The sequence below is a fragment of the Amphiura filiformis genome, chromosome 16 (genome assembly GCF_039555335.1).
Source record: "Amphiura filiformis chromosome 16, Afil_fr2py, whole genome shotgun sequence".
NCBI lineage: Eukaryota > Metazoa > Echinodermata > Ophiuroidea > Amphilepidida > Amphiuridae > Amphiura > Amphiura filiformis.
This window is the reverse complement of record NC_092643.1, coordinates 10,598,705-10,670,793: the sequence shown is the minus strand read 5'-3', so window position 1 is coordinate 10,670,793 and position 72,089 is coordinate 10,598,705. Positions and strand designations below refer to the sequence as shown.

The 72,089-nt window shown below is 36.9% G+C and overlaps 4 protein-coding genes across 5 annotated transcripts; all 4 read right to left on the bottom strand.

The window, feature by feature from the left end:
- Positions 1-2,853: 2,853 nt before the first annotated feature.
- Positions 2,854-19,666, bottom strand: LOC140135547 (uncharacterized). Of its 2 annotated transcripts, none has more exons than XM_072157084.1 (4): positions 19,463-19,666; positions 10,834-10,889; positions 4,869-4,959; positions 2,854-4,698 (listed from the first exon to the last, which is right to left on the bottom strand). In XM_072157084.1, the coding sequence occupies exon 4, from the start codon at positions 4,616-4,618 to the stop codon at positions 2,933-2,935; it is 1,686 nt and encodes a 561-aa protein (XP_072013185.1). In that variant the 5' UTR covers positions 4,619-4,698; positions 4,869-4,959; positions 10,834-10,889; positions 19,463-19,666; the 3' UTR covers positions 2,854-2,932. The 2 variants fall into 2 exon arrangements, with proteins under 2 accessions (XP_072013185.1, XP_072013186.1); XM_072157085.1 differs by lacking the exon at positions 19,463-19,666 and adding an exon at positions 13,777-13,882.
- Positions 19,667-41,925: 22,259 nt separating this feature from the next.
- Positions 41,926-48,144, bottom strand: LOC140135546 (cytochrome P450 2J4-like). Its single transcript, XM_072157083.1, has 3 exons — positions 47,704-48,144; positions 45,329-46,297; positions 41,926-42,657 (listed from the first exon to the last, which is right to left on the bottom strand). The coding sequence occupies exons 1-3, from the start codon at positions 48,104-48,106 to the stop codon at positions 42,479-42,481; spliced, it is 1,551 nt and encodes a 516-aa protein (XP_072013184.1). The 5' UTR covers positions 48,107-48,144; the 3' UTR covers positions 41,926-42,478.
- A 4,433-nt stretch (positions 48,145-52,577) lies between these two features.
- LOC140135545 (uncharacterized) lies at positions 52,578-55,724 on the bottom strand. The gene is made up of 2 exons (XM_072157082.1): positions 55,521-55,724; positions 52,578-54,936 (listed from the first exon to the last, which is right to left on the bottom strand). Exons 1-2 carry the CDS (start codon positions 55,536-55,538, stop codon positions 54,313-54,315), a joined length of 642 nt encoding a protein of 213 aa, XP_072013183.1. The 5' UTR covers positions 55,539-55,724; the 3' UTR covers positions 52,578-54,312.
- Positions 55,725-58,325: 2,601 nt separating this feature from the next.
- LOC140136500 (scavenger receptor cysteine-rich domain-containing protein DMBT1-like) lies at positions 58,326-66,120 on the bottom strand. The gene is made up of 7 exons (XM_072158213.1): positions 66,003-66,120; positions 65,287-65,643; positions 63,624-63,977; positions 63,005-63,352; positions 61,981-62,298; positions 61,230-61,574; positions 58,326-58,656 (listed from the first exon to the last, which is right to left on the bottom strand). Exons 1-7 carry the CDS (start codon positions 66,079-66,081, stop codon positions 58,553-58,555), a joined length of 1,905 nt encoding a protein of 634 aa, XP_072014314.1. The 5' UTR covers positions 66,082-66,120; the 3' UTR covers positions 58,326-58,552.
- Between the last annotated feature and the right edge of the window lie 5,969 nt (positions 66,121-72,089).

Sequence of the window (72,089 nt, the reverse complement as noted above, 5' to 3'; positions counted from 1 at the left end):
TAATGCTGCAATTTTATTTATAATATCTACATTCTCAGTACCATTTGGATTACTGTTAACATTCTGGCTGTTTAGATTCAGCATGTGACGATTAAGAGCTTCCCCATTTGCAGCAATGGCAAGTTCCGTGACAAGACCTTGCGGGTTATTTGTTCCAAGGTTGGAAACTTGATTAACCCTATTGGATTCATGTGATAACTTCTCTAATCGCTGGATATCAGAAATTACTGCTTCACGTCCTTTTGGAGTCTGCAATGTTTGAAGATACATCCGACTAAGTTCAAGTACTTGCGAAACTGCGCCTTCCTTTTGGATACATCTGTAGCAGGAAATGGCGGTGGAAAGTTAATTAACTGCTGACCTGGATGAAAATCTGTGGCAGGAGCTTTGGCTTGACTGCTTATTGCAGGTTGTTGTGTCGGGACTGCAGGGCTACCACCAGGTAAACTCGCTGGCATTACATGTGGTCCGGTAAGTGGTGGAAGGCTTCGAGGAGCACCTGGTAGGTTAATATTACCAACAGTTGATTGTAAGTCAATCAAACCAGATGGTAGATAAGGAATTGGGCAACCTTTCTCATCAAATCCAACTATGATAGTGTTGCCATCTGGGAGCTTGATAACATTTTTTGACACTGGTTGTGCACTTGGTGGTATGGCATTGCTCTGTACAGCCTGATTAGGTGGTGCAACGTTGGTAGGAGGAGGAGAGTATAGTGGTGGTGGAGGCCGGTTTAAAAGTTGCCGAATTTCATCTGTTCCAAACTCCACAGATTCATTTCTATTCCAGGGTTTTCTAAGTTGAATGAATGCGTTTTGTTGTGGATTAATCTGGGGTTGCTGCTGACTTTGAGCTTGATTGACAACATTAATTTCTGGATTGTGAGTGATATTGTTGATAGCTTGTCTTGCTTGATTTGTCAATATATTCGGATCAATATGGCTCGGACTTTGAGCATTTTGTTGATTTCCTGTAGCGCATTGGATAGTCGGCTCTGGAACAGGTTGCACATTATTTACGTCTTTGCTTGTCGTTGATGTAACACTATCTGCTTGAGAGGTACTGACAACAGCTGTGTTACTGGACATGGCTTGGCTTTCGTTATGCTCTGGGATTGGTAGCAGGTGTTCGGTATCCTCTTTACAGCTTCCAATTACTTCGCGTTTCTTGGATGTGTCCCCTCCTGCCACACCCTGTTTGTTTGCTTCACCAGAAACGATGTCACTGTTTGTGATTGTTTCATCTTCATTCAACGGGTTCGTGGTAGATATGCTTTCTTGATTTTTTGAATCGTTGGTGTTAGCTTCTGATATCTTCTTTCCCAATGTACTGATTATGTCATTGAGCCTTGCCTTAGCAGTAGCGGTGTGGTTTGTTTGCACTTTGCCTTGAAGTTCACTCGAATCTTTACGGACGTTATTTTCACTATTATCTGATATTTCTTTTGTAGTTGTAATGGTCTCTTCATAAGGATTAACCGCCCAAAACAGAACCTTGTCACTGGATCGAGCAGGATCTTTAGTTGCGCTTTGTCTGGAAACTTCGCCTGAATCTTCGCAGTTTGAATTCTGGTTTTCTTGATCATCGTCACGTTGCTCAAGTAGCTCTGGTTTCTGATTAGGAATATCTGTCATTGAACCTGAATCTGCGGCATCCCCATCTTCTCTTCTCTCGTGAAGTACAGGCGATGCAACTGGTATCTCTGTTGCTTGTGTCTGTAATGAATCGTTGTGATCTTTTCTGGAAGTAGTTGATTCAGCTGTCTCTCCAGGTGAGGATGTTTCTACCATTTCTAGTGTTGTCGTATGGTTTAAAGATGAAGGCGACACCTGATGCTCTTCTGTGTTCTTTTCACTAGACGTTTGTACCATTTCCTCAGATGTAACCTGCATTAAATTTACATGACCTTCTTTATCAACTTCTTCTCCAGATTCCGCTGCATTTCCTGATTGTTCCATCTCTTCTGATATTAATCGACTCGTCAAATCTCCAGCTGGCGGTTGACAATCGACTATTTGTTCTGCAATTGTTTCTTCAGGTTCACTGCACGATACAAATGGTCTTTCTTGTATTGTCAGAGTGTCGTTTTCACTTGCGACATCACCAGAATTACAACTTACAGAATCGGTCTCAGATACAATACTAATGCTCTCGATTTGTGCTCTCTGCAGGGCTTGTTCATTTTTCTCTACTGGGGCATCTATATTCTCTGATATTGGTAAATCGCTTGCCAACGTTGACACAATTTCTACAGCCACACAGTCAGGCACACCTTGATGCATGTCGTGTGTAAGGAGCGGCATATTGATATTTGTTTCTAGGGATGCAGAAGGATTGGTAGAATCCTCGTTTTGGAATTCATTTTGAGCAATATCTGACCTAATGGATGTGTATGACGAATTTCTATTGTCATTTTGTTTCACACCGTTTTCTCTAGAAAATTCACCGCTTGATTCGCTATGAGATGATGTCCTCTCTTTGGCTTCATTTGAATATGGCTGCAGAAGGTTATCAGAAGTAACACTGGAATCATTGGCTACCTCTCTTTGGATATCATTTAGGACAATGTCTGATCTAACACCTGTCAGTGACGAGATTCTACTGGCCTTTTGTTTGACACTGATTTCGTTACATTCTTCGACGGTGGTATTATCAATAACAAATCCTGCGTTTGATTCGCTTTCGGATGTTACTCTCTCTTGATCTTCATTTGAACAGGGATTGAGAAGGATATCAGATGGAATGCTAGAATCACTGACTATCTCTTTTTGAAATTCATTTGGGGAAATGTCAGATGTAACACAGGTTTGTGACAAGTTTCTATTGTCATTTTGTTTCACACTGCCTTCATTACATTCTTCGCCCGTGGTATTATTACTACAAAATCCTCCGTTTACTTCGATTTCGGATGTTGCCATCTCCGTGGCTTCATTTAAAAATGGGCGCGGAAGGATATCTGAAGGATTACTAGAATCAATGACTTCCTCTTTTGGAATTCATTTGGGGCAATGTCTGATCTTACGCAGGTCTGTGACGAGTTTCTATTGTCTATTTGTTTCACACTGACTTCATTAGATTCTTCGTCGGTGGTATTACTAATAACAATTTCTCCGCTTTCGGATGTTGCCCTCTCTTGATCTTCATTTGAGCATCGCTCCTGCTCCATAGCACATTCTACTGCCTGCGTCAACGCATCAAGTGAGTATTGCTGTGGGTCAACAGCTTGGTCTGGTATCTCTGAGCTTTCATGAGTAGTTTGCCAGTCGTCATCCTGTACCGTCAACATCGATAAATTTTCTATATTGGTATTATTGTTGATGACGTTATTCGACATACCCATAAGTGCTGCCACAGCGGTTTCTGTCTCACTGGTAACCTCTTCTTGATTTTGACAAGCCGTGGTTGCATGAATACTTGTTGCAACTGTGGATGCAGAAGTTTGTTCTATCACGTGACTTTCCGGATCATACATGGAGTTTGGGTGAATAACATGGGAGCTCTGTGATGTATCTGGCACAGTCTCTTCAACAACACTGTCATTAGCTTTCTGCGCTCCTTTTCTATCACCACTGACTTTGGATGTACTATTATCAATGGGAGATTTGGTTTGGAAGACTTCTTCATTACAGCCTCCTTGGGACGTATTGACATACGGAATAGGAAGAAAGTGAGATCCCACAATACTTATTTCATCATCATCTCCTGATGCTTTTGTCCTCGAACTTTCTATGGCCTTTTTGTGTTTCGGACACAAGTTATCATTAACACTTTTTTGATTGGAAGTAAGGTGTCTCATATCTTTCGTTACGACGAGACCTGTTTCTATATTCTTTGCGGAATCTGAAGATAAGAACGGTCTAGTGTCAGTTTTTCTTCGTTTTGATGACAGAAAATTTGATAATATTTCTCTGTTGATTTCATATTCATTTCGTTTTCTCTTCCCTAACTCCTGTTGCACCTGGTTCCTTTGCTTTGAGGTCAAACCGCAAGTGTGTTGGATTGGAATGGCTATTTCCGTGACATCACTTGCTTGTATCAGATCCCTGTCAGATTGGGCGGAATCATGATTAGGTTGGGCGGAATCATGATTACGACTTTGCGATAAATGCGACCCTCCCTTATTGGGGGCTACTAAGTCAGTCACATCGTCCTTGGATTGATTCTTTTCAGAATCGTAAACGGAAGACTCCTGATGTGAAAAATCTGAAAATATATTACGTGTTTCTCCAGGTTTCCCTGCTACCTTTTTAACATGCTTTCCTTTCTTTGATCGACCGCGACCTTTTCTTTTCTTCCCATATTTCGTCGATGTATTTTGGATGCTCACATTTGCATTGTGATCATATTTGGTGGTTTGAATACTCCCTTGTAAATCAGGATCCGGTAGTTCTTCATCACTGCTATTTTCCCCTGATTTGAAGCCGCCGAAAATCACTTGTTTTTGTAGCGATACAAAACACTCCCGGATCTTGCCATCTTTGATAAGTTTCTGGGTTGAACCAGTAGGTGATAAAATGACAGGACTCGAAGGGTAGTAATTATTACCTTCAGCGTCGTTGAATCCTATATCTATAGTTAAAGATAAATCAAGTTGACTTTCTGATGTATTTGCTGCCATTTTGCCAGAACACGACCATAGCAGGTATCTCCCAAGACCTTGTGCAATTTACACAGTTTATTGGTTGGTTGATGTTGAATCTGCGTAAGGAAAATAAATTTGATAACTTTAGTTAATTCAAAGTCATCAAAATAATATGTCAGGTAACAAAATATTAGTAATAAGCTGTTGACAGGTGTATATATATTAGAATTGAATTTCCGTCATATTTACACACAAAATCAAATTAAACGACTGACAATTGATTTACCTGGAGTTGACTAGATGATCAATCCATCTGAATATTCTCATACAAAACTCCCGTTGTGGTGTCTTTGGTGCAAATCAAAATCTCAAATAACCTTCAAAAACACACAAATTCAAAAGACATATGGGTGAAAAACGATCAAAAGAGAATTTTCTTAGTTAGAAAGAAATGTAAATATTAATATTATAATTCCATTCCATCAAGGCATTGACATCAAATTTCTATTTGGGTACCACTGACGGATTTCCTCCAAGATATTAACCTTGCACTCACTCCAAACGGTTAGTAACTACATAAACATTGCCAATAGGGTATTGGATTGGTTTTGAGCGACAAAACAGGCAAAAAATTATAGACGTTTACAAGTTCAGACGTACTTGCCTGTCAAAAACACGAGTTAACTCTATCCTTTTTCTTATTGGCTTATAGATCAATTCATACATAATAAATTATGTCAGGTTATGAAGAGAATTCATTATTAACCTTTGACCCTCAAGTCTTAGAACATATTGTGGCTAATGTGTTGTTATCAAGATGGTTTGTTGTAACAATATCGATAACGCTTGTGTCAAAGACTCGTTATCTTAATTAAAAACCTCCCGTTCAATGTTCAATATCATATCTCATACAGATTCCTGTTAGATGATTGGTTAAAAGTAGGGCACTGTTTACGCTTTAGTGAATTTCGTGAAAATGAGTTATCCCCGGGGCATTAAAAGCGGACTATTGCCCCACAATTTTAACGCACTTTCAAAGTCCATGTCGCAAGTATGATCATACTATTTCTCCATTAAAACAGCTTTCATACACTTTTTGAATCTGAAATTTGGAATCGTTTAGAACTTTAAAGCCTTAATGTACGATTTCCGTCAAATTTTCTTATTCTTTATTCAAAATATTAAAATAATATTAGTAATAACTGCCGGGATGGCTTGCTGGCCATTTTAAGGTAACGTGAAAGAAACCCCACTGGTTATTTTGTATTTTGGCCATTTAACATTCTATGGGAAGACATACAGTCATAATATTTTGAAATTATGACTTTATGTCGAACTTTGCTCTGTTGACCTACAAAGACAACTAAATTCCATTTAGCATTTAGGTGCAAGTTGGGACATGTGTAAACATTATTAAATTACAAATATGCAAAAAAATCAGGTTTGATAAAAATTAACTAATCGATTTCATATCATAAGATACATTATGGCTTTAAATATAAGAATTTGTCGAAAATATCTAATTTTCAATAATATCAATCAATGATCTGTATCAACAATACAAATTACTGACCATGAGGTGCATATCAATAATAAACATCTAAAAAAAGTAACTAACCCCCTTAAATAATGGCCATTATTAAAAAACGGGGATTGTATTACAAATCTGTAAAATGCGTTGGAAGCAGAATTAATTTCTGCACATTTTGACACCTTATTTGTAGCAATATACTAAATATTCCCCGGAAATATTTACGTCACAGCGTACATTTAAATCGATGTAACCCAAGATTTGAAAGTTGCAGTGAATTCTATTGATTTGTATTCAGTATAATGGAAGGAAACCTGTGTAATGATATCTGAGTGTTTTTGTATTGTTAAAGTCAACTTTCAAATCTGGACCACACTACATTAAATTTACCGGTGTTTTATAGGCTATCGTATCAAATGAGGTGTTAAAATGCGCAGAAATAAATTCTGCTTCCAACGCATTTTACAGATTTGTAATACTATACAATACAATACAATTTGAATAATGACCATTATTTAAGGGGGGGGGGTTAGTTACTTTTTTTTCTGGACATCTGAACAAAAACACATGGTCGATATTATCGAGGGACAAAGACATAATTATGGCAGATATCATTGAGGAACAAAGACATATGGTACATACCATTAAAGGACAGAGACACATGGGAGATACTGAGGGCAAAAACATAATTATGGCAGATATCATAGAGGGACAAATTATGTACATACTTTTGAGGGACAGAGACATCCTGCCCTGACAGACTAAACAATGGAGAATGTCGCTAATTAGGCAGAAACATAAGGGTAAATACCACTGACAGACAGATATATATATCTACGCATCGCATACAGACAGAAATATTATGTTACTGACAGACAGAAATATATGGTAAATATACCACTGTCAGACAGAAACATATTCTATATACCAATGCTGCGTACCAGATAGCACTGAAGCTGACACGCAGAAACATATATGTACCAGATACCACTGATCAGCAGGGACATTTGCTTTATCATTACTATTGGAGAGAAAAAATTTATGTTTGATACCACTGATTATGCTCAATACCATTTAAAAACAAACAATACAGAAACTACTGCCAAAAAACCTATACCAGACATCAGGAAGGGACAGTGACATAATGGCAGATACCGTTGAAGAACAGAGGCATAATTATGTCAGATACCATTGAGTGGCAGAGACATACCGTTGAGACACCGAGGCATATGGCAGATACAATTGAGTGGCAGATTGGTATACCGTTGAGAAACAAAGACATAATTATGGCAATTACCATTGAGGAACAAAGACACATGGTAGATACTATCGAGGGACAGAGGCATACTTATGGCAGATATCATTGAGGAACAAAGACATAGTTATGGTAGATACCAGGGACAGAGACGTATATGGTAGATACCGTTGAGAGAGAGACGCTTAATTATGGCAATTACCATTGAGGAGCAAAAACACATGGCAGATACTATTGAGGGACAGAGTCGTAACTATGGCAGATATCATTAAAGAACAAAGACATAATTATGGTAGATACCAGGGATAGAGACGTATATGGTAGATACCGTTGAGGGAGAGCGGCATAATTATGGCAATTACCACTGAGGAACAAAAACACATGGCAGATACTATTGAGGGACAGAGTCGTAACTATGGCAGATATCATTAAGGAACAAAGACATAATTATGGTAGATACCAGGGATAGAGACGTATAATGGTAGATACCGTTGAAGGACAAAGGCATAAATTATGGCAATTACCATTAAGGAACAAAAACACATGGCAGATACTATTGAGGGACAGAGTCGTAACTATGGCAGATATCATTAAGGAACAAAGACATAATTATGGTAGATACCAGGAATAGAGACGTATAATGGTAGATACCGTTGAAGGACAAAGGCAGGCATAATTATGGCAATTACCATTAAGGAACAGAGACACATGTTAGATATTATTATTATTATTGAAGGACAAAGACATAATTATGGCAAATATACTATTAATTTGGCAGATAATTACAATGCTTAACCCCACAATCCTACAACGAACGAGCAAAGAATATAACTATTTTTAGAACACAACCTCATTAATGATGGAGTGATAGAAAAGATGTAAGCTTAATATATTTCTAACGTGAGTGGCCTTAATTTGTTTTTTATTAATCGGTATTTTGAAATCTGCGAAACAAACATGATATTACATTTAAATTAGTTTATATTTTTGAGATTAAAACAGCTTTACCCTTTGCCAAATTGCTATCATGGCATGAAGACAGTCAGACAGACAGACAGACAGACAAATACAGACTGATACTTAAAGCCTTAATGTACGATCTTATAATATGAAATTGGTTAATTGTTTTCAAACCTGATTTTTTGGGCATATTTGTAATGTTTACACATGTCCCAACTTGCACCTGAATGGAATGAGTCAAATTAGTTGTGTTTGCAGGTCAACAGAGCAAAGTACATCATAATTCAAAGAATTATGATATTATGCCTCCTATAGAACTGGGTGTTAAACGGCCAAAATAACCAGCAGGTTTTTTTTATCACTTTACCTTGTTTTTTCAGCTCAAAATGGACAGAAACGATTCCCGATTATTATTACTAGAATTATTTCAGTATTTTTTGAAGAAAATCGTACATTAATGCTTTAACACGGATACATACACACATTCGGAAGTAAAAACCAAATTACGTATATTTTACCTGTAGCATACTATTGTTGTGTAATTGCACGTACGCTAGCAATACTACGTGTACAAAACGATATTCGCACTTAAGCATATTTGTTTCTATGGAAATCCTATTCAAAGATGAGGGACCAAAGCAATTGACTTTGGTAAAAATAGATGCTTTCTGGTCAGCTTTCGTGACATTCATAATTAAGTCTATTGTATCAGCAGTGAATACTAACGCCTTGAAAATATTTCTTCGGTTGAATGTGTTGTTATTGGTCATGCATGGTCATTAGTCATGTATGAAATGACTAGGAAATTCCATTTCAGCTGATTATACCCATCATGTTGTAAAATATTATCGTCTTGTTGGCGGTATTGACTATTGGCAGTCTCATACCCACGTCATCATCATAATTATCCATGAACATGAAGATTTTGCATAGGTTAATAGCTTAAATGAGATATACTTGGATTATTTATTGATTGATTGATTTCCTTGTAGATAGTCAACGTGAATTTACATACCACAAGTCAATTTTCAATTATCGTTCGCGTACAGTAGGAACGGTAGACAGTCAGCCTTAAAATGAAGGTTTAAAGATAATATGATAACACAAAATGTTAACATTCTTGTCCATTATTTGCAAGTTTGCACTCTAAAAATACTGGATTAATGTTAAGAAATTTGAACAAAATTTAAATCTGAACAGTTGAAGTGTTGGGAAAGTTGCTTGTGTTACTTTCCATTGAACTGAACATTAAGAATGATGTTACTATCAATCCTCCATGACTGAGGCTGCGATATGTGGACGATACGCACATCGTCATTAATCAATCTCGTGTATACATTAGCATAATGTATTATAAATTATAGATTGAAAGCACAGGATTCATGAACACTGTTTTCAAAAAGCTCCGACAAAGCGTTTAATGTAGAATTTTGAAACCAAAAGGTGGGATTGTTTGGTATGAGTGTGCACGTTGTTGAAGGACACATTTTACATAAGTACACGTATGGGCAGTACAAAATAATTCTTTGGAGGAATGGGCGTTAAAATTATAATGGTATATTTTGGGTTGTCATAGCAAGGATATTGACACCCTAATGCGTTTCTATTTTTTTTATAGCCCAATTGGTATTTTTGCCCGGTCCCAATTACCATCAACATCTGCCTATTATTTTGTTCGTATCTGTTTGCTATAACTATAAAATATTCATTGGCTCACATGAAAGTCAATCTTTGTATCACCTGGCTGAAATGTTGATTAAGTCAATGTGTTATTTCTGTACCTTACGCGTTAAAGTATAGCAGGCGTTGCACATGAGCATAGTTATACATCTGCATGTCGTTATTAAAAGGTTCGCTAGTCTAAAAAACAGTACCTTAACGCTAAAATTACGCGTGCCCTAACCCTAAACCTTGCCCTAACCTAAACCGTTACCCTAATTCCTACCCTAACTATTCTAACTTTTATGTTGTGCACTATCGAACTTTTGTCGGACTAGAGAACCTTATTTTCGGATTAACGAACGTTGTTATCAATAGGAAATCTTTGGACAAGCGTATGCGCATACACACCGTTTATAAATGTGTTTACCATTCATATCTACTACTATACTCCTCGATTTAACCATAAAAGACAAGAATTGTATTGCAGATGCAAAAGCCAGCCCTGCAAACAATTCAACATAACGGATAACACTTGTATACTAGCTTATACGATAAAAACTATAGTATAACACGATCATTTCTTATACTAATTGCAGACACTCGAACACGGTAGTATTAACATGTTTAGTGTTAATAATTGATATTACGTCACAAAGACCTCTATGAACGTGTTATAATGATAATCACATGCAATGCATTTTTAAGTGCACGTGTATTTACAGAAATATCGCGTTAAAGTGTACAAAAAGCTTGGTAAATTTGTCACTATAATATTACTTAAAATAGAGTATTTCTTACTCACAGATATGACAATTGCATGGGATTTGCATAAAATTAACCTACCTGTCGATTGATATTCTACAGGATTCTGTCGTAGTATATTCCCGCCAATGGTGTATCTGCAAAATAATAATTGAAAGGAAATTTGGCAAATATTCAGGCTTTTATTGGTTGCACACTAAAATAAGACCATATCAATGACGCCATTATGAGATCCAAATTGGTTTCAATACGGAAGCACTGCTTGTATTTCATGTTTTGTTTACAAGTTAGCCAGCCTTTCAGCAAAATTAAAGCAGACGATAGTACCGAATTGCTTTGACCACGTGCTCAGATATTATTGGATAAGTCGGCTTCACTGCGTTATAGCGAGCCTTTGAAAGCAATTCCTGGGAGCAATTCATCAGTGAAGATTATCATTAAGCTATATGTTTTATTACATGGTAATTTGCACCCTCCTTACATTGATGGTTATTGTGTATGGACGGCGGAGTTATGGTGAGACTGACTGAATCATCTTAATTTCATTATTGTACAGTGTACTATATTATTGAATTGAACAAATTTAAATCCACAATATAACATGTATTTCACATTATAAAAGCGAGTGGTATGACACGTCCAGTTTTAACCATTTAACTAAAAAGCTGCAGTGCACTTCTTAATAATATTGATATTATAGGAAATGAGTAAAGGAAGCCAATGATTTAATTTATTTCCTATGTCTGCGGTGCAATTGTGTTAAAGACAATAATATATCAAATAATATATCAAAACGAAAGACAGACTCATATCAATTATGGGGCTCTCCCTTATTATGCTTATAGAGAACCCGTACATCCTCTTGTGTGTCAGCTTCATTTTTCTCAATATACGAGTGCAAACACCCCTTAAATTACGGTAATTCTATTTGAATATCGAGAAAAGTGATTTTTAAAGTTTACACGACTTAATTATTCTAATTTAACTTGTTTAACTTGTTTTGTTACCCGTTTTGTGTTTGGTACTCAAATTATATAACTTGACTGACTATTATTATAAATGTCTTTTAATTGTCAATTTCATCTTATCTAAATGATTATAATGACCATAATTTCATCTTTTTTTCTCGTGAAATTTATATTTGGACTATTACATTTCTTTTATATTATTGTATGTTGTACGTTAATATCCAAAGCTCCTATGTGCCTAGCACTAATTAGACTACCCTAGTGAATGAAGGCTTTGTAAAGCAACGAATACATAATTAAACAATAGTGTTCATGTCACATCTTTGATATGACTTGGCGAAATGTGTACGCTACAATATTGATTTTGAGATGAAGACAAAAATGTTCAAATTCGTTTAAAATCTTGATAATAATAGACTCCGAGGTGTTTTTTTTTATCATGCACGTGATAATACTGTCTTAGTGTCTTTTATAATTCTGTGGTATGGTAGATAATAATTTGATGTAAAGACAGCTAGTATTTTCTTATATTTACTGTCGGTTTGTGGATATTTTTATTCTGGTGGTGTAATTTTGATTTGATTTAAAAATTATCAGATGGCACTCTCTGTAATGCGATTTTATGGTTGAGAACACCTTCAGATACTTATAATGCTATTTAAATAATAATAAATATAATAAAAGTAATAATAATACACTAACACTAATAATAATAATAATAATAATAATAATAATAATAATAATAATAATAATAAAAATTTGTATAGCATTATTCATTGTATATACTGATCATATTGATCTAATCATTTCATACATATTGTTTGCGTATATTGATTTACTTTAATGCTTGTAGCCAATATTATTATTTTGTATTTATGTATGCCATTGATTGTATATCGAGGGCTTAGAGCTTAGGGCTTAAACAATGTCCATTTGTTTTCGCAATTACATGTTACTCATTTCGGCGACAAATGTACGGTTAATTATGCCCTCCATAATAAATGCAAGTGACTTTGGGGTATATGCATGGTCACTTGAACAGGTAACCAATTAAGTCTTTTGTATCGGCAGTGAATAATAACGTCTTGGAAATATTTTCTCGGTTGAATGTTGAACCAAACTAACCAATACATATTATAAGTTAATAATGATAATAACTAATAATGATAATAACAAAATAATACAATATAAATGAACGGGTTATGAAACCATATAAATTAGAAGAATACCGTATAAAAAAACGATGTGAAGCATCAATCTAATTGGCACGTGTATCCAATGTGGCTGTCAGTGTAATTTTTATTTCGCATTATTCGCACTAGAGCAACAACATTTGACTAAAGATACATGATACGGTCAATCAATCGCACCTAGTATTAATTACTATCACGTTACCAAACACCTATAAATCAAGTCGTTTATGTGCAAAAATAATAGATTAAAGAATATAAAGAGTTTACAGAAAGATATCAGTTTACAGAATGAAGCATTAAAATATTGGTTGGTTCTCCTCTCTCATATCATGTCACATGATAGTACGTTTAATACGATCCGTGTCGTAAATGCAATCATTTTTATGTAGCGACTCAAAGTCATTATTATGTGCGTCATCGACAGCATGACTCATTACTGCATTATTTCCAATTTGTTCACAAGACTTAACATAGTCTTTGTTGAATATCAATGGATAAATGGATATGTCCTTGAAAGCATATAATTCTTACTAATATGACTCGTATCATCCAGTCTTTCACCAACAAATGAAAAAAAAAAAAAAATTTATATCTGCTACACTATTTCACCAACAACTGATGTAAACAAACAAACAAACAAACAAACAAACAAACAAACAAGCAAACAAACAATTCAAATTTAGATATATATATATATATATATATATATATATATATATATATATATACACCCCCATGAAAAATAAACAACAGCGCACCACACACACTGTTCTGTGATTAATTCACCATCCATGCCCATTTGCCTTTGATTGTTTTAGCACGGTTATCATAACAGGTATCGAGAAAATACAATTTTTGCTTACATCACAAGTCAACCAACCAACTGCTTCATCCAGCAGTACTCGAAGGACTCTTGTCAAAGACGTGCGACTTTATTTGGAGAACAACTTCCCTTTTGCAGGTGGTCTATTGAACAATGGCCTCGTATGCAATGAGCAAGTATTAGTTCAACCTGCTATATGTATGCTCTGTGCGCGGGCAACGCCGTTATTTCCCACCAAAGTTGTTCGTTGAAGGTCATGTTTTCTTAGTGCTCAATGAAGGGTGACATTTTGCATATAATTTACCATTGTAGTCTTTGCAATTTCAAAAAGTTTTGTTACAAAAGAAGGTCAGCTATAGCTTTTGTGTGTTTAAATAAACTTACTCAAAGCAACACAACTGAATCGAATCTTAAATTTTGTAACTATAATTTATATTTTCTCACTCTTTGCAAGATTTTGATAAATTTACATGAATTCACTGCATGTTACACTGCATTCCTCAGTTTTCTTATATTCCGGCGAACATGCAAAGCAAAAAGTACGCAATCAGAAATAATTCTGATGCTTGTTGATATTACTAACAAAAAAAAATCCGTTTTCCATATATTATGGCTAGAAACCTTTAAAATATAATAATGGGTGCATTACATATAAATGCAAATGTGTATTCCTCCGTATGTTAGACATTCCACTTGTGCGACACGATAATCAATTCTTGAGCGAACAACAGAGTCCGGATTATTCTAATGAAAGTCAATCCACAGTTTCCCGTTACATTAATTTTTTCAAGATTGAGTTGGTGACTTTTTCATTATTCATTATTTTCTTGGTGAAATACGGTATGTATGTTGTAAGTTAATATTACCAAAACACTGTCCTTACTGTCCTCCTATGTAAGTACACGTACTGCAGTTTTAACTCTTTTATATTAATTTGCTTGTTTGCTGTATTTAACAAAGCATGTTTTTCAAAACACAAGAAATTGTCTTGACTATATTAAAAGACTAGTATGTCGCATACATGTAATTATGTCCAAACCAGTATGTTCATGGTAAAACAAAACTGCAACGCTAGCCACGAACGATGTCATGAGTGCATTATATCGGCCCATTTATCCAAAAGAAAAGGATGTTTAAAATACGTTTTTCTTGATGAGAAATATTTTCATATAGTTTTTGTTTCTTTAAAACAAATTCAAATTGATCAAATAATGAAATATTGGAAATAGTTAATTATTTTACTGGCAATTTTCCGAGATATTAACGGGAAATTGGGAATCAACTTTCAAATAACCTGCCCTTGTGAATTATAATAGGGTTCAATACAGTTAGCTCAATCGTTAAGGCGTTCGACTATGGTGCGAGACGTTGCGGGTTCGAACTCTGGCGGTGCATAGTATGCTCTCGTGGAAAATTTGAACTAGCTTGAAGTTTCCCTGGACAAGGAACTTACTGCTAATTGTTTCGTTGTAACCCGTACGAAACTCGGGGCGCTGATCCTGATTCCGATGGTTATTTGTGGAATGTCTAGGGAGTGCGCTCTTGTAGCAGCAAAGTCCCTGATTTGTTGTTAAAATGGTTTATGGAATAATGTGGGGCCGTAGTGGTCAGCGACAACCTGTAAAGTGTGCTGAGGCTTGTGGATCAATGTCTAGGCGTTGTGCCTATGCGTAGCGCACTATAAATCACTGTTGTTGTTTTTTAATACAGAAGGGTTAGGTTAGGATATTGACTGGGTTTAATAGTTCAGTGTTAAATTTACCATGTCGAACAAATTAAGAGTCGAGAAACCGAAGGGCTTCTTGGAAATGCCATAATGACTAGGTCTATATATTGCCGTTGATGCCTTAAGTAGGGTTACCAGCAAATGTGGAGCTATTTGTACATTTCAGTGTTCATATTCATTGAAGAGACTCATCACTCGACAATACACTTAATGTTTTGAAAAGCCCCATTACTCATCACAAAAATAACATGTGTAACGAAAACAATTCAAGCTGGTTACCACGAAGATAAATCATTTTACGCAGCAAATCCGTTTCTATGACAACAATGTATTTCAGTATTTTAGTATAAACTTATCACATAATTGTTCAAACGGATTATATACAATTTACTAAAGTGCACAATTTCAAATTACTGTTTATTATTATTATTAATATTATTATTATTATTTTATTATTATTATTATTATTATTATTATTATTATTATTATTATTATTTACACTGTGTATTTTTTTACAAGGTGATTTCGCATTTAAAGGGGTATTTCGTGATTTTAGCATCTTCTTTTTTGGGTAAGTTCAAAATATATCCATAAAAATAGCTTTATATTTTCAAAATTTTAATTAATTCGGACATTGAAACTGTGAGTCCATGTATTATTTGCCACAAATTGGAAGATATATCTTTGGCAAACGACCGACTCTGCTAGAAATTGTATGCCCACAAACATTTTCTTAGTTCTATGTTAAATTCAGTTTCACTGACGAGTATATTTCATTTTTATTTTCATTTTGGATTGGATTAATTTATTTCTTCAACAATTTTGGTTTCGGTATCAAACTCAGAAATATTGCGAACCATTTAGCACATCCTATGTTCTCAAATAGCGTCCTTTCCTTAAACCGCAATGTGACTTTGGTTTCTGTCATTTTTAGATTTTTTCCTTTCGTTACTAAATGATCTTGTTTCGATATTAAAACATAACATGTGGCCAATATGATAATAACTCATAAAACAACATAAAATACTGCTATTCACCATACTGTCCTGAGCATCATTCGCAAGATGAATGAACTATATATTCTTTCTTCCATACATCCCTATGAAGACATGTCCTTAATCTCCTACACAATTTTAAGTCGCCGAGTTGTTTTACGCCAAAAATAATGATGTCGCCCGTGTTATATGAAACGATAGATGCACGACAGCGGCTAAATCGATACCTTTATTTTCATTCTTAAACACTTCAATTCAAATAAAAATATCGTAAGTATACCAAATCTCATCAAGGTCGAGCTTAGTTGGAGTCATCTGGGTCTCGACGCTCAAGAAGTCTTAAAATGCCGTGCCAAGTATGCCAAGTAAGAAGTGGGGCTAAAACAAAATCAAATGTATAAAGGTTATCCACTTTAATCATGCATGACTTCTAACAAAAGGCGCTGATTCCCGTAGTATTCCTCATTCAAACCAATTCAATGTACGACCTCGGAGTTACCTGCATGGCTTTGGTGGGGGCTATTTTGAAGCAGTCATGGTTGCACATGCAGGTGCTTCTTTTGAAAGTCCTAAACAAGGTATAGCAGTCGCTGATAGGATTCGCAACTTATAGAACACGGATAACCTCTACTGTAACTGTTACTGAAGACCTCATGTTCCTTTTTCTTTTCTGTAAAGGATGATCCCGCATTCAACCATCATTTAGTGTTTGATTTGGATTTTCAGCACCGTTCAGAAAGTCACGCAGTGCTGGGTACATGTACATGGAGATCTCACCGACTGGTAAAAACAACTGTTGGAGTAAGGCAAGGATGTATAATATCCCCTCAATTATTCATCATTTTGGTAGAGCTTCTGGTGTTGTATGTGCCACTTATGACACAATAAGATATAAATCTTAGAGATTTTTTTCCCATAAGAGGACAACTAAATGCCTGCGCAAAATCCTAGGATTACGTCTTTAAAAAAATAAGGAACACTGAAATCAGAAAAGCCCTCAGCTTACGTATCACACAAAAAAGAATGTGATTCTTATGTCATATCATAAAATCCTGAAATATGCATGTCATATGAAATAAAGTCACCCTAAATGTGGAACAGACAAAAGATAACTGTAAGACAGCAAACATCACTTCCATCACAGAAGCTGTGAAGAGTACCTCATGGCCATGTGATATTAAAACCATTACATGCATTGTAAAGCAGATGGTAAGGTTCCCGCACTCGTATATGTCAACGTATTAGGATAAGGTCAATAATAACCCTGAAGTTTGTCAGTTGAAGTTTTGATATAGACGAACAACATACATGTCACTGATTTTATCGTTTTTATTACAGGACAATACTGGAGGTTTATAATCTTGAAATGCCGAATGTTCGAGCTAGGTTAACACAAAAATGGCAACAACTAAGTTGCCTTTGTGTGTTTTGCACCGTTTTGGTGACCACAAAATGTTAAGCACTAAGACATAAACTTATTTAACCTTGTTAACCTACTATTAAACAAAGAGTTTATTCAATATTTTGCTTCTATTATCTTGGTCGGGAGCTGTCGGGCTGACGTCACAAAGGGGAAATAGCTTTGTAAAACCAGTGTGCGCATGTGCAGTTCCCCTTTCTCGAGCTGGTTGCTATGCGCGCGCTTGTGCAAAGGGGACAAAGGGGACAATGTTCCCGGATGTCCGAACGAGTGAATACAGCAATCAAATTCAAACCCGGAAGAGAAAGACATCAGAAAAATATAATTTGCCTCACTTCCTTGTATAACTTACATGAAACTTAAGTTTGTCAGCAAGGTTGGATATCATGGATATGGATAAAAAATATATTTGATACATGTCACTGGTCATTAGGAAACGAATTTGGAGAAAACCTGTTAATAAAATACTATGCTGAGCCACCAGCCTGGGTGGCTCACGCTCCAGTAATTTCAGATGATTGAGCTCAGTAATACATCAAAGAATGTCTTCCAATTCATGAAAACAAATAGATAATCAGCTTATCGGATTAAAAGCTTAGAGGGAAGGTCTTGCTGCTCAGCGAGTGTTTGTAATTATCAGAAGGTTTTCTCCAAATTCATTCTCTAATGTGATATACCCATTTATTAAAGGATAATACTGGAATTGTCTAATCATGGAATGACGACTGTCCACATACAAATTTAGCAATACCGTAAACTCGATAGTTAGCATATGTGCTTACTATCAAGCGCTTTTGAAAAAGCTTTGAAAACATGAAATTGTACCAAAGTCCGACGCTTTACCAACTGAGCTAATGGGGTTCGTATATAACTATTAACTATGTGTATTATAGTTGATTTGCTGAAAACCATTTACACTCCTCTTGATGTTTGCATGTTTTAAAAGCATTCGATAGTAAGCACATATATGCCACCTATCGAATGTTTACGGTACGTTATTTTACCTTTTGCCTAGACCGTTTTGGAAGACATAAACTTATTTCACTTAAAATAAATAGTTTATTCAACATTCAATTCAAACCCGGAAAGAACAAAAATCAGAAACAATATATTTATTTTGTCTCACTTCCTTGTATCAGTTACAATGTACATGGATTCTGGCTTCAGTTTTCATTCAGTGTAAGCAAACCACAATTTTTCTTTACATGTAGCTTTAGCGATATATAAACCGTATTTTCCCTTCGAATGCCTAGCTTACCTAATTATTTAGTTTACAAAGCACGCGCTTTTGTTCGGTACAGATTTGGTACTAAATCTGAATTTACGCAACTTGAATCTCTGAACTGTTTTTGTAGCTTTTAGCTCTTGTATGAATTTTAGTTTGAAAGACGGGTATATTCCGCGAAATAATATTAAGGCAGAGAAAGAAGGTGAGCGAATGATTAAAGCAATATAAAAATTACAATTACCCCATAATTCTTATATTATAATTTCTTAGATTATATGTTATGATACCTATATTCTTATCTTTATAGTAATATTGTTTTTGCGATTTAATATATCTTTAAAATAATACATAACTTACATTAGTTCAACTGGTAATCCATTGGCGTCTACACTGAAACTTAAAACCACGCAATGCTAGAATAAATACACCTGCGACAAAATTTCTGAACTTGTGTATTTGTACAACTATTGAACCTATGTAAAAATGAGCTGCGATGCTTGGCAGCATAAATTAAATAGAGACATTCTTAAAAAGTGGTGAACCAGAAAAAACGTCGACCTGAACTATTATTCTAATCTGCACAGTAATATAAATGGAATCCAAAGTAAACCGTTAACAAGTTTCGGTCAAAATTGAGAATAAACCAGTTATTTATGTTGACTACGATATACGTAATTGGTATTTTAAACTAAGTAAAAATCGGCTTTACTTATGACATTAATTACTAGCATATAAAAGTGTGCACATAGAATTTTCGTTATTATTATACTTCAATTGTCATTATAGCACTAATCAGTGGGACAAAAAAATGCCATCAATCATTTTAATATCATTATCCGTATTTTTGCGATTGTATGTATAATGGACAGGTGCATAGAGCATCCTGTTCGGATAATAATAATAATAATGAAAAAAAAAGCGCAGTGATTTATAGTGCGCTATGCACAGGCACAACGCATAGACGTTGATCCATAAGCCTCAGCACACTTTAGGTTGTCGCTGACCACTACGGCCCTTCATTCCATAAGGCCATAGGTGAAAATATCACTTTTGAGATAAATTTATGGTTGTAACTTGTATGTACCAATTACCATGATTAATTTACAGGTATGTAAATGTATACATTGCTGGAATGGGTAAAGAACGGAGCTTACAATGACCAAAACTTGAAATCAATATTCAGGGTGTGCGACAAAATATACAGCGTGTACCAATTAACTTTTAATGAACATGTTGTATAGTTTTAATTTGCTTAAAATACTTTCAGTAAATGGTTTAAGACACAAATAACACATAGCAACCCAGAGAGAGTAGCTACAAATTATCTGTTCATTACAAGCAACTCTGAAAATCGACTGTTTTGAATTGAATGGAAAAAGACATGGAGTGACCCATAAACCAGCTCGTTAGTCTAATTAATGAATTGAAATTACACAAAATACTTAAAACTTTAATTGCTATATGATTGTTGTCAAATCATGAGTTTTTAAATCATAAAAGGGAATACAAGTATGTCACGTCATCAAACTCGTGCTGGGCCCTTTCCATACAGTTTGTATGGCTCCGTGTCCACTCCTCCTCCAACCAAGGAGGTTATAAGCTGAATTAATCATAAAAGATATTAGCAGCAATCGTTCGTTTCAAATAATAAGTTTTGGTATTGGTTTGGTTTTGATCACGTAGTTTCCTATTATCCTGCCTAAGCTCTTGACTGACGTCAGTAACGATATCTCTGCCTGTACCCTTTGTTAGAAACTGTAAATTTGTAAAAAGCAGTTTCGGTTTTCATTTCAGTTTGTTACATGTTCGTAAAACCGCAGAATATCAGGTTTGAAGATACCTTGATCAAAGTAGATAACAAAAGAAGTTTTTAAATTTCGCAGAGCAATATTCACAAGCAGAGAAGTCGAACAAGTCAATCTACATTTGAAAGCGTGGGTTTGATTTCCGAATAAGTCTTAGCTTATTTCCCTGTGAAAAAATATAGATCATCGAAATATTTCAACCGAAATTACAAAAGAATAGACACTTGAAGCCCACCTGAGTGTCTATTCATATGAATATCGCATATGCGGGGATGTATAGACCTTAATTTGTATCAAATTAGAAAAGAAGAAGCATGCTTTCCATTAGCCCTAACGCCCCAGTTGCTTTTTGGCGAGGGGGAAGAAAAGAAGGAGGAAAGTGCCTATTCTTTTGCACCATTGAGGTCCCGGGTTCATGCCCCGGCGTGGCCCAGGGTCTCATGTGCACTTGTTTGATCCCGATTCCATGCTCGCTCTCGCAGGTTTTCCCCGGGATCTCCGGTTTCCTCCTGCTTTACAAAAATCGGTGAATAGTTGTTTGGTTATCAAAAAGCACAGATAATTGGTGGATGTTACAATCTAAGTCCGGATAGGTTATAAGCGCCGGGTTCAGCTGCACAATGCCTAGTTGATGCGATCTGATTCTGATGATTCACCATGGCAGCGAAATTACAGTGGTTTGAACCCTCTGTGATCTGGGAAAAGGCGCTATATAAATCCGAAATTTATTAGAAAGAAAGAAAGAAAGAAAGAAAGAAAGAAAGAAAGAAAGAAAGAAAGAAAGAAAGAAAGAAAGAAAGAAAGAAAGAAAGAAAGAAAGAAAGAAAGAAAGAAAGAAAGAAAGAAAGAAAGAAAGAAAGAAAGAAAGAAAGAAAGAAAGAAAGAAAGAAAGAAAGAAAGAAAGAAAGAAAGAAAGAAAGAAAGAAAGAAAGAAAGAAAGAAAGAAAGAAAGAAAGAAAGAAAGAAAGAAAGAAAGAAAGAAAGAAAGAAAGAAAGAAAGAAAGAAAGAAAGAAAGAAAGAAGGGAAAACTTTTTTCTCGGGTGTGGTTTGGGCACAACTCTAACCTATTGGGATACTCAACTTCAGACGCATGGCCATAAACCATTTCAGATTTAAGAGCACACACAAAACACTCCACAATTGTCCTTCGCAACCAGGATCAACTTCCCGAGTTTCGTACGGGTTACAACAAGACAATTAGCAGTAAGTTCCTTGTCCAGGGGAATTTCAAGTTAACTAAATTTTTCCACGAGTGCGTACTACCAGGTTTCTAACCCGCAAGCTCTCGCACCATAGTCTTTTGTTGACTTGCCACACATATCATCTGACTATTTTTAGTGTAATAAAATATTTTGTGTGTGTATGTGTTTTGCTTGACATAATGTGCTGTAAGGTACTAATTAATACACAAACCAATCATAATGATTGCGGGGAATCCGGAGTCCCGATCCCGGTAACAGGCGTAGTCAGGTTTTTGGAACCCGGTTGGTGCACAAACTTTAATTTACCGACTGAAATATTTTTACCGACGGAATTTGTAAATTGTTGATCCCAATATGTGTTGCCCCGTGCGCTCTAGAATCTAAAAAGTTGATGGGGGGGTGGAGGTTGGTTGTAGACCAAGAATTTCCAAAAATGTCAACGCACGTTTATATGCTATTAACTTATGGATCAACGTAAACAGACAGTAATTTGGGGGCATCGTGTACTTTGTTTCTTCACATGCCTAATATCTAACAAAATCTACTGACGGCATTGATGAGCGATGCGTGGTTCTTGATCTCGTGCGCTAGTGTGGGATGTTGGAATGTTTCGCATTACAGTTCTCAATCTCTCTGTGTCAGGTGGCGCTGTGTAGCGCTGCTGTGGTCCTCGCAAGAGTACGCCATCTCAATCGATCTGATGCCAAGTGGTTAGAAACCAGCTTCACGTCATTAGTCCAAGATGTTGGTGGATGTCCTCTTCCTCGTTTACCTTCCATAGCCCCCTGCAAAATCTGTTTTTCTACACCTCCATGTTTCCTGACAATATGGCCAAAGTACTTCAGCTTTCTCTCCATTATGCCACTTCTGATGGTTAGACTTGTACCAATCTTGTCGAGGATCCAGGAATTTGTTCTCCTGTCTTTCCATGTCACTCGTAGAAGCCTCCTGTAACACCACATCTCAAAAGTATCTACTCTTTTCCTATCATTCTTGGTCATAGCCCACGACTCGCATCCATAAGTGGCAATGGAAAACACAGTTCACAGCCTAGCTAATCGTTACTAGTATTAGTTCTAATAGTTATTTGCTATAGAAAAGCCATTCAAGAAAGATTTGATATCATTTTCGACTGAAATTAATTCATTTCGTCGGTAGAGTGCTACACTATCGTAAGTGACATTTTTGGACAATTTGACATGTTGACAAATTATGGAAGGCCATATAAAAACACACATGTTAATCCAGGTTTTTAGTTTCAAAATTGCTTAATTATTTTTTAATTAATAAACTAAAATATCGTAAGTGCAATGCAATTTTATTAATGCCTGCAATACCATCGTATGTGCCACTTACGATAGTCTTGTACGCTAATTTTGTTTTTCCATCTGCTGCAAGGTCATCGTATGTGCCACATACGTTACTTTCTTGAACCTATAAAACCTCAATTTTCGAATTTTCGCGTCAGATATTCAAGTTGACTCATAGTTCCTTAATTCAAAACATTTCATAATTATAGAGTTGAGGCCGAAAGTAAAATACCCATTGTTAGCAGTTATTCTTTGAAATGAGAATTATTGGTTGGACATCGTGGAATTTAATAAACCTGAATTGTGTAGAGGCAATAAAAATGTATTGGCCTAAATTACAATTGGTCTTTTCAAGTTTTAGTCACGTGGTTTCACATTGTCGTATCTCTACTCTTGACAGACGATGTTATCGATATCTTTGTCTCTACCCTTTGTTACAAACCGAGTGTTCTTGGTTTCCCTTTTAGTTTCGTAGGTAATCGTCCAGAGGATGATTTAAGGAAGCCCCATCATGCATTGCAAAAGTGTTATCACTAGAGTTTCAACTGCCACTTTACTTTTCAAATCCCATTGAATTCTGTGCAAAAGATGTTGTTTTAGAATTGTGTGTGTGTCATTATTACTTGGTCGATTTCAGAACAAAAGTGATGTGTTTTTAAAGGATAATTCACACCTTCTGTAGATAACATAAAATGTGAAATCGACAGGCATGTTCATAGCGTTTTTAATTTAATGTAAATATAACTGTACAAATTAAAATTTAACCATGCACTTCTATGCAGCATAGCAGTGGTGTCATGTTACTCACACTGCTTACCTACTACACAGTTAACCCAGTGCATGGGGTGTTGGGTAGCACTTAAATCATCCTCTGGTAATCGTCTGACTGCAGCAGATACATGTCAACTAATCAAGATCAAAGTAGATGATAAGAAGAATTTCGCAGTGCAATATTCGTGAGCATACTCGTAGATAACAGAAAGTAACATTGGTTGGTAAGTGTGATGTTCAAAAAACCCTATTAATTAATTATCTGTGAGTAATGCAGATAGTGAAATATTAATGACTGATGATATTAATGACCTATATCATGGGGTGATGAATAGTCCCACTTTTCACATTTAAATGAGAGTATGTCTGTTACAAACCTAGATTAACATTTGATGTCAGAATTTTTCGACTCCGGTTTCTTCAGCTTTCTATCAATGTGATGTGAACTCTACTCTCTTGCTTTTTAGTTTCTGAAAATAGAGAAACATAAAACAATGGACCAGCCTTTAGGAAGCGGAATTGATATGTGTGCTATGGTTATTGAATTAGCGTAATGTTATTTAAATTTGCGATCTGCTAGTATAGACAATGATATGGGCGCTAGTAATGTCATACGTCGTACATATGATTTCGAATCTATTGCTTTTTACTTTCTGAAAGCAAGGAAACATAAAACAATGGTAGTCCTCTACCGTGAATCAATATGTCCTATGTCCTAGTATAGGAGCGCTAGTAATGTCATTCAGACATACATGTCGTATGACTCGAAAATATGTCTTTCTATAAGCATGTAATTAACTTCATACGTCACTTTTAAACATCAAAAGGGCTGAGCTCGGGTAAAATTAAGTGGTGTGAAATTCTGCTGCATCGCTCCTTCTGCATGATAGAATTTTAACATTGAGATATGCCGCAAACCGCTCGCACGGTTTTATTGCATTTAAAAGAAATTAACCAAATGTACGTTAAATACTAGATCATTTGAATCTTAAAATTTTCAACAACATAACCCACATGATTTCCCGAAAAGTATTGAATACCAGTTACACGTGCTACAAACGAAGAGTTTAGTGATAAAAAATGTCAACCAACCATCTCTCAACCGCGACGGGGGCCGATACAAGTTACCCAGAGTGTACGACCGGGTTTTGGGGTCAAGTGTCCAAAAGGTCACTGATCCCAAACTTGGGTTGCCAGTCTCCAGATGAAGGTCAAAGTTGTGACCGAAAATTTGAGGTACGTCTTAATTTTGTGTTGAGATCATAAGTTTAAATTTCCAATGATAAAAAATGTGTTAAGGGTAGTGAAAAGCGATTATGTCGAATGTGTGCATTTGCCCAAAATAGTAATATTTATTATATTATCGACATTCGGTTTAAGGGGGTACTACACCCCTGGCCATTTTTGTACCTATTTTTGAATCTTTCTCAAAAATTATAGCGCATTGGTGACAAGTAAGATATGTATATTATAGGGGCAAGGACTACAACTACTGCACTGAAAATTCAGCAACTCAAGGCAAGTAGTTATTGATTTATTGATCAAATATTGGTTTTCCCTCATTTTTGACTGTTACTCCACAACTTTTGTCTGTGCTGAAATAAAATTTCAAGTGCACTCACTAGTTGTAGTCCTTGCCCCTATAATATACAGGGGTAGTACCCCTTTAATGAATCTTTCACAAACTTAGGCGAACATTACCCAAATTTGCTTTCGAATTGCGTCTCTGCGTTTAGGCTAAATTCCACGTCGTTCAAGATATACATGATTTACGCACGACAATTGCGTTCTGCTGATTGGGAATGCGGGAATTGAAAACAATGCCTATCGCAAGTTGATTCGACTTGACTCGACTCGACTCAAGACTCTTATTTATTGTTATACATTGAAATACGCAACGTATCGATCATTCAATAATTATGATAATGCTACTTACGTAGCGCATCAGAAAATGTCCAACATTGGTGGTCTATATAAACATGATAATGTAAATCACGATTTTTCAACAATTTCGTTAAACCTACCTATAATGAAAAGTCATTCGTACATACAACTATCGCTGCATATGCTGAAAATATCAAATTAATTTGGAATTATTTGCTATCATTATAATTCTTGTTTACCTTAGCAGTATGATGAGATAAGATAGATCAAAGTACTAAAATGTCGCTGTTCTGTTTTTTTCTTTTCTTTTTTGTCACTTTATGTAAAACGGCTATTTTCAACCAGCAAAGAAAACGTAGTTGAAAAGCAAAAGCCAAAGGTGTTGAATTTGAAAGACTTATACATTTTCAAGGTCAAATAATAATAATTTCAATGCACTTCATGAAATCATATTTTCTTACATTATAGTTTCAATTAACATACATTTGCCTTCTTTTTCGCTATCAAAATTTGTCATAATCATCACAATCTTATTCGTTTAATGGATAAAGTCCGAGTACAAATATCAAAGTCCACACACTTCCTATCATTGAGATTAACTTCCCATAGGTGAAACTGATGATTTGCTGGACTATTTCCAAAAGTATTACACAACTAAGTTTTATAGAGAGATTTTTGCAAAATGAAGTTTGCAAATTTAATTCGACTTCTACGTCACCGTCGGATTATTAAAAAAAATATCGATTATTTTCTATCTCGTTTTAATTCAACGCGATTAAATTGCTTACTGCACCAACAGCGTCTCGACGCCAAAATTCGAAACATAGGCGATCAAAACAAAACCACGTATAAGCAACTGCAGCAAAAATGTTACCTTTTGTTTTGCCAAGTGGGTTTTTGGTCACACTCAAATGCAAAAGACTCTTTGCTATGTGCAAAATACTCTTTGCCATGTTTACATTCAATGCATGACTATATGCCACATGCGGCGCTTGATTTGAATAAACATGAATGAACTTGCTATGCGATGATCCTCTCAATGTGCATTATGTCAGGAGAAAGCGCTAATTTTCTCATCATATTATTTTTAACTAGTTATAATGTTTCAAATTATATATTCTTATGATAGTATATACTATGGCGAAACTATGATCATGGTGCTTACAACTGCCTAGACACAATCATATTGTACAAAATCCGCACTGTAACATTGTATGTATGTGGTAAGCCACCGTTTCAAGCACAAATTAGTTACATGAATTTCAGTTCATATGCATTATAATCGTGCAAATTATGCTAAAATTACCATATTTGCAGAGTAATAGTACCGATGTAGAGATGATAAATCAAAGCATATCAACAGCAACCCCCATTTAGCGGAAACAGGTCATTGAACTTTGTACAGGGTGTCAAGTTTAAAGTTACCCAAACTTGCTAAAAATCGGCATCCATTGGCCACAAGGATTTACAAAAATGTACCTTGACTTATTTATGTATTTATGACGTACGATTATGGAGTTAACTGTTAAATTGTAGGGTGTCAACTTGTCAAAGGGTGTCAAAGTGTACAATTTCTTCCGTCATTTAAATATTAAAGAATCAACATGGTCCGCTCAAGTTGTACAATACTTCAAAGTCAATCGTGACATATATTAGTACAGGGCGTTATGAGGGTAATACCGTAAAACCCCGTCTACAAGCATATAGTGTGCTTTTGATGAAAGCTACATTAATCCAGTTGCCATTATGGAGTTTGAGCAAATTAATAACGTATCCAAGCATTATACAAACAAGTATTATTTTAAGACCGATCTATTGTATTGGTATATTAACGCTTGCTTCGAATTAATTAAGCTTTTATTAAAAACACTATATATGCTTGTAGACGGGGTTTTACGGTATTTGAGTTAGCATTTTGTCTTGCTACATTAGTGGAACCAATAATTTTTGACATCATTACACCTCAAATGATAAACTTTCAAGAAGATGTGTGTATTTTGGACAATTAATTCAATAAAATCTTTGAAAAAACATAATGCCACACATTTTCAATATTTTTACACTTTTTGTGAACGTAACCCCTGGGACGTAACCAGACCCAGATAACAAGTGTAGCACAGCCCCTGGAAACTTACTTCGTGTGTTTTAATTTTACTGGGTCTAGATATTCCATAAAGCTAGTAAAATGTGCTTCTATTTCGCTCACAAATACCGATCGTCGTGCAATTTTCTGTAAATTTCTAGAAAATATGTTTCAACCTAAAATATGTTTCAACCTAATCCTAGCGAGAGTTAAAAGTGGTTCTGTTTCGCTTACAAATACCGATCGTGATGCAATTTTCTGTGAATTTCTAGAAAATATGGCTCAATATAAATCTAGAAGAGTGTAATTTAAGAGAAAGGGACTTTTGGGCGTTGGTATGACCACCGTTTCTATGCCCGATGTCTGTGTAGATAATCTAAAGCGTTAGCGAAAAGTGCTTTACTTTCGCTCAGAAATACTATCGTCAGGCAATTTTCTGTGAATTTGAATTTCTAGAAAAATATGCCTCAACCTAAATCTGAAATCTTGGGGAGTGTAATTAAAGAGAAAGTGACTTCTGAGCGTTGTTTTCGCCACTATTTGAACAGGTTTGTGTACCATTGTGTAAAGAACGTATTAACATATATTATGTCACTCGTTGTGTCGCCCATTGAGATCGATTATTTTACTGGGCTGAGATTTTCCATCGCGATAGAAAAACGTGCTTCTTTTTCCTGCGCAGCACTATACATGTATAGCCATGCGATTTTGTGTGAATTTCTCAAAAACAAGTCTCAACCTAAATCTGAAATCGGGGGTGGGTCATTTTTCAAGAAAAAGTGATTTTTTAGTTTTGTTTTTGCCACTGTGGCGAATTGAACAGGTTTGACATTGACAGGTTATATATGACAGGATAAGTATATGGTACAAATGCGAAGCGCGCGAAACATTTTGCCATTTAAAAGCTAAACTGTTGAGATATGGTGCAAAAGTGGAATAAATTCGCGCGTTTGTGCCTAAAATAGGTTGATATGAGGTAAATTTTATCATAAACCCAAATACAGCCGTCAACATTGGGGGCGGGGATGATTGTACGATCCCTCCTGGCAAAATATTGGAGGGATTTATCTCGCCATCCCCCCGGAATCTACGCCTATGAAATCATTCAACTGTGACTGGTTACCTGGAGAAGTAAGCATTGGTGTAAAACATCGTATCCTCTCAAGCGTGATAGTTCTTGCCAGCCACCATTAACTTTCCACAACAGTTTTTAGCCTGGACGTTATAGTATCAAGTATCTGCATTAGGTCAGATCCTGGTTCTGGTTTTCTGTTGAGCAAAATCATCGGCGTATTGGGAGTTAATATGAATATGTCAAATAGAAGTATATTACGTTTAGCGTTTTGCTCATTTTAATCGGTATAAATAATTAGAGGCTATTAGAGTTCATTTTATTTTTCAAGAAATTATCCCTAATTAATTATGCAGATTAAAATGAGCTAAATGCTAAACGTAACATACTTCTATTTGACTTGTACGTACCAAGTCTCAGCTAGATAGTCCTTATAGTTACTTAGCAAATTAACGTGCCAAACGCCACCAACGGCGCCGAAGTGGCCAATTACGAAAATTGTATATAGAGCTATCGATGTCCGGTTAGGTACCGATGGCTTTTAATATCACTCCCTGGAGATGTAATAAATTATATCAAGCATAGTAATTAACAGTTGCATAGTGTTATTGTTTTTCATTTAAATAAAAAACGAATGCACTGTACAAATGTTCAGGGCACGATAAAATGTGCCATCGATACCTCTTCGGGCACCGATAGCGCCACAGGAGCAAAACGATATTGTGCCTTAGGGTTAGGGTTAGCGTTAGGGTTAGCAATTCGGACTGACGGTGGTTCGGACTGATGGTGTTTCGGACTTGTGCTTGGCAGGAGCGAGATATTTGGCTATTTCAGACGCTCGTTTCATCGCCAATATGAAAGACTTTTGCTTATAACTTGGCAACATGGTTTAGTATGTATTTCAATGCTAGGCTATTTTCGCGAGTCACTCCCGCCTAGGCGGAAGTACCTATACACCAAACACAAGTCAATTGAAGCAGTGGCACTTCCCTGATTGAAGCCGTACAACTTATCGCGAATTTACGACCGTAAAATTTAGACACTTAATTGTCTAGATTAGCACCAACCCTCTCATCTCACGTTTTCATTTCAGAAATTAACATAACTCCCCAAACCGAAAACCGAAATTATCTTCGTTCAACTTTTCAGTAGGCAACAAAAGAATAGGGATAAAGGGATTGTTCACACGTACCATGCTAACACTTCAAAATAACAATGAGATCCGAAACCGAAAACTGAAACCGAAACTGAAAAGATAAAACGATGTCCTTTCCTTTCCTTTCTTATACTTCCTATAGACCACTTGGCATGTGACGTCATTGCCCGGCAGTATGCATGCGCATTATGACAATTTACATTGTTCTTTGCCCTGCAGTGTGCGTACGCATCATAGTCTGCTAAGGGCACGTGCATTTTAAATCGCCCGCCACATTTCATACAGTGACAAGAAAGCCATTGATCAGTGTAGTGGCTCGTTCGAGCATATCGATAGACGAGTCCCTCGCCTTTGTTGATAAACAGTGATGTCAAGTGGTCTATAGCAGCTCATTTTGAGCTAAACTGGAAGTCCTCTGGAACTTAGAGGAAGTGATTATAGAGATATCAGAACCGGGGATGGCCCCCTTCTCTTTTCGAATAGCTCTGACACTTAACGTGCACAGGATTTGACTCTTCCTGTACACGGGACCACCAGCTTTACGTGACTTTCCGAACCACGTAGTGTATGGGGCACCAAAGGCAAGCCCAAGGCTCGAACCCACGCAGATCGTATTATCCCAGACATCTCGCCCTCCCTTATTGTTTGCAGACATACACAGTTGTAGTGCAGGGCGATCTATTCAAAAATTGTATCCAACTATTGCTATGGTAGTTAATCCGATTATTACGTCACTTCTACGCCGAATATAGCGCTTTGTTGGTATAAATCAACCGTTGTACTTTAAGCTTCATGATCAAATTGATTACCATGCACAGCACTCAAGTTTTAAAAGTGCCAAAACTACTAGAGCTACTACTGCATGTACCGAATTTGTTAATGCACTAACTGCACGCTGGACGTATTCAGTAATAGCGCTGTAACTGAATCGCTTTTGGCAATCAAAGTACGTCTGTATAGGCTGATGCATAAGCTACTTACGATAATTCATTGCTTTTGCCATCACAGCATCGATTTCAATTCCTGACTCTGATTAAATTTCTTCCAACTTTCACTTATTGTCCCTCAATGTTGTGCTCAACAAGCGAAATACAATCACTTTGACGTTCATATCAATCTTTTATGTTTGTCAGTAAAACTTGAAAAAACAATAAAAACAACCCGATTTTACAGGTCCTACTTTATTAATATTTGTCAACTTTTGTGGCTTCATTGATTATGTTTTTATTCACATGCCATGTTGAAATTTAACAATGAACTCACCTACCTCCTACAGTGCTTTTTTGTACCTGCGTCACCTAGATACCACCAAATGGTTAATACACATACATCAGGTTTAGTGTACCTTTAAACAACGACCGGAAACTATTAAAAGCGCAGGAAGTTAAGCATGCTTCCGATTATTCAAAAAATATTGGAAAACAGTGTGTGTACTATAAGTTATAACACTATTATTACTACACATACAGTCGACCTTTGCTCATTGAACCTTTAATAGTATATAAATGACCTTTCCAAACTTCATTGTCAGCTTGAACTTGTGTACCTTTTGAATGTAAACGTATGCTAGAAATTTCTAGAATTCGTGCTGAACGTGTAGCTTTATCTTTGCATATCTACACAAGTTTAATACGATTCAGCATTTACCTTGAACCGGGGCCTTGAACCTGCTTTGTCAGAGGTGTGTGTTTTTGAATAGTTCAGCATGTAGTCACGTTTTAACGCGTTTTAAAGCAATGTGTTCTATTAGTATTAAAAATTTGCAAGTCAACTAAAACTTACAGTCAATGCTGCGCCAAAATAAAAATACAATGAATGTTTGGATTTTTTTCTGTTAATAAAAACATAACACGTGGAGTTTAATTTCAATGTAAACATGGTAATAGCAGAACATTATATTGTTTCATACCTGGGTATAAATGGAAGACATATAAAAACAAAAATAAACACACACAATAATCGAAGTTCTTACTCATCCCATACAACTATACCAGATTCCAATACCGAGGTACACTACCAGTGTGTGAACATTGTGATTCTATAAATATGTGTACTGTGACCCACATGGGTACTCTTAAACAGGCAGAGCAGGAACCTCCGCTTGGCCAGTTCACCACAGAAGAACTGACTTACACCTGTTTAATACTTTGATGACAGACAGAACAGAATTTACATGGATACAATTTAACCTTGACTAAATTCCCTAAAGAACTTGAACCAACAGTGGGGCTTCCACTTTAAGTACCAATGAAGTCCAAGGACAAACATTTTTATCATAGGCTTAGAAACCGGGGGGCTTGAGGGGGCTCAGCCCCCTCAATAATTTTGGTGCGGCGGCTAGAATACCTTTCAGCCCCCCCCCCCCAATAATCCTAGGTGAAGTTAATTGTGATAAAATAGATGGAAAATGGGTCTTTGTGACCCATATTTTGCACAATTTTCTGACTGCGAGGGGGGAAACACCCCTCGCGCACCCCAGCGTGGCCCAATGTTTATTAACACGTTTTTGTTTTATTAAAAACGTTTTAATAACATTTAAATATCGGGTTATAAATATAAAGCTCATAATTTATGAAAAAAAACACTATTAGAACATTTTAAAAATGGTATTGTAAAAATAGATTTTGGGAAAATTTGCAAAATATTTTGTCAACTCATATTATAGTAGAATGTTTTGCATCAAGTTTTCACTAAAAATGTTTTTAAAGCATCGTATAGCCTTTACATAATTATTATAATTCTTTTCTGCAAAACGTTTTGTGTTTGCTGGGATAGCTGCGCGGTACCGTCACTGTACCTCTATAGGCGGCAATATTAGTGCAATGGCACGACATCTGGTTGGTGGACGACCTGGTGGTCTTTTCTTGCTGAAGTCGTTAATGTAGGCTTGGTAGGGAAGCCGATGCCGGGAGCCGATGTTGAGGCATCCTGAAGATATGCCCAGCCCATTTTAAACGTCTCCGGCAGATAACATCGTTGCTGGAGCTAATTATGTTGAGACTCTGTCTGATGGAATTGTTGCAGATTGTATCAAGTAGGGAAACGTACTCCAAGCATTGCCCTAAGGCATCACATTTCAAAAACATCCAGTCTGTGCCGATCGGATTCACGTAAAGCCCAGGATTCTGACCCATAGGTGGCAATAGGGAGGATGAGCGACTGGTAGATCCTTAACTTTCAGTGATCTGGTGATCGATGTCATCGGTTAGACCAGATGGTATTTTTAATCTACCAAATGCCCAGGCTGCCAACTACTGAGGGAATACATATACTTCCCAGAAAGAAGAAGTTATTTACTTTTGTCAATGGGCATTTTGTTCAGCATTATATCGTTTGGATCGCTTAATTTTCATTCCCCAGCTGCTGCATGCTTTTTCCAATTCATTAGTGGAGATTTGCAGGTTCTCAAAGTCATATCCATGAGTGTGGCGTCATCTGCATATCGGACGTTGTTAATGCACATATCACCCATCTGCACACCAGAGCCTAGATTTTGGATGTCCTTTATGACAAACTCCAGATATAGATTCATGAGGCATGGTGAGAGAAGACATCCTTGTCTAACACCAACTAGGACTTCCAAAACCAATCGGTGATCTTTCCATTTACCACGACCGAGCATTTGGTTTGCTCATACAGTTTTGCAATTAAGTTCACCACTTCGGTGTCTACTCCTACTGATTAACGCTTGGTTTATTTATGTATAATTACTCTCACTGCAACCTTCCTGGTACTTTTTCAGATTACTTTGTTCAAAACAGATACATTCACAATTATCCTACTCGCAATTCTTTACTGTATCGTCCTTATAATTTTAAATATGATTTAGCAAGGAACACTATCAGAAGACAGGGTCCTTTGCTTTGGAATTCGATTGATCAGGAGTTGAAAAATACTAAGTCAATACTTGTTTTTAAGAAAGGGTTTAAGTTACATTTATTGTCTCGGTATTAATCATGTTAATATTATATTCTTCCAGTTGATCATTAATTATGTGAATTATTTTGCCATCACATGCCAGCAATACTCTGTTTGCACCTGTCTCGTCCTGTTTGTCTGCACTTTGTCCTGTCCACTGTTTGTAGCAAGGTTTCATGTTACATTAATGCATATTTATGAAATCTCAAGGTGGCCAATTTTAACGAGCTCTGCTCTCTTTTGGTTTTCCTACCAATGAACTGTTTTGTATATTTATCATGTTATGTATTTTCGGTGAAATAAATTGAACATTGAACATTGATCATTTCCAAAGGGCCTCCCTCCATATGGTGTCAAATGCAGCTTTGAAGTCTACAAAGTTCCAGTGTATTGGAATGTGTCTTTCTTTAGCCTTTTCAAAGATTTGGCGTACTGTAAATACCGCATATGAGGTGCCTCTGGAACTCCTGAACCCACACTGTGCCTCTCTCAGAAGGGCATATATATGGCAAAAACAAGTTTAACTCCATTCGAAGTAAATAATTATTGCATATGTACTCTTTAGCTCCAGTTTAAAACCTTATTTGATGAAATTGGTGGAGAATTAAAAACAACCGTGATCTAAAACCTAACGAAGAAACGAAATCAAAAGTTGCACTTGTGTGTTCTAATCAATGAAAGCACGACGCTAGTTTTAACGTGCTAATCAATGAAAGCACGTACGGTACTGGTTCTCTTGTTCGCGAACGCTTTGTGTACAAATCAATAGGGAATGCAATGGAGCAAACTGCAACTTTTATATTGGCATCCTCCTTGGGTTCTTGAATAATAGTTTATTATGTATTATTCGATATAATGTTCATTACCGAAACTTGGCTTGCTGAAAATGACTTGGTCGTAACTGACGAGTGTAAACCCACTGGTTATGAGGTTTTGAATTCCCCAAGAGGGGGTGGCCGAGATGGAGGTGGGATTGGCGTTTTGTACAAAAAGACACTCAATCTGATCATTTACCACACAGGTTTCAACTACGTGAATTTTGAACATTACGCTGTCACATTAAAAAACTCAATCCAGTTCATTGTTATATATCATCCTCCACCATCCAGAGTTAACGGTCTTAAAACTTCTGAATTTTTGGATGACATTGAAATGTTTCTTGATAAAGTGTGTATTGTTCCAGCATCGCTTGTGCTTATCGGTGATTTTAACGTACATATGGATAGGCCTGACAAGTGGGACACAAAGAGGTTTAATGATATCTCAATGACCACTGGTTTTTGTCAGTTTATTGACAAACCCACCCACAAGTCGAATCATATCCTTGATTTACTTATTACAAGGCAAAATGATGATCTTATTCAAGTACACGGCGTCCATCCTGAGTTTACTCCGATCACCACATAATAACTTGCATTGTTAAGTGTGCAAAACGACCTCCGTTGAAGATTGTTACAAGTTCTCGTCCTTATAGGAAACTGGACCCTGTTTTGTTCAATCAACTACTTATTGATCGCTTGGTTGATTCCCCTACGAATCTGACGACCCCAATGTCTTGGAAGAGGCTTATGAGACTATAACGTCATCTGTCCTCGATGAAGTGTGTCCAGTCGTTACTAAAGAGCGTACCATTAGGCCGCAGTTACCTTGGTACAATGAGAATGTCCATATCCAGAGACGCGAGCGCAGACGACTTGAACGAAAGTGGCGGAAAAGTCGGAAGGTAGAAGATCATGATGCTTTTCAGACCCAGAAAGAACTTGTTAATACATTAATCGTCACAGCTAAAACTGAGTACTTTTCGGATACATTTTCCAACGCAAACGCAAAGGATATGTATGCAACAATCAATGGACTTGTGAATAAATCAACAAAGGCTCTTCCTGCTTTGGAATCCAAATCTGAAAAAGAACTGGCGGATGACTTTCTTTATATCCAAAGTTGAGAAAATCAGAGCTAATGTTGATTTTGTCACAAACGACACTGTTGATCAGGGAAACATCACTGATCCTAATCAAGTTATTTGTACAAGTATGCATGGCTTTGAATCCCTAGAAACAGGTGATGTTGAGAAGATCATTATGAATTTCCCCAGTAAGACCTGCTCTTTGGACACACTGCCCACCTGGCTAGTCAAGAACAATTTGGCTATTTTACTACCTATAATAACCAATGTTGTTAACAGTTCTCTGTTTTCTGGAACATTCCCTGACACTCTTAAGGAATCTATAATAACACCTGTTCTAAAGAAATCAAACCTTGATCATAACATTCTTAAACACTATAGGCCCGTGGCCAATATCAAGTTCTTGTCAAAGGTCATCGAGAAAGCGGCGTCATGTCAAGTAGGTAACCATATAGACAGGAATGATCTGGGCGAAAGAAATCAGTCTTCCTACAAAAAGTTTCATAGCACGGAAACTGCTCTGCTCAAGGTGAAGAGCGACTTTCTCCAGTACGTTGACGACAGCAAGACTGTACTGTTGGCACCACTTTCTCCTTCAGAGGCTTAGAGACAGGTTTGGAATGTGTGATTATGTTGTTTCCTGGTTTCGATCTTATTTTGAAAACCGTACCATCAGGGTTTCCATAAAGAATGCCTTATCCAATGAACACGTCCTCACTTATTCTCTGCCTCAAGGGCCTATCATAGGTCCTCAAGGTTTTATATTCACCAATAGGGGATATAATTCGCCGTCATATTAGTTTTCACTGCTACGCAGATGACATCCAATTATATGCTGCTTTTGATCATAAAATCCCCGGGGAGTGTGAACGGACAATGGATCGTATTACCAATTGCATATCTGATCTTAATATGTGGATGTTGCAAAACAAACTGCAATTGAACCAAGAAAAAACTGAGTTTTTTGTTGTTGTTGGCCCTAGAGTGTTAAATTTGGTGTCTGTTATCCAACTGAAGCTTGATGGTAAAACAATTGAGCCTTCAATCTCTGTTAAGAACCTGGGTGTAACTTTTGATGGTTCAATGAACATGTCCATCCATATTAGTACCCTGTGTAAAACTATACTGCGCCAATAAAGTATCCTTACACTTGGAAAAATTTCACAATTTCAAAACCGAACAATATTGGGGTAAATAATTTGTTTTTTTAATAGATCTAACCCTGTACATTATGACACCACATTGAATCCAATGTGACCTCAAGAAGTAAAGTTGAATAGACGAAGGTCCAGTTTTAAAAGTGACAAACTGGCCTACAAGGTGCAAAAAGATTCTAACAAGCGCAACAAAGAGACAACACAGTTTCTTCAATGAAACGTTATTTAAAGCAGTTTTTATTTCAGTGTTTACTTCTCTGTACTTTTCATAACTTTCATTTTATTTGTCAGTTCTTTGGTTTCAGTTTTCTTTTGTTCCTTTTGTTTTGAATTAAAAGCCAAACCCATAAATTAGCCATTCACCACTCTCAAACCAGATTTGTGGTCTGTGGAGTTTTGAATAGGCCAGTTTGTCACTTTTGAAACTGGACCTTCGTCTAATCAAATGATTGTAACTTTACTTCTTGAAGTCACATTGGATTCAAATTTACTCCAATATTGTTCAGTTTGGAAATTGTGATTATTTTTCCAAGTGTAAGGATACTTTATTGGCGCAGTATATCAATTTCCACATTCGCAATCTGTGGCGCATACGCCGTTTTATTACTCAGGAAGCCTGCCATCATGCCGTTAGAGCACTTGTCCTGTCCCGCATAGACTATGCTAATTCTCTTTTGTTTGGTGCTCGTGAAGCCGACCTCAAACCATAGATGAACTCCTGGATGGGGCAGCTTTAATTAGCATGAGGCCACATTGATATGTAAATAGCGTATTGTTATTTAAATTTGCGCCCAGACGTATTGAGGGCGACAGTCAGGTTATCCAGACGGAGAATGGCTGCATATGCCGGGCATGTCAATTTGCTGAGTGAAGGCTGATAATCACCTTTCTGTATAGGTAATAAGCTAGTATATTTCGTGTACCAGTTGGTTATGACAAAAAATTAGTATCATATTAAATATATTAAATGTATAAACTTTGAAATTTACATGAATTTGAAGAGCAGAGCTTCGAAATGTAGCTAAGTCAGGTGATGTGAAATTCTGCTGCGTGACCCCCTCTGCGTGGTAGAATTATATTCATAAAACATTGAATTTAACAGATATCATGTGTAGCCAACCACGATTTATCAGCATTTAAAATATATGTTAATTAACAAAGATAAATAATAAAGAGTACAAATGGCAATTAACTAGTAAACAAGCCTGAAATCTTAAAATGTTGCCACGTGATTTCCCGAACACATGATATGTTAACATGTGACCACTATTCAGATTTACCGTAAATATTTGGAGTATGCTTGCACATCATGCACATACACTGTGCATTTCTTTACTTCCGTATAAAATCAATAATTCGTGCTGGGAGCCAAGTAACATTGTCTGCTCAGAGCAGATTGGTATTTTATTTTACTTGAGAGCATAATAGAAATACATAAAGACGAATAAGGCGCCATGATGGAAGGTCAGGTCGGGTATCAAAGGTTATTATAACTTAAATACTACTTGTATTTCTCACCTTGCCTCTGTCACATATTTCCTTCATATTATTGACAGCAAGTCCTAATTTTGACTTTGCTATTGCAAAATGTCATTTCATATCAAATTAGTAGACTTTCTTTGAAAAAACATATAACTGGTGCCTGATGGGAATACCCGTCCGCCATTTCATTAAACTGGATCGTTTTCGCCTGTTTTGCGCCCAGATGTATTGGGGCGCGCTATACTCTCATTGAACAGGCAAAGTTCGCAAAACTAACAACGTTGTTATTTGCCAAACTCAATTAACATGATCCAAGGGGTCGAACATGAATTATTCATAACGAGCTATAACGGATCGATAACTGGCCTCACTTTCTAGCTAGTAAACCAGCTGAATTTTTCATAGATTTTGCGTTGCTAATAGAACAACCGTGAATTTAGTGTCACCCCCTTGCTCAAACGGTTACAACGTGTCCAGAATAAGGCGGCCAGGCTAGTTTTTGCTTGTGGACGGGACAGGTGCTCTGCGGATCTCCTGAATTCCTTGCTTTGGCTTCAAGTGAAAGACAGAATACAGTTTAAAATATTGTTGTATGTCTATAAGTAGGGATGCCCACTCTCAATACAGTTTCCACTAGAACGATTTTTCATTTACTGTGTGCGTGCACTCACACACGTATTGTCTATGGAGAAACTGATCGATACAAGAAATCCCAGGCATGTTAAATGGCGTACATACTTGTTTTGATCCAAATGTAGGCCTATATCAGGGTGTTTCAAGAAATTCCTGATTCCACCAGAAAACATTCACCAAACTTTTTCCTGTTTGGTCAGTAAATAGAGAGGACCTTCCTGCATGAAGAGATCAACTTTTTAATGAAAAATTTAATGAGATGAGAACTACAACAGGTTGAAGTGACACCATTCCGTGCATCAGGTGTTCAAACGCAATTATCTCCGAATTTGGAGTGAATCAGACAAGCAAACTTACATACTCATAAAATTTAACTATTTATGAAGACAAAATGTGTAGGATGTTAAGAAATTTAAGAATGTTTAAGCCTACCGCGGCCCATCTCAAATCATGCACTTCCCCGTGCACTTCTCACTATCATGTCCATTTCATAGGGAGTATAAAAACCGGGGACCATCATGGCTTCCATGCACACAGTGTATTGCTCAATGTGGTAAAGATAACCTTTGAGTTGGAGCAAATTTCTCAAAATTGGTAGTGATTAATGTTACCAAACTTATGCAATGATGAAATATAATAATTTTTGAAGATAAAATGTGCTGACTTTAAAAGATTGAACAATGTTTAAGACTACCGCTTTTCATTTGAAATAATGCACTTATTGTTCATCTCCTCTATGGAGATATTTTCCATGGCGGCCATCTATGATCATGCTTGAGGTTTCAACAAACAAACCATGGGTTTTGAGGTCTTATAGTTTTTGTTGTATGTCAACAAAATCGATTAAATTTTCAGGATGATCTTATTTTCATGTTGTTATAAGCAAATATAATGTTCCAGATAAGATAGTTAATAAATACATTAAGAAAAAGTACCTTAAAGTTGCACTTTCTGTTAGTATTCCTTTTTGGACTTTAACTTTTTAACATGTTCTAGCAGCCCTATATAAAACCGTGACACTCGAAAGGCCATATCTCTGGAATGAAACGTCCGATTAAGATTATTTAAACGCCAAAATGTTTCTTTCATCAATTCCCATCCAATAAGTTAGGTCTGAATCAATTTAAAAGTACTTCAATTTTTAGTGGACATGCCTACTATAAGTGTTTGATGAATGTCGCTCCACCATATGTATGTGACCTGCTTACCTTGTTCAGCGACACGGTAACGCGCGAAAATAGGCCCAGACTCCGCTCCTCTTCAGATACAACAAGGCTCTTGGTTCCACGATCGAATAAGAGAGCTGGTGATCATTCGTTTGCTGTTGCCTCTCCACGCCACGGCTCTGGAATGAGTTGCCTATCCAGTTGAGGGAGGCGGTGTCTGTGCCTGCTTTCAAGCGTTTGCTTAAAACACATTTGTATTAATGTTGGTTGTATTTGTTTCTTGCTTCATTTTTGCCTGTATATTTTTGTAAGGCGCTGTGCTTATTGTTTAGAGCGCCATATAAGTGTTGGTTAATAATAATAATAAAGTAATCCAAAGAATTAAGGTACCAGTTATGTTCACCCCCTGTATACCCTCAATAAAGACAGATATGTCATAATTGAAACCAGCAGCTAATAGTTGCATCGTTTAGCTTAAATTTAAGAGCTCATTTGTTGAAATTGTGCAAGAAATAAAGACACTGCGATTCAAGAACCCAAGGAGGATGCCAATATAAAAGTTGCAGTTTGCTCCATGCCCTATTGATTTGTACACAAAGCGTTCGCGAACAAGAGAACTAGTGCCGTGCTTTCATTGATTAGCACGTTAAAACTAGCGCGGTGCTTTCATTGATTAGAACACACACGTGCAACTTTTGATTTTGTTTCTTCGTTAGGTTTTAGATCACCGTTTTTTTTAATTCTCAAACAATTTCATCAAATAAGGTCTTAAATCAGAGCTAAAGAGTACCTAAGCACTATCTGAACTTAGATGTACGCCTGTACGCTGTCTAGAAGTTTGTATCTGAGCTTGGATGTATGCTTGTACGCTGTCCAAGAAGTTTGTTTTTTAAATTTGGATGTATGATTGTACGCTGCCCAAAGAAGTTATGTTTAAAATTGGATGTGCGCCATGCGCTGTCCAAGAAGTTGGTGTAAAACCCATTGATTTTATTCATTCTGCCCATTATTTATGTTGAATAACTTGATGATTTAAGAAAGTTTGTATCTAATTTGGATGTATGCTTGTGCGTTGTCCAAGAAGTTTGTTTCTGAATTTGGATGTAAGTTTGAGTCTAAAATTGGATGTACGCCATGCGCTGTCCAAGAAATTAGTGTAAACCCATTGATTTCATTCATTGAATTGCAGAAAAATGTTTTTTTTTTTGTAAATTGTAATTTGCTATGTCATTATGGCTGTTAGTTATACGCCAAGGATTCTGATTCTGATTATTTAAAAAAAATGATGAACATGTGTAAGCAATGATTTGGTCTGTTAAACGTAGTTATAAGACTGTGATAGCTAAGACAATCTTTTCTAATTCATTACTTGATGATTAATTATTTGTGACATTCCGTCACGTTTAAGGTGCTGGGATGCACGTCAGGAGATGATCTAAAAATACGGATTTCAATGATTTTAACTACAGTACACAATTAGGGAACAACCCAAAAGTTCGATGAAGCCCTATAAACGAAAGTCCTTTCGTTAGGGAGGGAGGGGGTCAAAAGGCCGATTACGTTTGTAAAAAGCAGTTAAAACATCGGTTGAAGTTGATCTTTTTTAAAGGATTTAATATATAATTGTAAAATTTTATTATTTTCTGAAGTACGATATTGACATTTTACAGTGGTTGCTTCAAAATGATTTCAAATAAATATAGAGTGCAGTACTCGAAACCTGCAACTTATTATTATTATTATTATTATTATTATTATTATTATTATTATTATTATTATTATTATTATTATGAATTAAAATCCCCTTAACGCGAATAAAAAACCATATTAACGCACAATAGCAGAAATCTTGTAGGGATATGGTGTTAACACTGCTGCTGGTTTAGGTTGAATATTCAAGCTTTCTCCCTCTGTGACTTTCTTGAAGCTAAATCGATGCATCAGATGCGTGTAAAAGATGAAGAGTTCCATACGGGCTAACTGTTCTCCCAGACATGCGTGTTTACCTGAAATGAACAATTAACACTTGATTATACATACAATAAAATAAATCCTGATATCTCATGTCAAGACCACACAGTGTCATCGCCCCGATATCTTCATCGCCATGGTAGGTTGAATCCACCGCCACGCATGGCCATTTTGAGTCGCATAATGGGCAGAAGGACATCTGACTAAGGCTACTGACAATAGCCCCGATTAGACCGGTGACTGACCTCGCCGAGTCGAGCATGGTACATGCACGCCATAGGTCATATGCTTTTAGACTACCTTCACGATTGGCCTATACACTGCGCTATATAATTCGGCACATATAAATCAGAATTAGTTCAGTTTCTGACTCAAGACGCAAGCTTCTATCTCAAGACGCAAGCTAACGACTATCATATCTGTTCAAAATATATATTTAAGTGCAAGGAACCATATCTGGTTTCTTGACACGAAATCATTTACGGGAGATATTCATCATTTTCTACCCCGGTATCCAAAGATTTTCGTATCATATCAAACTCGTGCATGGACATTCACGTGTATCGATCCCGGGTAATGATTTTAGTATCTCTGCAGAGAAAGTAATTGTTAGCCAGGCGATGTCGGTGTGGACCATAGCGGTGTGCCCATGGAAATAGTAGATGAATAATTTTTAAGTGGTAATTCAGCGACGCTTGCGGTCGACCAAAGCGCAACCTTTAGGGTGCACACCAGTAAATAGTCCTCATTGACTTTGTGTACAAAGTTAACAGGGTCCGTGAAAACGTCATTTTCTTGACCTGAGAGCTACTCAGTTCTTCAAAACTTGAAAAATGCCGACTAGATCACCCTATAGTCCATATAGCTTACACCATCTCACAATTGGTGTTTCTGAAATGTAACACATTTTGAAAGCTTAGTTAAATCTTCATTAAAAGTCGGATCCTGCTCATGGACAATCTAATACCCAGACCTAAATGAGAATTAAATATGAATCAGCGCCTAATAGTTAATAATAATAATAATGGACATTTATAAAGCGCACAAAACAAAGAGGTCTCTAGGCGCTGCACAAAAGGAAAAATACCGTGAACTACAAACATCTTAAAAACTACAGAAGCATAAAAACCCATCAAAATTAATATCAATTCTTAATCTACAACAGGATGAAACCAGCAATCATAATAATACACAAACATCAATAATGCTGAGCCAATTTACACTTAAAGCTAAAAACGACTAAAATCAGCCAAATATACACATGCTGAGGTCATTTAAAACACACGAATCAATCATATAATACATAATCAGAAATCAGAAATAATGTGAAACAACATGGTTCGCGAGCAGTTCAGCAGTAAGCGTGATTAGGTTTAAGCCTTTTCTAATGTATTACATTAAAGCCACAGTATAAAATTTGCTGAGGAGGACGCCCTCAATATTTGTCAAAATTCTGTTTTTTACACGGTTGTTATATACTTTAGTAAACTAACATACCCTGCAACAATCAAGAGGTGCTGTAGTTTTGTCAAAATCCGAGATTTTGAATAAACGCAGGAACCGACGTTTTATTATGAATACAATGAAAATAATTATTAGTCGAACGCGTACACGATGGGCATAACACAGTACGTACATGGCGTGCGAGCAGTGGTGACATATCAAAAGAACCGACATGACTCACGTTCGAATAAGTGGCTCACATTGGCGACATATGCGCTGGTATTAAATAATGATTTTCTTTGTATTGCCTCGTCTGTTTGGCCCCAAATTAAAAGAGATATCTGACAGTGAAAATAAAATAAAATTCTATTTCTTATGGAAATGTTATAATATTGCTTTAAGGGGGTACTACACCCCTGGTCAATTTTGTGCCTATTTTTGCATTTTTCTCAAAATTATAGCACATTGGTGACAAGTAAGATATGTATATTATAGGGCAAGGACTACAACTACTGTACTGAAAATTCAGCAACTCAAAGCAAGTAGTTATTGATTTATTGATCAAATATTGGTTTTCCTCATTTTTGACTCCACAACAGTTGTCTGTGCTGAAATAAATTTTCCAGTGCAGTAGCTGTAGTCCTTGCCCCTATAATATACATATCTTACTTTTCCCCAATGCGCTATAATTTTTGAGAAAAAATGCAAAAATAGGCACAAAATTGGGCAGGGGTGTAGTACCCCCTTAAGGGGCTATGCAATAATTATTTCACCCGGGGGGGGGGTAAACTTTCGAACGGCCCGGCAAAAATCGCTTGCCCCCTTCTCGGCCTTTCAAAATTGCTTTCCCCCACCCCCTCGGCACACCAAAAAAAACTTTGCCCCCCTCCCTTTACACATACAAAATTCCCAATTTGCAAACCTTAAATGGTCTAGCTATATGTTGCGAGCGCAGCGACCAGGAAAATTTGCATATTAAAACGCATCCGTACTGTTTTCCTAAGCCTTTATAGAGGGTTTTATTTAAAGGCGCCCCATGAATGTGTGCCAAAAATCGTTTGCCCCCCCCTCTCGGCTGGCCAAAAATTGCCCCGCCCCTTTCAGCTCGCCAAAAATTTCTTGTTCCCCACAATCTTACCCTCCCCCATGGCTCATAATTATTGCACAGCCCCTAAGTGCAATGCACTTTTCTCACTTTTTAAACACTGATTTCTCCTTCCGGGTATAGGAGATTCCTATTTACTGGTGTGCAATCTTACATACCTGCACCAAACACTATTTGTTGTGAGGGCTTCACGACCTGACCTTTGTCGTCCAGGAATCGTTCTGGTTTGAACACATCAGGTTCCTCCCAAACTGACGCATCACGAGTAGCGCTATGTAGATTGGTTTGCATCATACAGCCTTTGGGAATGGTATATTCAAGAAACTCTGTATCGTGTTTGGAGTAGCGAAGAGGAATTAAAAAGACAATGCTTCCAAAACGCTGGATTTCGTGTATAACAGCTTGGGTGTAAGGCAGTTCAGGCTTATCAGAAAGTCTTGGTAGACGATCTCGACCTACTACTGAGTCAATTTCTTCATGTACCCGTTTCTGAACGTCGGGAAATTTCATCATGTAGAGCAGAGCCCAACGTAATGTTGTTGATGTTGTTTCGGTACCAGCCACAAAGAAGTCCTGAACGACCGCACGGAGTTCCACATCGCTGAGATACGTTTGAACCCCTTGTTCATTTTTCCTCTGACTTTCGCTCAAATACACGTCGATGTAGTCTCGCATGTTACCATTATCAAAGGTACGTCGGTGCTCATCTACTATATCTTGAACTTTGCTACGAAGATTCCGGAAGGAGGTCATAGGGCCTTTTGGGAAAAATGGAATCCTCAGCAGATATGGAGCTAATTTTGGCATCAATAGGAAAACAAAACTGGCAAGATTATCTTGGTCAAGCATTCCCTCTAGCCAATGTAGTAAATGTTTAAATTCTGGATCATCGTATTCAAAACGCTTCCCAAATACAACAGAACATATGACGTTAGACACAGCATTACAGAAGAGAAGGGTTGGCTCGAATGGTTGACCTTGTCTGGACTGAATTTCTTTCATCAAATACGCACTCTCTGTTGCAATCTGATCCTCGAAGCTTCTTTTACCGACGCCAAATCCTCTTAGAACGTTGAGGGAAAACCTGCGATGCTCTTTCCATTGTTCTCCCGATGACATGAGAACTCCTGTAAAACCGAAATAAATTGAAACATAACATTATCAAAGTGATTTTAAAGGGAGTAATATTCCAATTGCTCTAAGCCATTGTGTGTGTCCAAGGCAATTAACACCATTTTTGTATACGCGGTATAGTGGAATGGTGGTTCCTTTTACCATTTGTCCTCCCATGTTAATCCAGATAACAAAATGTTAATTTAAAGTCTCATTGCAAATTAATTTTTATTTGTACTTTTTGGATTTGGCTTAGAGCAATGGTGACATATACCATGTTTACAGAAAAAATTAAAATTCTAATACTTGTATTAACTGCAGTTTCTTTATTCAATATCATAACATGTTCATACTTGACAAATTTATGATGAATGAAAAGCTAATTTGCATAATTAATTACTTTTTGTGTAATTTTTGTTATCAATTGAAAGAACTTTGTATACATAAGTGTGCAAAAAAACCGCACCCTGATATCATGTACGGTTTTCTATTGGCATCAATTTTGCATATTAATTCTGCAGATTGGCCGAAATTGCTAAAATAGTATATTTGGTTAATTTATTATAATTCTTCAATAATAGATTTTTTAAATATGTTTTCTTTGACGAAGTCAGAAAAGATAGGCATTCAACCTGTGATACTTAAAAATTATGGCAGATTTGCATTCCATTTATGAGCATCTTAAAATTGACACTACATCACAATGCATTGACCGATTTCAATTCCGTTTTTGATTTTTGATGGTTTAATAAAGCTCATTCATGTAGAAACATTAAATAGCGTGTTTCTGCTGAGCTTATTTTTGAGGTGATGTGCCTACTACTACTACTACTACTACTACTACTACTACTACTACTACTACTACTACTACTACTACTACTACTACTACTGCTACTACTGCTACTACTACCACTACTCAGTAGCGTAGCCAGTGGGGGGCAGTGTGCCCCCCTGACAAAAAATGAAAGAAAAAAGTGCCCCTCTGACAAAAAATAAAAGAGGAAATCAGGAGGGCAAAGGAAAAGAAAAGGGCAAAATTCAGCCCGATCATGGGCCAAAATAGTGGAAAAATACAAAATTGTAATAATAAAGCCATTTTCATCCTGATAATTGGCAAAAATAGTGTAAAATACCCAATTTTTGCGCGCTACTCGCGCACATTGTCTCAATATAGCCTTCTTTGAAGCTCGATGATCTATGTATTGTATGATGCAACTGTAATTTTTTCGTCTGTGCCCCCGAAATTTTATTTCCCCCCCCACCCGACCAAAAAAACTGGCTACGCCCCTGCTATTGCTACTACTATGTACTAAAAATTGCTTGCCCAAACACACCCCCGGCTTGGCTTGTCAAAAATTCTTCCCTCCTATTTTACCCTCCCCTGCACAGCCCATAGTAAACTAATGTACATCAAACTCACCAAGTCCATTTAGAAGTTCATCTGGATTATCTTGTGGAAACGGTGGTCGATCTTCACCCAATCCAGGACAAGTCAACGACTCATTCACAGCTTCGTATCCGCTAACCATGACCATTTTGGTGCCGAAAGGAAGTGATAAATAACATACCGGTCCGTACTGCTTGGACAGAGTCTCAACCATTTCGTAAATGTTGCTTTTATTCTTTACATTCATGTATATGAGATGAGGCAAGCAGCCTACTAAGGGCCAGCTTCTGGGACCGGGTGGTAGGTTTTGCACCTGATTGAGATAACCATGTACCATCCATGACAATACTAGAAATACAATCAAACCGACTAACACAGCACGAACATCAAAAAATAGTACTGCCAAATAACTATACAGAGTTTGTAAGACAGCCATGTTGCACGGGTATGCACGGGTATGTTATTTTACACTGTCAACTGACCAGTATAATACACAAATGAACAAACACAATGGAGAGGTCATTTTCCATGCTTCGAGAGGACTGTGTCGAGAGGAGTGTGACCGTGCATGGTGTGACAGCCTTGAAAATTGTTTTCATAACTTCACTTCAGAGGATGATTTAAGGAAGCCCCATCATGCACTGCAAAAGTGCTAACACTAGAGTTTCAACTGCCACTTTACTTTTCAAATCCCATTGAATTCTATGCAAAAGATGTTGGTTTAAAATTGTGTGTGTGTCATTATTACTTAGTCGATTTCAGAACAAAAGTGATGTGTGTTTAAAGGATAATTCACACCTTCTGTAGAAGCTTGTAGATAACGTAAAATGTGAAATCGACCAGCATATTCACAGCGTTTTTAATGTAAATATAACTGTACAAATTCAAATTTAACCCTTCTATGCAGCATAGGAAAGCAGTGGTGTCATGTTACTCACACTGCTCAACTGCTGCACAGTTAACCCAGTGGGGGTGTTGGGTAATACCCAAATCATCCTCTGACTTAACGAGCACCAAATGATCTCACCATTGAAAAGCACGTAAAAATCAACATTTAATTGACTTTATTGAACTTCATTGATTTCCATAACAAACATTATACATGTACAGCACATCAAAAGGCAAACAAACAATCATGGAGGAAATTGACGGACGGCCAATAAAGCTAGATGGCTATCCCCTAATATTTCAAAACAAACAAACATCAAACGCTTACAAAGACGAAGCAGTTGGGGAAGAACAATTGCTGTAGAAATTAAAGTCAAATCAAATTTTTCCGAAAAAGTTTAAAACAATTTTGGATGTTTTAAGGGAATTTTCTAAATTGTTTCAAATAATAGGACCGGCTGTTCTTATAGTTTAAATTGATCAGTAAAGAATTTGTTTGGTTTCAGCGACGTTACGATTATTCGCTTCGTGGGGCTCCTATAATGACGATTCGATATATTGAAGGGGTGGGTGTAATAAAGTCTGAACCCACCTAAAACACATGTTACCGGTTTCGCGATAAATTGACCAAGTACATATCATAATGAGAATTTCATGAGAAGTAAAGTATACAGCATAAAGTATAGGCTTTCTTCAACAGGCTAACTGTTTTGTTGAAATCATTCGTACAATTTTCTGATTGGTACTAATAATGTAGTGAATTGGCCAAAAATGGCGGATTTGAGGAGACTGAATTTGATTTTTGTGGGGGTACAATTTCTGAATTTGAGCAACATTATTCTGATATTATAAAGTTTATTGAGGTTTGAGGCGATATTTACTGAACCTAAATGCCAATATTGTTCGCCAGAACTGAATTTCACTTATAACCCATCAGTTTTGAAAGTGGGAGGAGCTTTAAAAATATGGCTCTTAAAGTAGTACGCACTCGGAAAGTATGAATGGTACCCTGGGGACAAATGTTATAAACTTATTGTACAAAAAGAAACAGCGTAAGTTCATTGGACAATCATGAATCCGCGCAGTTGTTTTTGTACCTTCAGTTTATAACATTTGACCCCAGGGGGCCATTCAAACTTTCTGAGTACGTACCACCTTTAAAAGCCCTATTTTTAAGCCCCTCCCATGTTAAAGAAATTGGTACATTCCAAGTGTATTTCAGCTGTGATGAATGCCAATTGTTGACGAAGTTTAAGATATATCACCTCAAACCCTTATAAATTTAATAATAACAGAACAATGTTGCTTGAAGTCCGAAATTGTATCCTAATACAAAGCTCAAATTCAACTTGCCTAAATCCGCCATTTTAGGTAAATTCGCTACATTATGAGCACCATAATGTAAACTTATGCAAAGCACATTTTCTGTCAAACAATTATTTTACACCGTCTCCCGACACACCCCAATTAATATTTAGCACGTGCGGTTTATGCCGACCCCTTCCAGACCAGTCTTGGAGTTTTGAGAAAAAATATTCCATATTAAATGTCAAGTCTGTATGTTTACCAGTGATTTGACAAAGGAAGACTGGTCTCCTGTTCTAGAGTCCACAGATGTGGAAGTTGCTTGGGACTCATTCATTCAAATATTTGTACCCATTTGTGACATTCATGCTCCAATCAAGAAGACCAGAGTCACAGATAGGCAACCCACGTGGATCAATGAGAACTATCTTAAACTGCGGCGTGATTGTCAAACATCTAGATCGAAAGCTGAAAAAAGTGCTCGTCCAGAGGATTGGGCTGAAGCTAAGCGACTTAGAAATAAGCTTAATTATTTAGCTGACAAGCTCAAGGCGCAGGATATGAACAGCAGAATAAGTAACTCCAAAAGTGATCCACGTGGGCTATGGAAGAACCTGAAAACACTCTTGCCAGGTAAAAAACAGAGTACAATATCTTCTCTGGAAACTGAGTCTGGTACAGTTACCGATGGTACTGATATTGCTAATACTATTAATAATTTCTTGGCAACTGTTGGCCAAAAATTGGCAAGCAAATTTGAAGGCATTGATGATACTATTGTGAACACTTCCGGTAGTAATTGTAACTCAGGTTTTCATTTTTGTCATATTACAACATGTCTGGTTTTGAAACAATTAAAGAAATTAAACCCCCATAAAGCAACGGGGCTTGACAATATTAGTGCACGCCTGCTGAAAGCTGGTGCAGAGCCTCTTTCAGCTCCATTAACCCACATTTTTAATTTGAGTGTTACAACTGGTACTGTTCCTTCCAAATGGAAAATTAGCAGGGTCACACCATAGTTTAAAGATGGTCAACGTTCTTCTGTTGGAAACTACCGACCCATCTCCGTCATTCCTGTGGTGATGAAATTGCTTGAAAGGATAGTTCATAATCAGTTTTATGAATATCTCTCTAGTCATAACATGTTTTCTAGTGAACAATCAGGCTTCAGACCCAAACACTCGACTCAGACAACCCTTCTTGAGGTTTCCGACTACATTCTGAAAAATATCGATGCTGGTCATCTTGTTGGTGCAGTATTTTTGGACCTCAAGAAGGCGTTTGATACGGTTTGTCATCCTATTCTTATTAGAAAGTTACAGAGTTTTAGTGTTGGGGGTCTGAAGCTTGATTGGTTCATCTCATATCTATCAAATAGAAAGCAAATTACTCAAATTGGCACTGCCATTTCAGATGTTGCTAGTGTAAATTATGGGGTGCCGCCGGGATCCATACTAGGCCCTCTTCTATTCACATTGTACATAAATAGTCTGCCTGCTGTGGTTTCTCATTTGCCATGTAAAATCAATCTTTATGCAGATGACACTGCTGTTTTTTGTGCCGGTAAATCAGCTGTTGAAATTGCTAAAAATCTCACTGCATGCTTGACTAGAGTTTGGATGGAAGAAAATGGACTTACACTGAATGTATCAAAAACAAAATCCATGCTTTTTGGGTCTCATTTTAAACTAAATAAAGCTGCCCCTCTCAATGTATATATTAGAGATGATCAAATTGAAACAGTGCCCTCTTTTAAATACCTTGGCTTACATTTTGATCAAACCCTATCCTGGAATGTTCATGTTGATAATGTTATTAAATCTGTAGTGAAATATATTGGGTTGTTCTACAGAATAAGAAAGTATCTGTCTCAGGAAAGTCTTACCATTTTACACAATTCCCTTTTATTGCCAAGAATTGATTACTGTGATATTGTATGGGGCAACTGCAGCAAGTATTTATGTGACAGAATAGAGCGCCTCCAAACAAGATCAGCCAGGGCTATTCTAAGGAAACCAATTCGCACAAGTAATGAGTATCTTCGTAAAAAGATGGGGTGGGAAACTTTGGAAAAAGCGCAGAAATTACCATCTCAATCTTGCTGTTTTTAAATGTCTTTCTGGGCTGGTCCCAAATGCTTTGTGCAATCATTTTTTACTTGTAGGGAATTCACACACTCGTAATACTCGCTCGAGTGCTCACGGGAAAATTAGACCCATTAGGCCTTTTCTTGAATATGGCAGGCGCTCATTTCAATATAGGGGGCTCTTGCTTGGAATCAACTCCACAATTCAATCATTTCTCCTTTACCAACCAGTACTGGTGTTTTTAAATCAAGATTCTATCCAAAATAGTAGGTTTATAAATTTCTCTTGCCACCAAACATTGGTTTAAAATTTAGGCTCTTTTGTTGAGTATTTTTAAATAATAGGCATTGCAATGATTGTTACAGGATCAACTTTTGCCAAATTTCTTTTGTTTAAATTTTTGCTGTTTGATTATTGTGTTCTATCCTGAATGGCGTAAGTAATTGAAGAGGACACTATAGGGGAGAGTGGGTAATCCCGAACACCTTTTTATTTAAAGATCATATATATTGCTCGGACAACATCATATCATATGAGGACAATGAAAATTACTCTTTTTTTTGGAGAAAATAAGACGTTTAAAATTGATATTCCGCAAAAACTTTAAGCGATGAGTTCCTTCGGTTCTGGTATGACTTCGACTTCAGACAACCATGATATCACCAATCACATTCATTTAATCAAACAGCCTTGATTTAGTTACACACTTTAATATACTCTTCTAAATCAAATAGTTACTGAGATATTGTAATTTCACCTGATTAATGTGAATATGATATGGTTGCTATGGGCGGCCATCTTAGATTGCGGATGTCCTAGACATCAGACAACCATGACACCCTCTTTATTCAATTAGGCAGTCTTGATTTAGTAGGGATAGATCTTAATGACCCTTGTAGGTCAAGTAGACTCCAAATTATTGTCATTTCATCTGGCTAATTTGATGATTATGGTTGCTACGGGCGGCCATCTTGGATTTCAGGTGCATGTCCTAAACTATTTGATCTAGAAGAACAACCATGAAACCTCCTTCATTCAATCAGACAGCCTTGATTTAGTGGGGATATACACCTCATTACCCCTCTATGAGCGTATGGCTGTATAAGGAAAGATTATACTACAACTTAGATTTCGCAGTACTTATACCTTAATATACGCTAAAAAACGGATAAGCTGGCTCACTATATAAATAGGCTCTATACATTTATGGAAAACTTATCACCCCAGGTGATGTCACCTCAGGTGATAGTACCTGAATGGATACAATAGTCCATTTGTGCTATTTCAGTTTGGATGCACATAACGTTATGCATGGTCTTCAATTTTGCTTCAATTTTTGCCTTTGCTAGATTTACTTGGCATTTTTTGTATCAGTTCCTGAGAATACATTCAATAACATATGATACTGTACTTCTATTGCGACTATTAATATAACCCGTTTTATGACTATTTATTGAATAATTTACTTGTTTAATACAACATCTACAATAATTTCTAGTTCAACTGAATGCGTTCATCATGATTAACAACATATTTTTATTTCTCACAAACCGACAATAGCATAGTCTATACCATGCAGCCTAGCTGATAAGTATAGTGAAACTGAAAGTAAGAAATATTTGACTCTCACCCACTCTATTTGTTACATTTAATGATAATATGCATAGTTATAAATATAAATCCGAGAATCTGATAAAAGGTAGCTCGATGACTTTGAAAATTTGCATATAAAGCCAATTGGCCCGCTGCACTAATGATTAATAGATAAGTTCAAGTTGGCCTATGATGTCACATGCTTACATGCAGGACGCCCTCTGTTGTTTTACACAAAGTAGAATACTGAGCAGTATCTAAGATAAACCGAATTTGCAAAACCCTTGTTTATTTTGTGATATTGTTATGAATATGTTGCTTGTAGCACCTGTGAGGAAGTTTGGTTTTAACCTATGTTCACGATTAATTCAAATAAAGAATACAAATTGACAGAATCCTGCAGAGGGTTTCAGCCATTCAATTGCACTACAGGCATCTATAACAGTTGCTATTGTAGCTGTAATTGTCTGCTGTCGTGTGTGTGTTAAACCTCTATAATTTGTTTTCTTTAACCGTTCATTTTGGAACCTCCATATGCAATTATGTTGGTTAGTTTCTGCAAAAATTGCAGACTCAGAACATGGAACACTAAAAAATGCCTTTGTTTTTCCAAAGGAAAGATACATTTCCATGAGCAACCTCTAAATCATACACATTTTGAAAGGTATGTTTATTAAAATGTGTATTCCTCGATTTTGGAATAAGCAATAATTTGATCTCAATAGATGATTGTATTTATTACCCCAGCTATTGTCATTTGAATTTTTCATTTGTTATAATATTCTCTACTGGTGCTAATCTCTGATCCATTTAAACTAACATTCATCCAACTCATACGCTTCGAATAATCCGTGCTCTCTGACCTAAATTCATCATCCGTTGCAGTGTTTGTAGATTGTGCATCTTGATCAATGATATTTTTCGTCCTACGCTTAATATTTAAAGATGACCACAATGTTTTAAGCTTTAAACGTAAGCTTTTCTTAGACATATTTGTCTGGTCTTTTTTCGTTGACTGGGACGAGGCTGCTACCCCGTCAAAATAACCGATTGCGTCATGAACGTCTTTATTGTGGTTTTCATCCAATTCAGATGTTTGTGTGCTACCTCCTGCAGCTACTGTTAGTGGGGTATTAAATACGGCGTGCCAGGCAACATACCGTTCGGGAACTTCTTCAAAATCAGGTGGATCTTCTAGGGGCGGAACCTTATTGCATATGTCACATTGCAAGAGTTCTTCTCCAGTAACCAGAACATGTTCGCCACAATTGCCTGCTGTCAGATCGTGCGAGTCATCATGGTCGTGGGTGTGTTCTAAATGTTCAGCATGATTGGGTACGCATATTGTATTCTGATCAACATCGCGTGGAGGTAAATCCATGTAGAACCCCTACAAAAATGAAACGAAAGAAAAAATGTAGACATTTTTGATATAATTTGTCAGCTACAATACATGTAATTGAATCTAATCAAAACTATTGAAACTAAGCCCTATTGTGCTTTTGACTGGTTAAAACAATTGGGATGACGAGTATATATGATTAGTAATTGTGTTTTCTTCATGGGTCTTTCTCTTCGAATTTTGAAGGCATTATGTAATGTATCATTTAGGTAGGTATTATTATTAGTAGTAGGTAGGCCTTATGACAGCAACCGACGGCATTATGCCTTTTGCCCAAGAACGGATTTCGTGGAACGATTTTGTAATGTGGATTGGTAAATAAACTGAACTGAACTGAACACATCTCCTGATTATAATATATAGATGCCACGCCCTTGTTTATAGATGGTATGTCACCCTTCGACGTCAAATCTTTTGCTAACTTAAAAAATCAACGTATAAAATATACAAAATGTGCCTAATCAGTATCTGAAGCAAAATACATTATTATGTTAAAATATTAGGCTGGTTATGTGTAGGGGTGAACGTGTGAGCTGATATAATTCGAATACAGAACAAATATATGTACCTACCTTAAGTGAAACAGCCATAATTCCACCATTTACAGTATTATTCGGTAGCGCTTTCCTTATATGATTTGATTTACATGTATATCATATAGATGTATTGATTCTGAACCAAACACAGGCTCGTTATTTCCCGTTCTCATTTATATCACAATTCATCAGTGGTATATCTACAGGTGCAACGCTATAGCTATTTATTTCAAGGTCATTGCCAAGGTGATGCTACTGTTTGCCTCGAGTTAATTTAACTAATTGCTCGTTTGACATGGTAATATGTGAAGACTAACGATTAACGCTTCACATTAGGGAATAGAAATAGGTGTAATTTACTGTAATAAGAGGATAAACCAGACCATAATGTTACTCGAAATCGAATATGAAACTCGGCATATAAAATAAGCAAAAACTATCCCTACTAGCCTATAGTTTGCAATGAGTGATCGGGCTTTAGCAATTTGATCCCTGTCACTATTCTCTTTTGTGTAATATACTATTTACCAACAAAATTATTAGGGGCTGTACAATAATTTTGAGACACTGGGGAGTACAATTTCCAACCTATGTGCCAAAAAATGGTTGCACCCTCCTTTCTGAACCAGCCAAAAGTCTGCCCCCCTTGCGCATGCCAAAATTTTGTTTTGAATACCAATTTGCATACCGTAAAAATGGTCTAGATAATTACAAAAGCAACGATCAGGAAAATTTGCATAGCGTTTCCGTACTGTTTTCCTAAGCCGTTTCAGAGCAGTTTATTTAAAGGAGCCACGTGAATGTCTGCGTGCCAGAAATTACTTGTCTCCCATCTCAGTTTGCCAAAAATGGGTTCCCTTCTCTTTCGGCTTATCAAAACATTCGGCTTGCCCCCCCCCACCCCAATTTTACACCATGGCTCATGATCATTGCACAGCCCCTTATTCGTCTGTTAGCAGAGACTGGGTTGCAACATCAGGTTTATATCGATTTATTGTGGTGACACGATTGGCAAAACACATTTATCGTTAATTATCAATTATATTGATCATTTTAATATTATTTATTGAAGGTATTTATCTGTTGCTGGTTCTTTGCGGTATATTGACTATATATGCTACGATCAACCTGAAATATTGTGTGAATTAAGGTGGTACTACACCCCTGGCCAATTTTGTACCTATTTTGTGCGCATTGGTGACAAGTAAGATATGTATATTATAGGGGCAAGGACTACAACTACTGCACTGAAAATTCAGCAACTCAATACAAGTAGTTATTGATTTATTGATCAAATATTGGTTTTTCCTCGTTTTTGACTGTAACTCCACAACTGTCGTCTGTGTTGAAATAAAATTTCTAGTGCAGTAGTTGTAGTCCTTGCCCCTATAATATACATATCTTACTTGTCATAACGTACTTGCTATAATTTTTGAGAAAAATGCAAAAATAGGCCCAAAATTGGGCAGAGGTGTAGAACCCCCTTAAAGGAAGTAAACATATTTAACACCGTGTTTCATACAGATATGCCACATTTTTACATAGTAATATACTACTATGTTTGTCTGTGATATTATATGTGATAATGTAGCGTATTTACCTGTCTGAACAAACATAATTTGCTGTTATCAGCGAGGCCATATACAAAAGATACACTGCACGATGCGTGTTGTCGCCAGGTGTGTGTGGTGCGTTTAAATCTCATGCGAAACCAGGCGGTGAGTACACCCCAACAATTCGAGGAGGTTAGACCCGAAAAGCATTTCGCGGAGAACCCTACTGGGGGGGGGGGGGGTAGTACTTTTTATATGGCATTTTTGCCTACAATTCGAGGAGTCTCCTAATTGTATTTATGCTCAAATTTCCTCACACACCTCTTCACATTCCTGTGAAAACTCCTTGTTTTGTATGTAGAGTGTGTACAATTTTAACACGCTTCACGCACTGCCTTTTCCGTCTCCGAGTTTAGTTTGAGGTGTAAGTGGTTTAATCAAACATTTTTTAAGAGGCACCATGTACAGACAAAAATTTGGTTCGGCTATGGGAAGCCCAGTTTCACCCATTGTGTCAAACTTATTTATTTATGGAGTGGTTAGAAAAACAGGCCATCCATACTGTTCACCTTGACTGCAAAACGAAAGTTATGGAAACGTTATGTTGATGACATTTTGGAAGTAATTCAAAAAGGATCGGTAGACAAGCTTACACAGCACCTCAACCAAGTTGACCCCACAAATACCATTAAATTCACCTATGAGACCGATGTTTCTTGACACACATTTTGGGAACATGTTAAGTCGGTGGAAAAAACAGATATAGCAGAGCAAACAGAAAAACATCTCAATTAGAATGTCTCACTTCCGCTTTGGCTGATCACGTAGCTCAAAATAACCATGTTATAGGCTGGGAGGATAGTTCTATTCTATTGTAACAACTGAAAATGACAAGTTTACCCCATACCATGTATACGAGATGGGTCAAGGAATCCATCTGGATCCGGAGGCGGGGCACCAAATCTATGAACAGAGTTGATGGCACATTCAAATTAAGCCACCTTTATATGAAGTATTGATCTTTGGAGATGAGTGTACTTTTAAGTTTAAAAATCAATACCAACAGGAAGTTAGCGTCAACTAGCAACAACTCAAGCAGATCAGTGGATAATCTGGCTGATGAAAAGAGCAGACCTTAGCTCTTGAAACGTCCCATACAGTAAGTGTTTCAATTGGACTTGTATAGAAGAAATGTTTGATTGATGGAATACTACAGTCCTGATGAACTTAATCAAGAATGGAAGTGTCGGGGGGGATGAACGGGCGTCCGGATCCGGTGGACCTTAGGAACAGGCTTCTTTTTGATGTGTTTAGAATCATCATTTCTATTTATGCTTTATGTTTTTGTAATTAAACCTAAACGTTTTATATTTTCTATATCATAATGCATGTTTATATGAACTTCTTGATCTATTTTCAAGTATTAAATTTCCACTAATATAATATAATATACAATATCATAGTTAAATGTAGTCGCTATTCCTTCGTATAGAACAGATTGACTAAAATACTACTTTATTCTAAATCTAGCAGTTGAAATTCCGTCATCCACTCCATGTCCTCTTTCTTTATTCCTGCCTCTCTGACGTCACGAGCACGACGAGAAGGCTGCAAGTCATCTAAATAGTAAAGTGAATAGAGAGAAAAGCAATCTTTGTGAGATAACGAGCGCATTATTAAATGTTCTATTCCCGTGTAACTCAGTGTAATCAGTACTATCATTATTTACAATTCAATGTCTGCATTATGGGATAGTTATAACAGACACTGGTTAGAGGTTAATGACTACGCATCAGTTGTTTTGAGGGTATTGTGAAATATCTAAACATTGTGCTTTGGAACCGAGGGATATTCCGAGGTCCAAAGCACAATGTTAAGATATTTCACAATACCCGAAAAACAACTGATGCAAAGTCATTAAGGATACATACTCTTGAATTCCATCCAACTTGTCCATGTTTTACATTTTTGCATATTTATGAAGTACATAAATATATTCAACACTTCAGATATTCAATTTGCAAAATTTGTGCCTAAAAAGTGCTTTTAAAAATGATTGTAGTATATTAATTTTTACCCTACATAATATGTTGTTTACAGTTGCTAGGTGAGGCAATTGGGATTGCCAGACCCGGTCATAAACATTTCTAAGACAGCTGACCATAAAAATCCCTCTCATTCACAATATGTATTTGCACAAGGCAGAGAAAATCCATAAAAATCAATATATTCATACAATGACATAACACCAGCCCTGTTTCAGCATTATTGAACACCATCCCACAATTCACCTGCTTTTGACACCTCTTGATCTAAATAGCAGTGTATTATAATACATGTTTAGTTTGTCACACATCAGCACACATGTATTGACTGCATTGATTTGTGGGAAGTGCTTTGACTTGAAAGATTAGGCTCTTCACCAACCTTCAAAAGAATTCATTACTGTACTGTTGTATGCATGGCTAGTTGTCAATAGTGTGACTTGTAAATGAGGCTTTTGTGTGGGTCAAATACTTGAGGTCAATTCTGGGCACCATTTTGAAATCAATGTGCTTTTTATATGACTGGAGACATTTGAGATTTGGTCTATTTAACCTGTTCTTGAACCTGAATTTGGATATAATATAAAGGATGTATACATTTTGCTTGGGATATAAATGGTGAGTACAATTGAGATGATAAACTTAGAACTGATTTGACACATAATGGCAAAACAGGTACCTGAATCACAAAAATGATTGAAACGGAAGCTTTTGAAAAAGTGTGTGATTTGGCAGAATGGGGGCAAGAAATGTTACTATTTTTCATCACTGCTGTAGTTTGGACATACAAACTTGGTACCTATGGTTTAAGTAGGATTCAGTGATATATTGCAGCTAGTTTAAAATAAAAAATATGGGTCAAGAAAGAAAATAGAAGAACTTTAATGAATAAGCTTATGGCCAAATGTGGAGCACTGAAAATTTACTTTTTCTAGAACTTGTAAATTATATTTCGGAGGTTCATATACCAAAGTTTGATAGCAAGAATGTAATTATGGAATGTTTGACATATGCCTACTATTTGGTAGAGAAATCGGTGTGAAGTATGGTACGATATCAATGGGCCCAAAATAAAATAGCGAGTGGTGATAGCGGGGACCCAAGTCATAGGCTTCCAGTGAAAATCTGATTAAGGCTATAAAAATAACAATGGGAAAATAATAATATATAAGCATTTACCTTTAATATGAGGTATAACTTTTATTTTTCCGATGATTATTTCTGGGCCAAATTTGATACTTAATGTGGCAAATTCATCCCATTTTTTTGCTCAAAACCTCAAAAGAGGCAGTAACCTTAACCTCATTCATAACCGTCACTTTTCACTTTTTTAAATTCACTTTACGTCACATTTTCTTCTTTTAATCTGAAATCAGAGCACAATTTTAACTTTATCTGTCGTTTTCCCTGTTAAAAATTGAATAGCCCATTAAGGAAATACCGCTAGCGACCAATCACACTAGCACGCAATCATGCGATGTCCAAATACGGCGGCCAGCGTCCGCGTAAATTGTTCAAACGCATAACACGTCACGTAACGCGGTCATTGTAGAGCGTACTTTTAGCTACGTCACGAGACGCGGTCATTATACTTTTTCAATGACCTGCATTTGCGTCCGCGTATTTAAAAGTTATTATCTGTGATTGGATCGCACTTGCTGCGTATATTAATGAGGTTATGAATAACATTTGGTATCACGGTGATCTACCATAATTCTGTAAAGAAATTACAACATTGCTACGGTCTTCTAAGGATTACCGAACTCGAAATAGCTCCAAATAGTATTAGCCTTTTCGATGCATGGCGTACACAAACGGAGGGCAGTATTCAAAGTGAGGAATAATTTGGAGAACTTTTCAACAGCATTAGAGCAGTTTGAATTTTGACCTCTGAATGAGCTTTGACCACCATATCTCAAAATGCTCAATGCTGACAGAGGTCCAGTAAACATATTTCAAGGTTGGTTGTCTTGAGAAGCAATATCCATCAAAAACAAAACCATAGACACCAAAACAACGTCATACCAACTGGCAGCCGGACTATCACGCAAAGTCTTCATGTTGTTGTCTTAAAGATTTAAGCTTAAAATAATTCTAAAAGAAAACAAGATATTCCCATTCAAAATTGTTATCAAGTATAATTATACCTTGTTCATGTTGTTCGCACTCAACACCCGCATCTTGTGAATGATCACAGTAATTGTGCTTTCCAATACCATTATGACGGCAATACTCAATACCAGTCTCGTCACCATCACACTGGACACTATCAAAGTAGATTGGTAAGGATGCATTCCCTGGGGCAACTGATCCCTTCTTGAGAGCTTTGATAGCTCCGGTATATCCCAAGCTACGACAGATCACATCTGCGTCTTTACGGTCCCAATTGGTATCGCAAACTGTCCCCCATTCATCTCCAATCAGGACTTCCACGCGACCAGCATTGGGTACATCACCATCACTTAGTCGTACCTGCAGGGGAACCTGGCCCTCTGCAATTGATAGAACCAAGCAAGGAAACAAACATAATTCACCTTTTCGGTAAATCCCATAAGCCTGTGCGAGTACACCTGAGAACTCGTCATTTGACGTCACGCGGATCTGCGCCGATGCGCACATCGTTTATCGAACATCGTTACTGCGCATTGCAAGTCGGCGTGACGTCAAATGACGAGTTCTTAGGTGTACTCGCAAAGGCTTATGGGATTTACCGAAAAGGTGAATTGCAATAATCATGATAACGTAAACATATAAATCCAAGAAAATGAAGAAACCTAAATATTTTCATAAATAAATCGGAATTTGATGAAAACCAAATTAATTTAATCAATTTCATGCTGGTTCAAAATAGTTACTTTTCTAATAATTAACAAAAAACTTTTGAAAAAACTGTCATACTTTCAAAACATATGGCACTGGCGTCTTCACGATGATTACAGGTGTTTCCTCTCCAGCCGCCATGTTGACAATCATCAAAATTGTATTCCATACCAGTACACTCAGCATCACCAAGAAGAACGCGACCACTGCCTTCTCCAAAGAAAGCTCTTGTCGGTGCCTCCTTCGCTGCTCCATATCCCAGCATTTTGCAGACGACTGTTGCATCTTTTAGATCCCAGTTGTTGTCACAAATGGTACCCCTGCCATATTTCGGGTGTGTGATCGCGACTCGCCCTTCATTAGGAGAGCTTCCGCCAACCAAACGGGCTTTTATAGCTGACAAATACAATGATAAATATAATTTCGCCATGTTATCAATGTAAAATATAGAAAAATGAACTTCCATGACGTGTGATTTGATTGTATGAATAGTAGTTGATTAAGAGCAGGGGGCTGGTGGTTAATGTCTTTGTACCGGAGATGTAGGTTTTCGGAAAAGCTCCTGGGTTTGTTTTGGCTTGGTTCTTTTTCGGGCATTTTCACGCTTTTTACAGGAGTTTTTTCGTGGCTTACATCTCTGTCGTGTGTCTTTTTCCCCCACCAGTCCCAAGTACAGGGAATAAAAAAATAGCAAAATGCGCTTTACACTTGGACACTAGATTTTATCACACCATTTGATTGCCAACGATAAATTGTGACAGCCCAAGTGTCGGTATGAATACTCCTGTCAGCGCTACATTGTTTAAAGTGTTTTGCCCAGACTGCAATCCTTGTGTTGATGAGGTGATCACTCTAACCGTTTTAGGCCACCGTCCTCTCAAAGAGCATAACATTGTATATTCTGACAAAATGTGAATGATAATTGTGTAATTTTTTTTGTTTCGTTATGTTTTTGAGGTGCATTGGTTGAAAAAAAATTGGTACATAATATTAATTATTATCAAGTGGAGTGTTTATATAAAGATCGAAAGATATTTCACAAAAAGTGTTCGTAACATCGATTTTAAAATATGTAATGTGTAACTTGAATAAACGGATATACCTGGAACAAATTTAACAGTTGCTTTATAACCTCTTCCTGACATTAAGAAGTCTGACGAAAACACAAGAAACATGTTTCTTCCAGATGATCTGACAGAAGGTGCACTGGATCCGCATAACTCGTCGATAAGAGCGTCAGATTTAGCATAATCCGCATCGTAGATTTGTACTTTATCGTTGCATACTCCACTGCTTGATTTTTGCTCTAAATCAAAATCAGTAAAGGTAAGAAGCACCTGCTTGCCGGGTCTGCCGAGTATCTTCGTAGTACATCTCTCATTATTGTAGTAATTAGATGGGTAGTTGCTGGAAGAAAGAGTTCCTTGGGAAGTGATTACAGAATCACATGCTACAAGTTTAGGAAAGAAACGGATAACAAAACAAAATAATAGATGAAGTGTATGTGACATCACACCAACAGTTGATTGGAAAATTTGTCTTCGACGGACAGCCCACATACCATGTTTTTATATACAAATATGGTTCATTATTGATCGATGGACCATGACGTGGCCATATGATGCTTTACTATGTAATATTATCTTTTGAGCAGGGTCGATAAGAATCTCTTTAAAAAATTTGAAGATTGAAAATATGTTTTAAACTTATATTTAACTTACATTTAACAGTCGTCAATATTGCTTTGTACCCCATTCTGGTAAAAAGTCCATCAGAATTAAATATAAGCAGCATCACGTTCCCACTTGATTTCAGTGGTGAAAACATTGTACAGTTGCCACACGCTCTTCCAATAAAGGCATCGCGTCTAGGTGTATCAGCATCAAAAAACACCAGCTCATCATAGCAGTTGGTTTCAAAATCAATTTCTTCGACATCAAAATCGGTGAATTCCAGAACTATGTTTTCTCCAGGTGGCGCTGTTATCGTTGTCATTTTAAATTCACTATCATTATAATTAGATGGATAGTTTGTGGAAGTAAGGTCCCCAGGTGCAGTGAAAAATTCCTCGCTAACTGTAAAACAATGAAGGAAACAAGTATATGATAAGCCCTTATAATACAGCTGACATAATCCGAATGTGGAGTTATTTATATTCACTCTTTCTGTCATTGTAAAAATGAAATGCTCAGCAAATGATTTTGAAAATTGCTACTTGTCAGATTTGCAGGAAAGATCAGGATAAAGCGAATAGTCCTAGGCCTGTATTTTGTACTTTACGTACATTGTGTGGGATTTATAGTGCACGAAAAGAGAACTACAGCATTTCTTGCTTCTGCATCTGAGATCGAGTAAGAGCTTATAGCTGCTGCAATTTCAATCCAGATTGCACTTTGTGCAATAGTGTATGGCGCAATAAGACAGACATTCAGTCAGACTTATGGAAAGTCTGTGATAATACTACACTTGGATGCGTTACAGAGGATGATTTAAGGAAGCCCCATCATGCACCGTAAAAGTGTTATCACTAGAGTTTCAACTGCCACTTTACTTTTCAAATCCCATTGAACTCTGTGCAAAAGATGTTGTTTTAGAATTGCCCGTGTGTCGTCATTACTTGGTCGATTTTAGATCTAAAGTGATGCATGCATGAAGGATAATTCACACCTTCTGTAGATAACATAAAATGTGAAATCGACCAACCTTTTGAAGGTGATTTTATTGTAAATATATCTGTCCAAATTCAAATTTAACCATGCACGTGTGTATGCAGTGGGCGGGCAGTGGTGTCATGTTCACTCACACAGCTGAAGCTAACCGCAAGGCTTTTGGGAAGTGCTTAAATCATCCTCTGGATGCGTTACCACAATAATATAAGTCATTTTAAAGATTTCAACCCTAGATGACCTTTGACCTCGGATGACTATTAATTAATTAATTTTGTTTGTTTGTTTATTTATTAGAATTATTACCCACCCGGTTGGGCGAGTTGATTTAGGTTTAAACCATCATTATAATCTTGGTAGTAATTTAAGCAAGTACAAGTAATATTTCTAAAAATTATTTTTAATTGAATTTGACTTTTCTTGACGTATTTGTGCACAAAACGTCAGTAAAGTTAGTTCAGCGATTTCCCGGTGCGTATTAAAAAAACAATGAGCAGTTGTTCAGACCAGTGAATTGACGAATGTTAGAAGTGTTGATACCCCTGTTTTTAGTTTTGGACAATATTTTTACGCAGTACAACATGTGAATTGTGAACCTACGTGTATTATTTTACGTTTTGACATTTGAACACTTATTTGAGCGTTTAAATGCATCGGAAAAATTAGGGAAGAGGGGCATGCAGACTGATACAATCCACCACCCCTTAGTAAGACGTACCTTTTCTATACCGTGCTTGAACCTTATATCCAGTACTTGTTTCTGACGAATCCGTTTGGAAAACTAGAGTTGAGTTATTTCCTGTTGACGGTACATACACAGGGATATTCGATCCACAGTAACGTCCAATAACTGGGCTTGTTTCATCGTTACCGTCGTAGATGGTAACACTATCACGTGTACAATTATCAGATTCTTGGAGGTTGAAGTCATCAAAGATCAGTATTGGTTGTCGTTCGTCATATCTAGTGCCGACGAAATGTGTGCGACATATCTGGTCGTTGAGGTAGTGATCAGGATAATAGCGGGAATAGTAGACTCCTTGGTATCGTTCCATACTGTCACATGGTAGATTTGCTGAATGTGAAAAGTCAACGATTCGAAAGTATAAACAGATAAGTATGAATTTGGTTATTAATTATACTTTTAGGCAACGCAGAACTACGCATGAGATCCAGCAGGCGTAATGGAGTAGCATTAACGGAATCATCTAACCTGAGACGTTTTAAAATATCATTGCAAACGGGCATGCCATATGACTCTTAAAGTCAGCTTTTCCTAAATTTAGTAGAGTGGCGTATATGGAACAGGGGTGGGTACCCGCCAATAAGACAAAATATAAGAGGCTTGAGTGCGAATGAATAAACTTACGTTTCACCACCGCGGAATCTATGCTTTTAAAATATAAGAAATTTTAATTGATATGAAACACTTACGTCGACATAGTAAGACATAATCTTGGCAGCAATCTTGACGTGAAAAACACCCTTGATCACACTGACATGGGTATGCCATTGGGTCGGCAGTAGTTTCATTGCATCGAGTATCACAAGATGATGCTAAAATAGAATCAAGCAAATGTTATATATTTACTCTTTATCGCTAGATAGAAACCAATTCCACCACTTTTCTTCATATGAATGTAATCATTGGTATATATCATGAAGGTATGTTCTTCTCATTTTTGTATACCTTGTTTTCACAGGTCTTGCGGCTCAACCATGCGCATGGGACGGAAATGACACCACTTACATCAAGCTTTAGGTATCTCTTTTATAGTACCAGATACTATTCCTCTTTTGCGTCAGCGTTTTTTGTCTCAATATGCTGCAGCACCGCTATAGGTTATGCTCCCCATCGGCGCGCCTTAAGCCGCATTTCTTACGATATATATTTAGTATTAACGAAATAAATGGTCTGCTACGAGAGACTTGAACCGAGCGACAAGCAACCTAATGTGTGAAGCAGGTATCTTTTCCACCTGTTCAGTTGATGTTGTTGTAACGTTGGTTGGTAATAACATTTTCAATCTATAGCGTATTGACTTACCATTTTCCCAACAGAGATAAGGATAATCTGTGCAGCAATCATCACGGCTGGCGCAGTCATTATCACACTGACAGGCTCTATTGGCATCTATGGCGGAACCACATCGAGTCATACATGTTTCCTCTATATGAAAGAAAAATGAGATAGCAACCAAATTGTGATTACGTGTGAGAAAAGACGGCATTTACGTCATCCCTCGTGAATCTTTGCCATTTACCATAAATTGTCGTGACACTTGGTCCTATAGCGCTATCGGTACCCGAAGAGGTACCGATGGCACTTTTTTATCGTATCATGAACATTTGTTCAATACATTCGTTTTTTTATTTAAATGAAAAACAATAACAATATGCAACTGTTAATTATTATGCTTGATACAATTTATTACATCTCCAGGGAGCGATGTTAAGAGTCATCGGTACATAACCGGGCACCGGTAGTACTATAGGACCAAATTCGATGTGGTGACTAAGCAGCTCGCAGCCATCTGTGTCTACAACAATTCGTTCACTGGAGTTTTAAAACTATCTTGTTATTGGAACAGAAGACAAAGGCAACTGCAATCGAACTCACGCATCTGTGTATTTTTGTTTCAGGAAGAACATATCAATTTGGGCGCTAATCTCGACTTTCGCTTTAAAGTTTATCAAGCGCTGCGCTAGCTCCGTGTATAAATTCCTTGCAAATTAATATTGTTATGACGTGATTTCAAAAGACTTTTTATGGACGTGGCATGATTGACCACTCTTGTCGGTTTAAATTGCGACAACAGTAATTCACTAATTCAATGTCCTAAAATCCTTACGTCCAATATAAAGAAGCCGATTTGGTGATAAGAAACGAGCATTTCCCACTTTGTTGAGAGTAGCACCTCGAAAGAGTTGATTGGCGACCTCTAGAGGAGTAAATGAGTCATTTATACTCAAAAGTATAGCTGCAGCACCTGTTCAGAAATCAAAGTTAATTATGTTTCAGTTTTATCGTTAGACTATGTGTAGACATTTTCATGGTTTAAGCTAATTTCGGAAGTGGTGTTGTAATTAGATACATGAATGAAAGTATTTATGCTGAAAAGTAAATACTAAATTATTCATACATAAATCACTAAATACGTTTGAGCATGGGCCTTCGTACTCTGGAGAACACACTTGTATATGAACAAGCGGACACACGCATTCCTAACAGTTAATTATGATGGGTTTTTTTTTTCAGCCTGGGATTCCAGTGGTTAATTCCTGCAAAGTCGTCTCGATGTATTTACTTTACATGATATCGTTCTAGATTGGCTACCTTGTGAATATCAACGCTCCAACTTTCAAAACCATACGATAATGGTCGCTCCGTGCGGAGGCACGCTTGGGTCCCAAACTGTACGTACTAATGGTCTTTTCAGTAGATCTCCGTCATTAGTTGCAGTGAACTATTCCAGGTGAAATCCATAGGCCCCCACAGGGTCGACAGCCTCTAAATAAATATTTTCCCTGCAATGTATCACGTCCTAATACTCCGTTGGTGAGCGTCGGGCGATTGGTATTTCACCAATAAGATACCTTGCCTTTCCGAACGCAAGAAAAGGAGTCCTATCTGATTGGCTAGAAACCGATCGCTAGATCACTCAGTGATATAGTACAAACTCAGATGTAGAGATGTATTCAATTCCCTTTAAATCAATATTCTATTATTGACGCAGATAAAGAAAGTTGTATAGTGTCTCTCTATGGTGCATTGTATTATAGACTTGTGATTTAATATTCTATAGCGTGGTCTGAGCTGAATGGGCTATGCTGTTCTTTTCATAATGATAACATTCTCAAAAAGTTGAATATATCACATTATTATCATACGATTTAAAAACATTTCGGTGAAAATGCAGTTAAATATATGTGTTTAAAGAAAACAGTTTCCAGTTAGTTTATTGAAAACAAAACCTGCGTTTTACCTGACAACAAACCGAATTTTCTTGTATTGGCAACGCCATATGGGGTACTGAGCATGCGTAGATCGTAAAAACGTGTATGAATGGAAACGCTACGGTATCTCATATCGTGTAAGTGATATGCTTAGCCTGAGTCACCCTGCCTAGCTCGAACAAAATCGCTTTGCGTAGCTTTTGAAGAACGAGTGGATTCGCCGTACTATCACGGCAATTTTTGACACGAAGATATAGGGATGATGACGCTGTGCCCCTATGGAAGACATGACCTTAATCTTCCACACAGGGAGTGAATTTCAAATGGGGTTACTGGTACTTGAATGGGTGACTCCATTTGAAATTATACAGCCCCATGCGGGAGACTAACATGTCTATGGATTTCAACTGGAATAGTCCATTCAGATATTGGCTGTAGTGGTAATTAAGGTCCCAGGTATAATCCCTCTCAGTCAAATACGGCATATGTTTGATCTAATAAAATTGCTTTCTATGCGGTGTTACCTGACACGTGTGGACAAGACATGGAGGTTCCACTTAATGTTAATGTGCCATTGTCTGCCTCGTTAAATGCGCTAGGTATTTGGTAACCAGGAGCAAATATATCAACACATCTTCCAAAGTTAGAAAAAAAGGCGCGTTGGTCTTCGATGTCAGTAGCTCCCGCAGTTATAGCCTTCACAATGATTGAACAATAGAAAAAGGATATTCATATACGCTGGCGAAGTGACGTAATAAATAAGGTATTGCTGATCGAGATCAATGGACAAACGTGATGCATGCCGGGAATGAAAAGGGTTCAAAAGCTTTAGAATACCTCCCCCGAGATCGCGAATTTGAGCCCTTTTCCTTCCCAGCATACATCATTTTTGCCTATCGATCGCTATCAGCAATATACCTTATCGGATTAACTACAAGCAGGTTGCACTCACCACCTGTATATGTCTGCAGTCATAGATTGAATACAATATCTTTCTTTTCAAAGATACTATTCTTACAGGTGCGCGTGTTCAGCATGATATGGTTCAATACAGAGGTACCGCGTGAACGTATCAGTGGAGGGCGGTATATTCAAAAATTGTTTTGACCTATTGCTATTGTAATCCGATTATTACATAACTTCGCCAATGCATGGTTGACAACTTGGTTATACAGGTGTTACCACAGCACAAAATGTCATGTAAAATATACAACGTTTCGGTTATACACCCTCTGGCAAGTATGATCGGCTGGGCAAATGCAATGACACCGAGCAGAAGCAAACAAAACAATTATTCGTGACCATGAACAAAATCATTGGTCAAGATCAAACACTTTTAACATGTTTACGAAGAAAAGGAAGAAAACCAAACCATATCGACCACTTTGATCAAGGAAGCAGCAGCATCAACAGCAGCAGCATCATGCACAGTGCTCTCCTGAATTCATGTACATTTGAACCGCTTAAACACTGATTTTGTGTTGCATTTTTATATCAGTGTGCAGCTTTTATTACCAGGATGCTTTTTGTGTAATTTGTTTCATCAAGTTGTCTACAGATTTTATGCATTTTGCATGAATTCATCTGAAATTTGGGACTTCAAGAACATAAATTTGACTGTATATGCTTGTATATAGTGAGATCCTGTATTGATTATTGATTATTTTCAACGAGCTTCGATCATTTCCTGAGTTTCAACAATGGCTGTGAACTTTCTATTCAACTCACTACACCAAACTTTCAGTGGATTCACAAATACTTCTATATATGAAAATACTATGTGGAAAATTATGCCAAAACTTAAATCAACTACAGTTGCTATCAAACCTGATATCTATGATCAACTCATGTATGAACTTTGTGCAAAGTATGGGGAAGCAGATGACCGAGGCAACAAAGGACATATATACAGATGTCACATCCCAGATGGTGACAACTTTTCAACCATCACAATCACATGCTATGCCAGTACCCATAACATTTCTGTCCAAGGACTTCAACATGAATACTGGGTAGAGAATGTTCTCTCAGAAATCCAGCTGAAACTTGCAACTGAAGAAGAGAGCTACAATTCATCAATATGTACTCAACCAACTGCAACTACGTCTACCCCACAACGGCACTCATCATTGCCATGCTTTGATTTGATGACAACTGGAACTCTTGCTTGTACTACTACTAGGGACATTCAAACTCAAACAGATGATAGTTTAACTTGTGTTAGTGTTGAGACGCAAACTGATTTTCCCAGCACAAACATTCATGTGCCTACTGACACAATCGATATCCCAAATATCGCGATCTCCACCGACTACTGTGCCAAAGAACTAAATACCACGACAGCAGAGATAACTAATCATCAGCCTACACCTGATATACCTTTGCTGGTTGACCCTATACCAATTGCAACTATCCCAACCAGTAACCCCTTCAGTGTGTTGGAAGTGGAAGACATATTGGATAATGACTTTCCCCCTTTGCCCCTCCCATGGATACCGGTAACTACTACTAGAAACTCTCGCCGTAAACCCAAGAATTCCAAACCAGCTCCAACATCTAAATCTACATGTGTAGTATCTTCGACTCCTCATGCACAGCAGCCTACAGCCAAACCATGCCCGCCTCCTACTACTAGTAGTACTACTACTACTCCTACTACAAATCGGACTGTTCTCATTTTGGGAGATTCCATCCCCAAGCACCTAGATGGAAGACGGATGTCAAGGAGGCTCACTGTACTAAATGAATGTATCCCTGGCAGCCGACTTGAACAATGCATACAAATAGCACCAGTTCTAGTAAGACAACATACATGTAGGCCAACATGCGTCATTGTACACTGCGGAACTAACGACATACCTAATCGTCTGCCTTCAGATTGCCTTGATCTTACCATTGAACTTGTTAATGTTATTTCTAGAATAAACCCAGGTATTTCCATCGCAATTTCTTCATTAATCATCCAAAAGGACACTGTCAGAGCAACATGGATAAAAGACTTCAACACTAGATTATTTAATTTGTGTAGGGAAACAAACTTGGCAGCTTACATAGACAATAACAATATCGGAATTAACCATCTAACAAAAACGGACTATCTGCACCTTAGAGGTATCGGAATTAAACAACTTGCCAAGAACTATATCTCTTTTTTAAGGTACTTCTTGACAGTCGGCATGAACACTTGACAACAAATGATTTGAATATGAATTATATGCATCCTTCTATGGTCAATAAATGTAGTAAAATAGACATGAGCCCCTCCAGCAAAAGGGCTGCCAGTAATTTAAATGCTAATGTTTATGTTGATGATACTGAAAATTCTAATCCTGATTCTGCAATTTATCTACATATGCAAAGTAATTGTAACTCAAATGTTAATCATGTTCCTTCAATTGGTAATGAAAATACTATGTGCAATAATGAATCTTATGACACCAATGATATTAATAGAAGTAAGAAAAGATCTTCTAAAAACTATAATAATTGTGGTGAGTGTTCTTGTAAAATTGATAACTGTAATTATATTGTGTGTAATAACTGTAATCTTGACTTCCATTTATC

What these genes read in the sequence shown, in the direction of transcription:
- LOC140135546 (XM_072157083.1), bottom strand. Translation starts at nt 48,106, where the DNA reads ATGGCTGTCTTACAAACTCTGTATAGTTATTTGGCAGTACTATTTTTT. An exon ending in TGAACTTCTAAATGGACTTG is followed by an intron (nt 46,298 to 47,703) that starts GTGAGTTTGATG and finishes TCGGTTTTACAG; the next exon opens with GAGTTCTCATGTCATCGGGA. An exon ending in ACAAATAGTGTTTGGTGCAG is followed by an intron (nt 42,658 to 45,328) that starts GTATGTAAGATT and finishes TGTTCATTTCAG; the next exon opens with GTAAACACGCATGTCTGGGA.
- LOC140136500 (XM_072158213.1), bottom strand. Translation starts at nt 66,081, where the DNA reads ATGGCATACCCATGTCAGTGTGATCAAGGGTGTTTTTCACGTCAAGAT. An exon ending in TTATGTCTTACTATGTCGAC is followed by an intron (nt 65,644 to 66,002) that starts GTAAGTGTTTCA and finishes TTTCACATTCAG; the next exon opens with CAAATCTACCATGTGACAGT. An exon ending in GTGCGAACAACATGAACAAG is followed by an intron (nt 58,657 to 61,229) that starts GTATAATTATAC and finishes TTTACTATTTAG; the next exon opens with ATGACTTGCAGCCTTCTCGT.
- LOC140135547 (XM_072157084.1), bottom strand. Translation starts at nt 4,618, where the DNA reads ATGGCAGCAAATACATCAGAAAGTCAACTTGATTTATCTTTAACTATA.